A 71275-nucleotide genomic window follows, 5' to 3' on the forward strand; every position below is an offset into this window, starting at 1 on the left:
GTAATGAGTCAGGAATGATCGCTCTCTTGTGTCTGTTTGGTGGTATCAGCATTGCCTCATGGAATGCCCTAGACGTGCTCACCGTGGAGCTCTACCCCTCAGATAAAAGGTAACGAAGATGAATGTGTTTTTGTGTGCACTATAACACTTGAGTACCCTACTAAGTCATAAAAAGGAGATTGATGAGGATGTCATGTCCTTCAATAGGTACTTATTTTATTTAAATTTAGTATGGCAATATGACACAGACGCGTTGCGGCTCCATGCCTTCATCGGCGTAATGAGCACTACAAGACAGCTAAGGGGACCTGGGTGAAACACTTAAAACGGTCACCGTAGGTGAACAATTAAAGTGGTCCGAGAGGACACAATCTGGCATGTACTGTATATGCCTAGCCCTGAACAAGCACAGTGCAATTAAGAATACAAAAATAATAAAAACAGTACCCCTTTCCCTTTTACTCTGGTAAAGGGCTTTTCAGACGGGGAGCGACACAACGCATGCGTTCTCGCTTGGATCCGTGTGGTCGGACTGCGGTCCTTGCGTCAATAGGCGCTTTCCTCTTTATTTTTTACATGCTCAACCATGTGCTAAAGTGCTCAAACTGCACGAGTGATAGCAGGAAAAAACCTTTTGGTCATAAGACCATCGTCAGTGCTATATGAATATGGATCCATTGACCCATTTCACCTACAAAACAACCTATAGATTGTACTGTAAATCATGGGAGACACTGTATATTATTTAGCAGTGTATCCACATTTGAATAGTAGTGATTCCCACAAAACATACAAATGATTACAACTAAAAGAACACACCTGCATTTAAAATAATGAATCAGATAGTCTCACATTTCTCTATTTAAATATAACTCAATATTTATGTTGTACTCATCTTCACCAAGGTTGCCAACAACTACAGAGGGCACAACATCCTAAGAGATTCTGAAAATATATGGCGAAAATATATTTAAAATAGCCTACCTCTTCTCACAGAATACTACAAAATGATGGAGAGTGCACAAACAAATTACAGCTGTAATACTGTGATGTCACAAATAGAACTGATTCTGATTCTAGAAAGTCCAAAAATGACTGAGATATGGTGTTTTCAATGTGATAGCTTTGCAATGAAAACATGCTATAATTAATTAATTACTTAATAATTAATACTTTTGCAATTCTTTGCATGGGACCATAATTGTATCCGCTTCATGATGTCATGACCTAGTGTACTAGATAACTCAATGTTCCTCTGAAGATGAACTTAGTATATGGGTATTCCTCTTGATGTACTATATTTCCCCTATTGTCTTTTCATCCAGGTGCACAGCATTTGGCTTCCTTAACGCTCTGTGCAAGCTGGCTGCTGTGCTGGGCATAAGTATTTTCCAGTCCTTTGTTGGCATCACCAAGGCTGTGCCCATCTTGTTTGCTGCCGGTGCCCTTGCTGCAGGTAGTTTCCTTGCAACGAAGTTGCCTGAAACACAAGGTCAAGTGTTGCAGTAAAAGTGAATAACCTCCAGAGGGCAGTGTTGTACCTACGGCTGGACACAGCATATCACTAGAGAGAACATCCCCAAGTTCCAGCACTGCCCGGTAAACTCCAAAAGAACAGGCAGCCTCCTCCATTGTAAGCCCAGAATCCTATGAAATGGATTGTGTCATTCTTATACTGATACCACTCATGGTGTTTAATTGGAGAACATACAGAGATAGAAAGAAGTATTCACATTATGACAACAACAGATTTGACCGTTCTAGTGCAACTTTGTGGTATCCAGAATGTTGGCACTCATAACGTTTGATGTCTCACAAAAGTGTCATGTACATATCCTGGCCCCAAGAAAAACTGTGATGGCAAATTGTACTACTATGGTTTGCGGTTAAGACAGAATGTTAATTTCTGGCATTGTTGGAAATAATGGTGTGAAATACAGTGTTTTATTTATTTTTTGGTCATCTGTACATTGGCTCATATGATTTACATAAATACAATTAAAAGATTAGGTAAAAATAATATATAATGTAAGGTAACAATTTTGAATTGCCATTGGCCCTGCTTACAAAAGATCAAATTTCAAGTTACCATGAATTAGCAATAGTACAATCTAGATAGAAAGCAGATTACCTGCAGATTACCTGCACCTGTTTTTTGATCTATCTTTCTATCTCTCCAAGATGAAAAAAATACCAAAATAATAACAAAACTGTCTACAGGAGCCAGGCCTACCGTAGAAATACCTAAAGCAACTACTGTTTACACAATACAATTACCATAAGACATTCCAGCACACTCACCTCAGCCTAAGACTGGATACGTTCAGAAAGCGAAAATGTAATTTTTAAGATTCTGATTTTCTTGTCCTGCATGCATCCAGTCTACCTTAGCCTCAACACATGGATAGAACACGTATAGAGATGCATTTCAGAGGATTCCTTGTTGTAAATGGGTATATTTTGATGCAGGTTTTAGAGTGTTCAGTGTTCTAAATGTAGCCTAAATATAATGTCCTTTTTTATCCCCTCCTGATGTTAAACCACTAAAGCACTGAAAGCTACAGTGGTCCAACAAGGTTTATGCCGTTGTTAACAGTGGGTAACACTGGCATTTCTGCAGAATGGGATTTTTGGACAAGTGATGAATGTGACACCGCCATATATTATAACATGATGTTTGCTTGCATTATGGTAATGTAAGTGTATGTGGGTGTGCACTTGTACGTGTATTAGATGAGGCAAGAGAATGTGGCTGGCAGTTGATTCTTTTAGCTCATCTTTTCATAAAAGTTAATTGAGTTTTTGTTTATCCCTTTCACTTCATGGGAGTTGGGGGAGGGGCATTTATTGGTGGAGGTCAACCATTGAACAGACAGTGGACAACACGTTTTTTAAACATCCAATTTAAAGTATTTGGCTATATTTAATGTCTAAATTATAACAGAAAAGATTCCACATTGGCACTGGTGGACTGAAATCTTTATATGGTTGTATTACATTACATTTGGTATTACAAAGCTGTACCGCAGTGCCATCTTATGTTCAGGATCAATCTCTACGCTGGCACTGTAGTGTGAAATCCCAGTCCACTTGTGTGGCTTTGCATGCACGTTCAAGTCAAAAATAATTCACAAACATAGATTTTTCTTTTGAAGACTGTTAAGACTGACATATGCAGTATTCTATCTATATGCTATAACAGATTATATTAAGCCATTACATAATGGTAACTCCTCAGATTAAGCACAAATAAAAAAAGATTGAAACTAGCATTTGCCCTTAAGGCAATTAAGACACACCACCGCCACAGCACACCAAAGCTTACGCCTTAAGGTAAAAAAAAGCTGATCTACAAGCTCATAACACATCACATCATGACGTGTTGTGAGCTTGTAGATCGGCTATTTTTGGCACACGATACCGGCATGCAACAAAATATAAATTAAGCTTTAGGTGCAATAGATATATTGCAGCACAATGACAGGGCACAAACAGAGACAATTGAGCTTATAAGACGTGTAATACCATAACAAAATCTAGGGAAATAGCACATGTTAAATGGTATTATTAGAAATGATTAGATGACATGAATATCTGTTGGACAGACAGGTAAAATACGAAAAAAAAATTGAAGGTCGGCACACAAACAAGAAAACCAGAGTTGGTGTATTAGCTATACTTTATACATATCACTATATCAATATAATTTCTCCAAATGTGCACAGTAAAATCCTCAGTGTTAATTGTAATCTGAGGAGGTAAAAATGGACCCAGATGGACCCATGTCCATTTGGGTTCATTTTCACACTCGCAGTTAAATTATCACTGAGGACTTTACTGTGTGGATGTCACAGATGTGAAGTGACAATCAGTTAATGAGTAAATGGATGGTCGTTTAAATGTTATATCTGTGTGTGTGTGTGTGTGTGTGTGTGTGTGTGTGCGCGCGTGTGCGTGTGTGTGTGTGTGTGTGTGGTGCATATGCATGTGTGTCGAAGAAGTTATATGTCTGTCATTCATGTAGGTCTAGGTTATTCATGCTAGCAAGGGCTACAACTGCATTTTGGGTTGAACTTTCTCCCATTTTGTTCCTACAAGCCTTATGCTTGCTGGCATGACATACAACCATACTGTTGATTTGGGCTAATTCAGAAGCATGCATACTGTAACCAGAGGACTTATCTTTTCTGACCTCTTACATGTGTACGTCTACTGTAGGTGTAATCGTGTGCATGCGTGCGGGCGTACAGTATGCGTGCGTGGTGGTTAGGTGTGAGAGAACGAGACATTTCTGAGACGCATTGTTTAGATCTAAGCTCTCTATGTTGTTGTTTCTATAGGAATGTCTTGTTTGTGTGTGTGTGTGTGTGTGTGTGTGTGTGTGTGTGTGTGTGTGTGTGTGTGTGTGTGTGTGTGTTTTTTTTCCTCCACATTATAGGTCTAAATGAATTAATGTTTGAGGGATTGTTTGAACATTGTGTTCATGTGTGGCTGTGTGCTGTAAAGGCCGATGTTGTAGCCTACTAACATCGCGATGTTGTACCAAAAGTGCGTGTCACATATTTTTCTACTTTTTCCGTCGTTTGTAATGAATGCAGCTCATTTTGGTGACCACAGGAAATATTTATGACATGAAACAAAAACAAAAAAACTGCAATATTCAGTGTAAAGTCTCCGGTGAAATGGGCCGTCCTAACTATAGGCTATCTAAGATATTGTTTTAAAAATCATTTTAACACAAGTGGATGGCAGAGTCCACACTACAACTATAATGACGACAGTGGTGAACAATATAATTATAGCTATAGTTGCGAGTGCTTGTAATGGACCGTTGCGGGTCCATTTGAGTCCATATGGGTCCATTTGTACACTCAAGAGTTAAATTAAGGATTTTACTGTGTATTCATTCTGTAGAGGCAAAAACAACAACTATCAGGCCTTCTGCAGCTGCTAATAGGTCCCTGTGATTGTTAATGCAGTACTGCGTTGACATGCACCCTGTTCCACTGTTCGGTAACATGGACATTCTTTATCCTAGAGTGGCAACTCACACCCGTAATTCCCTTGTATGCAACCAGTCGTTAAGCATGTTTGTCTTGTATTGTCTGATCAGTTTGGGTGTCCTGTGTGCCAGGTGTGTTTTCTGTCTGCAGCAAGAACTACTAGTCTATCTAATTGTTGTAGTATGATGACGCGTAGATATGTTGCTTGCAGTGGTTGTTCTTGATCAAAGTGGGTAACTCTGGTGCAACTTTTTGAAGTGGTGACTGTTCTCCTTGTGTACATTGGAACCTCTGTATGGAACTAAATGGACTTGAAAGGGTCCATTTGGTTCCATTTGTAGTGGAGTTACAAATGGATGAATTGACAATGAAGATTTTACTGTGTACTTTTTTTAAAACTTTTTTTTATATAATGCCTGATTTTCTGAGGGAGATTGCCTGTAAAAGTGTACAATAGATCTCACAACGACAGGGCAAGGCAAAGCCAGAGAAAGCCATTCCACTGAGGGGGGGTAAACATGCATTTACAGATTTTGAAATGAATTTGTTTGTCCATATGAATCCGTTTAACAGGGGACGGGGTCAATGTCAGCAATAAAGTGAACCCTTGCCCATCTATGGTTCTCAAGCAGTTCTGAGTCAAATCATTTTGACTCTAAAAATTATAAAAGGAAAACAACCAAGGCATATCAAGTAACCAAAATAGCACCCTCTGTCAATTGAAACTCCACTTTTATATTTTAATGTTGCTATGTGCAGGATTTTTATTTTATATATATATATATATATATATATATATATATATATATATATATATGGTTTGTTATTCAAATACTACTGTATATCTTGAATCATGAAACTACTGATTTCACAGATTTTCTGGCACAGTTTGGGTCCAATCAAAATCTTACACAGCAAAGTCCTGATTGTTAGTTCTCTGAGAGTTAAATGAACAGTCAGGATTTACTGTGCACAGGGCAGGAGTTACTACACACGAGCTGCATCTGAGCAGTCATGTACGACTGCCACCTTGATAAGAAGCAACAGAAAACAAGTTTAGATTCTTAAAACGCTCCAAGGGGATCCTTGTTTGCTGTCGGGCAAAGATCGTGTATCTCCTTATTTCAATTTTCTTAGTTTTTTCGTAAATTAATGCCCTACTTACTACATACGGACATACTACAGTATCACACAAAAGTAGCTAAAATATCTACAAGCTTGCATCGCAACATGCTTGTAGATTTTTATATTTTTGAAAAAGAAATGTATGTGAAACTGAAAGTGCGTCTGTGGGTTTTATAAATATTGAACCAATGAAAGTATTATTATATATAACTACACTGGATCCATTTGGAAAAAAAAATCCCTTTCCTGAAAAGTAACAGTCTTGGACATACAAGGTTTCCACCCGACAGCGACGTAGTGTTAGGCATATAGCAAGAGTGTAAAAAGGAACCTTGCATTCCTGGCCCTGTCAGAGATGGTTGGATCAATCCAAGCCAGAAAATCTCTCTCTCTCTCTCTCTCTCTCTCTGTCTCTCTCTCTCTCTCTCGCTCTCTCTCTCGCTCTCGCTCTCTCTCTCTCTCTCTCTCTCTCTCTCTCTCTCTCTCTCTCTCTCTCTCTCTCTCTCTCTCTCTCTCTCTCTCAACTGGACCTTAGCACTTTATGTTGGTTGGTGTTACTTTTACTTTGACTCTATCCTGTATATTAAATGAGAAAATTCTACTCTTAATGTGACTTTCAATTTGAAATCAATGTACTGTGTGTGTGTAGAAGCTGTAGATGTTTGTATGTGGATGTATCAGATTTGTGGAACAAAGACATCAAGGAAAACAAGTAAAAAAAAAGAAAAATCAATATGACACAAAACTATTGTATGTTGTCTTTGTGTTTTGTAAATGAACAAAAAAATGTTGGGTAATTTGTTTATTATTACTTCTGGATATTCCGAATATTTTAGTGATGCTGACAAGGTGCTGTATTTATTTTATGTGAGAGTTGTTGAATATGCTGGGTTTTGCACCTGTGTGCCCTTTATCTCTATCCAGTTATATGAAGAAAATGTTACGGAAATAAAACCCTGAAGAAAGAGAGCTGGTGTCATGTGATTTGTGTATATTTGGGGTTCCAGTGGGTTCTAGCTATAACATTTTACCTAAAAATGCAGATCTTGACTTTTATTGTTATTTCCTCCACGCACCTCTGAATGTTTTTCTTTTTGCAGATAATCAGATTTTAGAGCAACACTTAAAGACACTTGTTTTCTTTCTGCAACCATATTCATTAATCACTTTAAAACTGGAAACCTTATTTTGGGCAAGTCATTACAGATGGGGGAAAAATAGCAATGCGTTGTGAGCTTGTAGATTGGCAATTTTGTTTTGCCAGTTGCCACCCTCTAGTTTTTATGAAATGATGCCTCTGTGTTGTTGTGACATAATGAATGAACTCAAGGACCCCAACGGAAACAAGTCCGCAAGGACTTTTTTGGCCGGACCTTTTAGACAAAAGCATTATAAATGTAACTGTGTTGTTTTACATTCTTTTGCCTAATAAAAATTTCAATCAATCAATCAATCAATGTAGATCAACTTAGGCCTACTTGGACTAATAAAGTCTAAATATTGATAAATGTGTGGCATGAAAAAGTGGCTATTAATTTAACCTTTTGATAGAGTGAATAACAGCACTTTTCATGAATCGAGCAGAAAATAAGTTGACCTCCTGAAATCCTGTAGATGTGTACTGTATGTGTAGGCTACTGTAGCTATCTATTGGTGCTATAATAAGATGTTTGATTATAGTTACATAGTTTATGAAATGTCTGTTAAGGAACCTGAAACCTGATGGTGGACTGTAAAGCCCAAAAGAGTTACATGAATTCCAATTGCTACAGTCTACTATGTTAACAAGATAAACAGAAACATGCTCTTTTGGGGCAACAGTTGATGTGAGCTTGTAGATCGGCTACAGCCAGGGTTGTGGTGACATTTATGCGTGAGGCAACGAGGTTAACCTCCTAGCCATCAAACAAAAACAAAGTTGCAGGCACTGCCTGAGGGACCTTGGAAGTTCAACCAAACTGTCACATAAAAGAGGCAGGCTGGCTATAGCAAATACGAACAAGCACATACAAATGAAATATCTTTATCAGATCTATAATTTAAATACATATTTCTAGATCTATCACCAGTAAGATAAAACATACCTCAACATTTTACTTCAGTACTGTACTTGAGTAAATGTACTTAGTTACTTTGCAACTAGGGTTTAGGCCTGATTAGGCCAGATCACATACAGGTGCGCAGCTAGTCCACCTCTATTAAAAGGATCTCTCCATTGTATATGCTCATCAAATAGTTGTGCAACTGTCTGTCAGCTTGTTTTAAGCAAACACCAGTGCGAGCCCCGAACAAGGTAATACAAACATAATAGTGTTTTGTTAATTTCGTTGGTTTGTCTGCTGAACATGTTTATGGTCTGTTATCTCGACAACAAATTATGATTTGGCGCTTTGACTTTGATACGTTTTCCCTAGACTAGTAACCTTGCAAGAGCATTTAGGCCTATTGCATGTCTGGGGCTATAGGCTGTCACGATTACACATTTAAGTTGAAGATTAATTGTCACTCAAATAATTGCGATTAATGATTTAATTGTGTGTTTGGCATTGAAGATTGGAACATGAATATATTTATTTCTGTTTGCCTTTTAGGCTTCATGATCAAAAATTGCACAGGGCAAATAACTTAAACATGCAAAGAAATTATTGACATTCATTTTATACATGTAGAAATGGCTGATCTATAAGCTTACAATGCATTATGAAGTGATTCGTTGTACTGTAAGCTTGTAGATCTGCCATTTCTGCTTTAAAAAAATAATTATATATATATATATATATATATATATATATATATATATATATATATGAAACTCTGTGGGGGAAAAAAATCCACATGGAAAATATTATGATAATTATGCAAAATTAATTGCACTATTGCTATCAGACAATTCTGTAATAATTGTGACAGGCCTATCTGGGGCTAAACCCAGCACTGAAATCAAGTGTCTTGATCTTATCACCTGGTACTAGCTGTCTGTGGCCTACCAGCTCGGGGTATAGGTGTACTAAAGCCATGTTGGCCAATGTTTTTGAGCTACTTGGTTAAAACCCCAAACTTACATTTTCAGAGTCAAACATGGTTGGGAGCCTGCTTCTCGCCCTCATGTGTGGATTTGCAGTGGCCTTGGACTACAAAGGACTTGATCAACACTGGGAACTTTGGAAGAAGACTCACAATAAAGTGTATTCTCATGAGGTAGGTTATTCCTAGACCAGTGGTTCTTTATGTCAAGGTACCCCAAATTGACACATATTAGCCCATGGACCCTCATTTGTAAAGGTTTTGTGCCAAGGACCCCCAGGAGAAGATCTATGTAAAAAAGAAGAAATGATAGTTTTCATATTTTCAAAAATGGCAGATGTACAAGCTTGTATATCTGCTATTTTTGAATATTGCGAACCACTGTCCTAGAAAATTCTACATCTGCAATGAATGTCTACTGTTGCATTATTAATGGCAATATGGTATTAATGTTTCGAAGATGCACAGTGGGAACAGAGAGTGATGCCAAGTTTATATATTTTTTTGATTAATCAATATGCACTCCTTCCAGCTTGAGGAACTTGGTCGCAGACATATCTGGGAGGATAATTTGGAAATGATAGACGTCCACAACCTAGAAGCCTCCTTGGGCATACACACTTTTGAGTTGGCAATGAACCACCTTGGAGACTTGGTGAGTATTGCTTAGCATATTAAACTATATAAACAGTGGCATCTTTGAATTAAGAAATGTGGTCTAAATGGCTACACATTTAGGTGGTGAAATCAGGTTAGAGGGGTTACACTAATGGTAGGCAAATGGCACAGGACATAATCAATGCTTAATGTTGTACATGGTTTCTTTTTACTGGCAGACCTCAGACGAGCTCAATATGCTCACTGGAACCCATGTGCCAGCTGACTTGGAGAGATGGCCGTCTCCTGTCAAGGTCAATAGCTCTGTTCCCCCTGTGTTTGACTGGAGAGAGGAAGGTTTTGTCACAGAGGTCAAAATGCAGGTAGGAGACCTGGGTGTACTTTTCACATCGCAGCACAGAATATCCCGTAAAGTAGTTAAAGTATGTAGTTAAATTAACGCTCACGTGTCGGCAGTGTAGTTACAAAATCATTTTTAGATGCAATATTTGGACTCGCAGTTATTTGTAAACTTGACTGTTGCAGGGATCTTGTGGCTCTTGTTGGGCCTTCAGTGCAGTTGGGGCCCTGGAAGGTCAACTGAGGAAAACCACTGGCACCCTGATGTCACTCAGCCCTCAGAACTTGGTAGACTGCTCTGCAAAATTCGGCAACCATGGGTGCCACGGTGGCTTTATGACCAACGCCTTTGAGTATGTCTTGAAAAATGAGGGCATTGAATCTGACGCAGCCTATCCATACACGGGCCAGGTGAGTTTGAGGTTGAGCATGGAAGCAATTGAAGCCAGTAGCAGGTCACTGACTGGCTGACCTGCAGAACATTTGATTTTAAGCATTTGATTTTTCCATGTATTAACTATGGGTGAAAGATATCTCATAAATGTTTGGTACAATTCTATCTCTTGATAGACCGGTCGCTGCAAGTATAGACCTAATGATCGAGCTGCTAACTGCTCCGGATATGCATTTTTACCTGAGGGTGATGAACTTGTACTGAAAGCTGGCCTGGCAGCCATTGGGCCCATCTCGGTTGCAATCGACGCTTCCCGGCCTAAATTTGTCTTCTACCGCCATGGTGAGCTTACATCAATTTAATATTTTCATTAAATGGAGTCCTGCCACAGAGTGCTAGGCTATAAGAAAGACATAATTTTCACCACTAGAATTGTCAGTATAACAATATTTGCTTCTATTTGATTTATAGATGGTATAATATCTTGATTACTTAATAATTAACTAATGACTTGCGTTCAACAGGTGTGTATAAAGATCACACATGTACCCATAACATTAATCATGGAGTGCTAGCAGTGGGGTATGGCACTGAAGGTGGACTGGACTACTGGCTCATCAAGAACAGGTCAGTGTTGGTTGTTTCACTTTAGTGTGTCCCTGGACACCCCAATGCTTAACCAAAATGTTAATGGGAATTCTTTATACTTAACAGTTCCCATTTCCAACATGAAGGCTGAATATTAATCTGACTGCTTCATTAGACTTTGTTTTAAAATGTGCTTTTACTTTCTTCTTCTGTAGTTGGGGCATATTCTTTGGAGATAGAGGCTACATCAAAATGGCAAGGAATGCTGGGAACCAGTGTGGCATCGCCCTCTACCCTTGTTACCCTATAATGTGATCAGATGGGGCAGCCTGGTTTCTGGATGTGCTTGATTCAAGCTTGAGGGGAGGGAAACGTGTATACATTCAAATAAATGTCTTTATCCCAGTGATTGGGGAAAGAATCTCATGCTTTAAGGTTTCATTTCTCATCTACAAATGACCATCTGTAAGGTTCAAGTGTTTAATGGCATCATCTTTAGGCAACCTGTTATGTACTGTGGTAACGGGGCCAGGTAAATTGTGAAATTGGCCCTTTGAGCAGATTGTTGGACTGTCTACCATGGCTCAGTGCAACCTCAAAGCCCTCCTAAACTGTGACCCTGTTGCCCCATTAGGCAGAGCATATATTTGTTTCATATTGGTTTTGACCAATGAGAAATTGAGAATAGCCAAAGGCGCTGACTATGAATGTCTTGACAGGAAAGGGGCAGGAGAGGAAACAAATTAGTGGACAGGGCTTCAAGGCCACTGGCTGCAGGTTTTTGGACGGGCATAATTGTTCTTGGACAGAACTGATCAAAGGAGCCAGATGGTTGGCCTGGCTCAGCATGGACTCCTCTAGTTGGCATGGAATACTGACGGAACATAATTATGGTTGATTTATGGTAGAAGGGGAAGTTCCAAGCAGATGCCTTTATGGACTTTAAAGGAGTAGTTAACCCACAAAATGACATCAATCTCACACACCTTGAATTCATGGAGTTCTGATTTTGTCACATTCCTAAGCCAATAATTTGATGACCGGAGTTGACTCTGCTGGTCATCAAATTCTTAACTTTGACACCTTATTTGTTTACCCTCAGTGTTCTATTTGATCAGATGTTGAATTGGTTTATTCTGAGGCATCAGCTCTATCTTTTTTTACAAAACATTCCATTTAGTTTTGCCTGTCATGCAAATAAATCTGAATTTGGAGTTCTCAGTCTGAGGGTCTGAAAATTACCTTTACTCAATCCACCAATTAAATGTATAGTTTGACATCTTGTCTTTGGCCACAAAATATAGAAATGCAAGCTTGTGTAGTTTGGTCCCGTTTTCATCATTTGGTACAGTAACTTCTCTGACCTAAAACATTTCTGCCTCAGTTAATGTTTACCTCAATGGTCCCACACTGAAGGTACTGTGGGCTTTATTTTTACTGAATGAATGTACAGTATTCTGAATGACCAAGCACACAGTTCAGCCACTGCTCCCATAAACATCACTTGCTGTTTTTAATGGAACATTTGCATTTATTCCCATGCGATTGTATTGGCCACACAGGCCGTGTATTTTTTTGGTTTTAAATTAATAAAAAAAACTCTTTGAAGCATGAAGTAAAACTCGACACCATGAGGGGGGGGGAAACGCAAACTAAGTTGAAGGTATATACCTTATTTTCAAAAAAAATATGCATATCTATGTATTTCTGATAGTCTAATCATCATCCTCCTAGCAACAAATGTGCTAAATTCAGTATGTTAATACCCTTGGTCTTTCCTCTTCTGTAGGGAAAAGAGGAAGCACAAGCCTTTGACGTTTGTCGAGCAAGTTAACAGCCGCAAACTATAACACTGTGCCAGCTATTTTCATGTGGAGCAAACAAGACACGTTGAGTGAGAAGAGCTGAGTGAGAGGCGCGGGGTGTGTGTGTCTACCAGCCTGTTGTGTTGCTGTGGAGCGAGAAAGATGCAGGTTGTTTTCTTGACTTTTCCAGTAGTCGGGACAAAAAGGGTCATAGAACGTGGCTGGAATTGATATTGCGGCAAATATTCAGAATCAATCCGTTTGTGCTGTATTTCAAGAAATGAATACGAACGAATGTTCAGAAAATAAATGTCTTTATTATGAATAGCCACAGTTTGTTTTTTGTAAAATTCACATTTGTTAACCCGTCACTGTACCCTAAACATACTGATTTATTAATTTAATAAGGTATTTTAAACTTATGAGAACTGAACTGGGTGGGTGTTCCACTGCCAAGTTCAGTTTGATAAACTTGCCTATAAATGCTGACCATTTAGGGTTATCATTAAACTAATATGCACAGTCACACATCGTACCGTTGACACTGATGTATACGATTTACAAAAAGAAGAAAGCAAATGAACACAGTACCTTGTGAACACACTATGAGCTCAAACAAAATGACAAACTGCAACCTTCCAGCACAAAAGTCACAATTGAAAATATTTTATACTTGCAAGCAGTCCCCTGATAATTGCTGGGTGACAGACTCCCAACTTTACACTAAGGGGTAGACCGCGCGGCTTGCGATGCCGCATTGGTTCTTCTTGTTCCTGGCCATTCGGATGTAGCCTTTGGCTCCCCATTTAGTCCCCCAGCTGGAAGCATAACACTCAGTGTGAATGTTTGATTATAAATACATGATTAGATTGAATATGAAAACATGCTACCTCCCAAAATTAGCTCAAGAAAAAGTTCCTATCACTCAAAGATCTGGTGTAGTAGTAACTCTGAGGACCCCCTAGGTAGGAATCCTATTTTTATGGACAGGCTTTGGAATGCTGGAATCAGAATGGGGGGGGGGGGGATCTATAACCCCCTATCAAAATGAAGAAAAGAAAATCTTAAAATTGTTAGCATTAAGATGACTTATTCACCTGTTTTTCACAAGCCAGTAGTCTTGTCCTTTGTATTTACCGTAGCCCACCACTAGTACAGCATGATTTCTGGAGTCGGAGCGGCAGGATCTTTTATTATATACACCTGAAAGATCAATATGGTTCAAAATGCTATTGGTTACTTTCTTAACCAACGATAACTCATAACACTGGTCTTTTTCACTATAGTGTATTGTCTTAACAAATTAAAATTAAGCCCTGGTCTGTGCATGTCTAGTTGTCCAAAACATTGTTCAAAACATGAGAGACAAAAAGGGGCCGCCAATGCCATAATGCAAATCCGGCATAGCCAGACTATCGCTTATGGGAGACTAACAGGCAGGGTTTTTTTTTTTTTTTTTTTAGCCTCCTTTCCTTCAGAAGCTCCAGTGGTATAACATTACAAAAAAATAAAGGGACTGGCAATTACTTTTGTGCAATTGTGCAAACCAAACATCTGAGCACAGAGCTACATTACTATTGAGTGCTTACTGGTTGGCCCTAACATGAGTACAGTCACATTATATGTGTAGTGTCTCAAACATACCTCTTTTGTAGAGCTGAAAAGACTTCAGTTGGGCGTTAATCATCACAGCCACTGGCCCCACCTTTGCAATGGCATTCTTCAGAGCGCGTTCACTGCCACGGGTAAGGGACCGGTATCCTTTGCAGGATGCAGCCTTCCCCTTCTTGGAATAGCGACATTTCCCTTCCTTAAGCAAGTGACATATCCAAACAAGACTAATTAGAATCATGCCATCTCCCTCGCTTTGACTCTATAACATCTGCCCTCAAATGCAGATGTGTTTTATTGTGTTAATCTGTTTCACATACTAAAATATATTTCAACTTTTACTCTCATGTCCAATGACCACCATACAAATGTAAGTAATACCCTCACATCAGAATCAGAATCAGAATCAGAATCAGTTTTATTGTCACATCACAGGTTTACAAGGTAAAAAAAAACTCACATTTGGTTCCTTTAACTTATTTTCTATTGCCAATTTACATCCCAAGGAATTTATTAACCAATGAATTACTGCTAAAAAAATAAGACATTCACTGTATACTGTAGTGTACATACGTATATGAAGAATTCTGATTCAATTCATTTGAGATTAAGACGTCTTCAATTAGTATATTCTTGGTAGCATGGTTATGCATTGCTTATGCTTAAGCTCAACAAAAGGGTTTGTTTACAATAAAAAGTAAGATAACCTTCTTTTTATAGGAGTAAGACCTCTCCGAGTTGATGCCTCTATTGCGTTTAATGTAGTTGAAGGCTTTGTACGGCCATCCACCTTTGCAGCCGAGGTTCTGCTTGCTGCAGTCAATCAGGTTTTGGGGACTTAGGGAGATGAGTTTCCCCGTTTTCTTCTTCATTTGGCCCTCCAGGGCCCCCACAGCGGCGAATGCCCAACAACACCCACACTTTCCCTTTGGATTTGTGTTTGTGTACACAAAAGAGGGAGAGAGAAATAGAGACCTTTCAGAACCAAATTGGATCACACTGGATCATAGACAGGGTCATAGACAAAATGAGTTGTTATTCAATGTATTTTATTTTCAAAATATACACGTGGTTTACACATGCCCACTTAACACAAATCCACTCTAAGGATTTTGCAGTGACGCTAAGTGGCTTATCCCCTTATACAGTATCTCACAATGTGGTGTACCTGGTTTTTGACTCGGCTGACTCTCCCTTTCTTCCTCCAGTCCACTCTCCTAGGCAGTCGCCCTGCTTGCTTGAAGGTCACGTTGTCAAAATGAATTTGCTGGTCGTCCTCGTCGTCCTCCATCATCAAACCATTCAGCTGTGCGTTGATCTCCTCCGTTGTCTTCATAGGTAAAACAAAATGGGTCCATAAATAATATGCAATATGTGTGATATTTCCGTTTTAGACATTTTTTAATGACCCATTAATGAGTTATTTGCTCTTCTTTCTGTGCACTTAACTTCCATAGTTAAAAGTATATTTTGTAACTAATCCACATGATGGCATTAAGACAACGTCCATACTATGAACGGAAATGGTTAAAGCATGAGTGTATGTACCATAAAATTGTGTGTTTGTGTGTGTGTGGGGGGGGGGTATAAACTGGGGGTCAGTAGTTAGTAGGCATGTACAGTTTTGTTAATGTATGTATCTGCAGCTGAAAATATCCATGAAACATGGGAGCATTAGAGCATGAATATATCCTTGCTATTGTAGGTGAGCTGAGACGTACCATGTCAGCCAGGTGGTTGAGTCCCATGGTGAAGGTGTGCAGTCCTGCTGAGGCCTCCTGGTTGTGTTTCAGTATCAGCTTCAGGTTCTCCTCCCAAACCATTCTCCTGTAGACCATCTCATCCTGAAACAAGAAGCACACTGACTGATTCAAGAGGTTTAATGTATCACTCATACAGGTATGTGCAGTGAAATGTTGGTGTGACATGTGTTAAAACAAAAAATATATATAATGGACATTAACAGATATAAGTAAAACAATGAGTAAGCAAGTACTTCAGCAGCAATAGAAGAATATACACACAAATGGAAGAATATTTTAACTGGGATATACAGAATATGCATACATGGAGCAGTAAAAGCATGTGCAAAGTACAATATACAGAATACAAGAGATTTGACCCCAAGAAATAAGAGAATAAATGAGAATAGAAACTTTGTTGTGAACCAAATAGTTATTTACAGGTTGAACTTGAAGACAGAGACAACACTTTGTGCCACATGTAGACCTTGGTCATTTTTGTAGATTATGAAAAGTACAGAATGTAAACTTTCAAATTAAATCTTACATTGAAATCTGAAAATATTTGAAAAAATGCTCATGACCCGGCAGGTCATTGTTCAGGGCTCCGTTAGCCTGAGGGAAAAAAACGTCCTGTCTCTCTCTCTTTAGTGACTTTGTGGCAATGCATCTTCCAGTGTATGATTTGCTAGTTGAGTTTAGTTTTAATTTTGTAAAAAAAGGCTTAGTTTTAGTTTAGTTTTTATTCGATTTATTAGTTTTTCATTGTAAAATGGGATAGTCAGGGCCGGGGTGAGATTCAACAAGCTCAAAAAAAATTCAAAAATAACAGATCTACAAGCTCACATGGCGATGTGTTGTGAGCTTGTAGATTGGCTATTTTCACAATTTTTGAAGACAAATATTGGGTATTGAGTTGACAAAGACTGAAACTAAGGACATTGTCTCTATGATTTTAGTTAGTTTAGTTGTATAAACTCACAATACAATTTCAGCTATTTATCTTTTTTTGTAAAGCCTCGTTTTTGTTTTTATTCCAGTTAACTACAATATTCTTTTCAATTGTGGTTTTCGTTATTTTGTTAGTATTATTTAACTATAATAACCTTGACCTTGGTGTGTGAATTGTGTGTGTGTGCTGAGCTCTCACTAGCACTGATGTGTTTATATTCACACAGCTTGCCATTTTGCTCTTATATGTCTGAGATGAAGTGAAAAGTTATAAATATGACTCGGAAACCAAATGAGTGAATAGTATTCAATATCTTACCTGATCCTGGTAAATCTTCTGATGCTCCGTTTTCCAATCTTCCCATTGTTCATTTAAGTCAGAGATCTGACCAAGAACAGGAACGGTCAAAAGCAGCACAGCAACCAAGATGTGCATGCTGAAACAAAAAAACGGCACTGGTGGTCACAATAATGATTTTGCTCAGGCAATTTTTTGATATATATCATAAACTGAAAGATACCGATGAACTACAAAGCTCTATAGACCATCCAAATTTCTTTGCAAATGATCAGTGATACCAATCAGAAAATGTAACACTGTCTCGTGAATGACTCGTGAATCCAAAGTCTGAATAAATGTGGAACCTATATCATGGATGACAGCAACTCCCAACAATACACTACAACTGCATTGAATGGATACCATTTAAATTTAGGTAACTTGTCATACCATTATGTTCCTGTTCAATAACAATATGTTGTGCTCCCTCTTTAAAAGGTTTGTCTCTTTAAGTCTTTTCTGTTCTTATAATCATCTACACTGTACATTTATGTGTACTGTATGTATGTAAACTTTGACTTGTACCGGAAACTTGAACTCTGTTGTCCCAGAGTACAACAGCATTATTCATGCCTCCCTGCTAAATATATTGCTGCAAATAAGAGAAATTAGTCTAAACATACCTTGCCGTAATCAAGTGAGTTGTGGTCCCTTGTCCGGGAAAGAGAGCTCAAAGCTCACTTTTATCATGCAACACCGCAATTTTTGTTTTGAACTTTTCACACTTACAAGGGGAAGTAATGTTTAACTGCTTTCTTTGCATTTCTCTGCCCATGGATGGTCATCACACCATGACTGTGATGTCCGTTAGTTCTGGTCACTCTGTCTGTAGTGGCCACAATAAAGACTGATGCCTAATGCCACATTTATGCTCATACAAAGGTGTCACGCTGCAAAAATTGCAGTACAATACTGTAGTAAAATAGTAAATGGTGCATTTATGGTACTAGATTTTCAGGACGGCCTTCAAATCCAGGTGACCATTGCACTGATCAGAGCAATGGTCACCCAGTTTTGGCTACTTGAAATGTTAGACACTGCTGTAACGCTGATGTAGTGCCCTATATGTGTGCAATTTAGTTTTTTTTTTTGTGACAATTGTCATGGCAGACCCCTGAACAACATTTGTGCCTACAGTAGGTGAGGATGGTGAGGATCGGAGCAATGGTGTGCATGAGGCCCCCGGGGGACCCTGACGTGGCCCCTGGTGGGACTATTGTCATGGCAGACCCCTGAACAGTGTTTGTGTCAGCCTGTCAGGTTTGGTGCAGATTGGAGCAACACCTGGGGGCCAAACAGTGTTTGTGCCTAGTTTATGCGTAAACCTTTTACAGTGTGCATTACATTCACCCATTCTTACAAACGGCAAATTAATATATGAATATTATATATTATGAAAGCAACATCCAACAATCGTCAGCAAAATGTAATCGCAGGTTGAGGGGCCTCCATACAGCACACCACTAAAACGACTTTCACCACAACTGTGAACAGTTGCACCGTCTGACTCTGTCGTACTATTTCCCCCCGCAGCTTCCTTGTGTCTGAGGAGCACACATCTGTCTAGTTTGACTTTCCCTCAGTGTTTTCTATGTAATAGTCACTAGATTTGTTATTGTTTTATACTGAGGCATCAGCTCTTCACTGATACCTTTTGCTTAAGAAAACATGTTCTATGTAGTTTTGCCTGTCATGCCAAATGAGAAATACTTGGAGACAATATCTGTCTACAGTATATTGTACTCTTACTTAAATATATATACAGAGTAATGAATATCTAAATATCATATTATAGTTTATATGTTGTATAGCATAATCAAATGTCCATTGAATCATGACTGGATTGGATCAGTGGCATTCCAGAATTCTATTGAATATGAATTTGATGGTCATTTCTCTCAGAAATCTCTGATGAATTGAGAGAATTGAGAGTGCTGTCGTGGAATTCTGGATCAATTAGCAATCGATGAGGCACATAGGAGTCGAGTTAATATTCTAGGTGGTGGTGATTATGCTTTATTTATGTACATGATATCATGGTCAGAAGTACATTAACACTCATATCAGTGGTAGTTCTGCCTCGGGCAGAGGGCAGAGATCGTAGTTATACTGTAGCTGCCTGAAGGACAAACTGAACCATAACAAGATAGGTTGTACCAAAACAATAGCTACTAGGCCTAGTGGAGACATTTAGGCACTTACAAGCTATCAAATATCATAATGTACTGTAGAAGTATTATAAGTGATGGTAAAATATAAAGGTTAGATATAAGCAGCCATATAACTTCTTCGTAAGTGCCTTTACTCAGTGGTGTAGTGTCTGGAGAAGTAGGTTTACAAACAAATTCCAAGGTGGCCCATGTTGTAAAACAGAACAATGCCCTATATTCTCAGAAACAGTGATGTGTCAAAAATGTTCATATTGGCAGGCCAATTTAAAGTGATAGTTAATTTAAAAAGGCACGTTATCAACTAGTTTAATATACTGTGGGCCTAAGTATTGTATAGGCCAGTAGTTTTTTCAAAGCACTTAACTTCTGTTGCAACTAATGTTTGCTTATATATAATAGAAATAGAATATATAATAATGGTCCCACACTGAAGGGACAGTGGGATTTATTTTTACTGAAGGAATGTACAGTTTCATTCAGAATGACCAACCAAGAATTTTCAATGGAACATTTGCCTTCATTCACATGTGATTGGTTTAGCCACACATCCCGTGTGCTCTGCTGTATGTTTTCAAACACCAAATAAGTTGAGGTTTAAAAAGTATATCGTCATCATTGTCGTGAATGTTAGCGCCCTTGGTCTTAACTGTTCTGTAGGGCTTGGTGTTATAGCCTCAAATGTGATGTGTTATTGAGAGATGGAAAGAGGAAGTGCAATCATTCTACTTTTGTCAAGCAAGTTAACACCCGCAAACGATAACACTGTGTGTGTGTGTGTGTGTGCGTGCGTGCGTGCGTGTCAGCCTGTGTGTCGCTGTGGACGATATAGATGCATGTTGTTTTCTTGAATTTTCCACTAGGCACAGATGAGAAGGATACAGGAAGAGTGGGCACCTAGGAAAAGTGGGCACCTCTTTGTTAAATTGGCTATTGTTTCCAAAATGTAAAATGGTCTTAAGTAATGTAAAGTACATGATTTGAACGTACGGTACATTATTATCAGACTTAAATTTACCTTTCAACTTCTTGTTTATGCCAGTGGCAGTTTTGTAGCAATTTGTAGCAGAAATATTAGGCCTTAATTACTGAATGTTCAAGCATGTTCTAATCATGTATACTTTACAGTTAAGACCATTTTCCAAATATATATATATATTTAACATTTTGGGAAAAAAATGCCAATTTAACGTCAAGGTGCCCACTGTTCCTTCCTGCCCACTCTTACGGTAACAGATGATGAAGAGTCATAGAAGGATGTGCAGCTGGTATTAATAATGAAGCAAATGAGTGGTGAGACAGTTTCAAATATTCTGAATCTAGTATATTGAACAATTTATATCTGTGAACTGAATGTTGCACACACTAGAAGTGAGTATATACACAGTGCCCACTGAAAAAGAAGTGGGTATACAGCTTATACCTTCATATACCACCACTTCACCATTGGATAAGATAAACCTTTATTGATCCTCGAGGGAAATTCAGAGATCCAATCAGTCCCTGCATTAAAAGAGCACAGGTTCAGCACCTGCTCTTCTCTGGAGACTTCCTTCAGGGCAATTGTGTCTATGATGGAATAGTGGCAACAGAGCAGATGGGACAACTGGTGGAGGCCTGAGGCACCTTCCTCCATATGTCCACCTGGTAGTTTAGTCATAAGATTAACATACATTCTAGAATGGCATCCCTTTCCAGAGTTACTACCTTGGTTTTATCCTACGCTTTATGAATGAGCGTTTAATTTCTGCAGCATGAAGAAAATTGTGATTCTATTAAAGTTATTTCAGACACAATATCAATCCAAAAAGCGCTTGCAGCCGTGCACCAAAAATCGCTTACACCAGTGTGCACCAATGCTTTTAAAGGTTTTAATAGAAGTCCTTAGAATTTGTAATAAGTGCATAACTTAATGGGCCCGTCCAACCAGGTCGCGGACACTGATGGCTTGATTTATACTTTGTTGTATGATGGTGTCACGTGCCAAAAATAGCAGGTCTACAAGTTCATCCCCAAGTTCTGTCTTGCCCAAGTTCTGATACAAAGCATATGATGCTATGAATCAATGATAGCTCACCTTTAAACATTTAAACATTACAAATAACAAATGGAGTCACAGAGGAGCACTTTTATTTTAAACGGTGACCATAACATTCCAGTAAGTCAGTTTTGATGTAAATATATTCGAATAATGTACAAATAAGTCTGGCCTTCTTTTCAATAACAGTTTACTAGTCATGTTTTTTATTTAATTTGGTGTAACATTTTACATATGAGCAGGTTCACACAAAGTTTTTCAATGTTTTATCATTAGCCAAAACAGTAAAATAAATTCTTCAATTTTCCACTTTCTCTCGTGTCCCCCCTGTTGTACCTCCGTGTACCCCCATTTGAAGAACCTTGGGGTAGATAGCAAAGTTTGCAATTCCACAGAGATTGTTCTTGTTCCTGGCCATTCGAGCGTACCCTTCTTCACCCCATCCAGTCCCCCAGCTGGAAGCATAACATTAGCATTTTTATAAATACCTGACTAGACTGACATTGAAAACATGCTACATTCATGTTCGGTTTCTCTCCACTGACTAATGGTTAGGACTAGTTTCAGAACTGATACTAAAATTACACTGGTTCTTTTAAGGCTCTGAGGCTTCTAAGATATTTTAATATCTAATGATCCATGAATAACATAGCCAAGGATCTGAGGAGGACTCCATTGTTTAATCTAACTCTAAATGTTTTAAAATTAAGATGACTTATTCACCTGTTTTTCACGAGCCAGTAGTCTTGTCCGTTGGCTGCACCATAGCCCACCACTAGTACAGCATGACTTGGTTTCTCAGAGTTGCATTTGACATCATAATATACACCTGAAAGATCAATATGGTTCAATATGCACCTGTGGTTAACAAAGTATGGTGTATTAGGAAGAATGAGGTGTAAACACAGTGCCACTATAATCTTCTAAACATCACATGTCACGCTTTGTCCCTGACAGTATCATATTCTCACAACAACAAAATCTGATTGTGATTCTATTTACTGAGTGCACACACAGTACTTGTGTACAGTCCTGTTAGATGCGGTATGTCTCAAACTTACCTTCTTTGTAGTTGTGAAAAGATGGCAGGTCGGCATCAATGCTTACAGCTACTGGCCCCACTGCTGCAACACTATGCATCAAAATGTTCTCGCCATAGGGAAGGATCTGGTATCCATAGCAGTATGCAGCCCTTGCATACTTGGAATAGCGGCATTCCCCATCCTTAGGCAAGTGATCAAAAAGAGATTGACACTCACATTCTCCTCAGATCACATTGTAATTACTTCATTGGCATCGGAAGTGGCATATCATACTGTACATATTCTTTAAAGTAAAGAAGCAAATACATAATTTTTGATTTATCTTGAAGCCACGGTTAAAGGAGAATTCCGCCCGACATTTTTCTTACCTGATATGATATCCGAGGACGAGTAGTACAGTAGAAAAAAAATCATAACTCCATCCCGAGTCAACCGCAGCTAAAAACCTGAGCCTATGGGACTGGTCTATTTTAATAGATTTTGTCCCAAATGGGCCACGTAGTGTTGAAAAAGTGACGTGGATGACATCACAGGTGAAATCTCGTCTTGCGAGAGGCGCATCCAACATAAACACTGTGGATTGTTTTCTGTCCATAAGAACGTTAGATCTCACAAAAAAAACTAAAAACATACGCAATCTAGCACAAGTTCCATAGGCTCGGGTTTTTAGCTGCGGTCGACTCGGGATGGAATTATGATTTTTTTCTACTGTACCACTTGTCCAAGGATACCATAATATCTTGAGTTAATTTAAGAGTGCAGATGTCTCCATTTTTCTTTTTCTATTTTTTGTAACATGGCTACACTTTGCTTATGTTAAGCTCAACAAAATTATTTCTAATAATAAAAAATAAAAAGAAGATAACCTTGTATTCATAGGGGTAAAATATTTCGGAGTCAATGCCTTTGTTGCGTTTGATGTAGTTGAAGGCTTTGTCGATATTTCCACCCTCGCAGCCATGGTTTCCATCTTCGATGCTGCAGTCAATCAGGTTTTGGGGACTTAGGGGGATGAGGATACCTGTGCGTCTCTTCATTTGGCCCTCAAGGGCCCCTAGAGCGGCGAATGCCCAACATGACCCACACTTTCTCTTTGGATTTGTGTTTGTGTACTAAAAACAGAGAAAGAGAGACATTTTAGAACCATCATGCTAAAAATTGGATCGCAGTGGATCTTGACATGGTCATTGACAAAATTAGTTATGTTGTCTTATTAAATATGTTTGGTCCTGACTTCAAGTGAAATGCAGCATTTGGGTGCTGGTGCAAAACCAGTTGAGAATCGCTGCCTGAGAGAGTCACTAATGATACAGTGCAAAATATACACATTGTTTACACTCAAGTCAAAAAAGAACTGGAAGGAGTTTACAGTGCTGCTCAATGCTTATCCCCTTATCTCACACTGTGGAGTACCTGGTTTCGGACTGGGCTGACCCTGCCTCTCCTCGTCCAATTCACAGCCCGAGGTGTTGGCCCTGTTTGCTTAAAGGTCACATTGTCAAAAGGAATGTCGTTGTCCATCTTCACACCATTCAGTTGTATGTTGATCTCCTCTGTTGTCTTGATAGACAAAAGATATGTATATAAATATATGCAGTGTGTAAGAAAGCTCAGTTTTAGACCTGATCTTTTTTTACTGACCCAATTATGAGTTATTTACTCTTTTTCTGTGCACTCTGGCACTTTCACATTTAAAGTAAAGCTATATGATAGCGATTAAAACAATGTCCATACTAAACTAATCTGGATGAATCAAGTGTGTAATGTAGCAGAATATAATTACAATTATAATTATCAAATTAATGGAATGTGCCATCTTAAATATCACCAAATGTGGTGACAAATTTCATCATTGCAATTTGATGAAATTGCAACAACATTCAGTTTAACACCCGGGGTGGGGTAAAGTGGGGACAGACGTACCATGTCAGCCAGCTGGTTGAGTCCCATGGTGAAGGTGTGCAGTCCTGCTGAGGCCTCCTGGTTGTGTTTCAGTATCAGCTTCAAGTTCTTCTCCCAAACCATTCTCCTGTAGACCATCTCATCCTGAAACAAGCACACTGACTTATTTGTGTGTGTGTGCGTGTGGCATGTGCAAATTCTACTGAGAAATAGCCTAACTGCCCAGGTTAATTTCAAAACACTAAGAAACTTCAATGTGTGAATTTCACATGAGTATACTGGTGGGGATTTCTTTTTTGTGTCCTTTATTTACCCAGAGTAGTAGCCAGCATACAGTATACTGGTGGGGATATTAATAGATTTTAAGAAGGAAGCCAAGGGCCATATAAAGTATGATCTGAAATCTGCCCTTGTGCCAAGATTGGCCCCCATGCTGGACTTTAGACATGTCTGGTGTATGGTGTATTAAAATACATTTTCAGTGTTCCCTTTTTTAAATTCTGAGCACCTGCACTTCCAGTGGTCTCCGCACCGTCCTGTGATTGTGTGTGTGTGTGTGTGTGTGTGTGTGTGTGTGTGTGTGTGTGTGTGTGTGTGTGTGTGTGTGTGTGTGTGTGTGTGTGTGTGTGTGTGTGTGTGTGTGTGTGTGTGTGTGTGTGTGTGTGTGTGTGTGTGTGTGTGTGTGTGTGTGTGTGTGTGTGTGTGTGTGTGTTTGCTCTCACTGGTACTGAAGTGAACATGTTCACACTGCAGCCTTTTTGCTCTTACAGAATGTCAACCTCAGGGTGGAGGTAAAATGGAATGAAATTTTGTATAATTGGCCCTCAATGATGGCATGGTACATATATTTTATTTGATTTTATATACCATAGCATGCTTTGTTTTAATTCACACTTCCCACCTGTGTGTGAGAGTGCAAAAAATGAGAGAAAAATTAGTAAAGTATTCAATATCTTACCTGATCCTGGTAAATCTTCTGATGCTCCGTTTTCCAATCTTCCCATTGTTCATTTAAGTCAGAGAACAACTGACCGAGAACAGGAACAGTCAAAAGCAGGACAGCAACCAAGATGTGCATGCTGAAACAATACAAATGACACTGGTAGTCACAATAATGATTTAATATAATTCTGCTTTGGCAATTTTGAGAAATTCATCAAAAACAAAGACCAGCAGCAGAATAATCCCTTCTATCATCTACCCCTTATTTCAGCATTTAGTTTAATGATGTGTTCAATAAATCAAACATTCTACTTAATATTATAATCTGCTTATAAAACTGTATAATTAAGCAGTTCGCTAAATATTCATAATGTCAAGTATCATAATGCTTTATAATCGCTGGACACATTGTTGCATGGATCATAGTGTATTATAATTCTCATAGTTGTAATACATTGTAATAATTTGATAATAGGTGGAGAAAAAAACATACCTGGCTGTAATCAAATTGGTTGTGGTCCCTTGTCCTGGAAAGGGAGCTCAAAGCTAACCTTTATCATGCTACACTGCAAAATTGAACTCTCAGAATTTTACTACCGTATGTAGAAAATGTTTGGGGAAGTATTGTTTCCTGATACCACCCTTTTTCGTTGTGGTTTTCTTTTTGTGTGAATCTAATTTCAAACATACTGTGCACAGTAACCAAATGTCGTTATACTCTGGTCTCTCCAGACTTCCCTTGTAATTCAAAGAATGCAACGTTTTATTAAAATTTTCTTTAGATTGTTGTACCCAGACTGCTGTGATCCACTTGAACACAAGCAACTGATAAATAAATAGGCTATGTTGCAGAGCAGGCCTGTAATTTCATCATTTTAGGTGCAAGGTCACTTGACCTTTGGAGTTGTCAATTATTAAAGTCCCTGAATTATTGGACAGGTCTACCAGGCCCAGGGGCCCAAGAGCTCAGGGGGCCTCTAAGCCAGAGCCTATGCATGAAGTGGCTGTTATTGTGTTTGCCTGTTTGTGTTTGTAATCTTTGTAATCTTGCAAACTTGGACCAATCAGTGCCAAATGTCGGAAGCCAAGAACCGCTACACATTTCTCTTTCACATATTGTGTATTTACTGTACATTGTGGATTGGAGTGAAACCTCACCCAAAATGGAATCATACATCATAGATACCTAACATCATAGACTGACCACATGAAGTTCAAGATCTACATGGGAGCCCTGTCGTTAATACAGTAGATCCTGCACATAACCTTTGCATGTGATGTCAGCACACACCTTGATGTGTGTGTGTGGAGACACAGTATCAAAACACATGCTCACTGACAAGATAGTCCCTCCCTGACAAAAACATACCTGACCATCATGAGACGTGTCTCTCAGAAGGTGTATCATGCAGTTCTGCAGTACATTAATGAGAGATGTGTCTCCCAGAAGGCAGGACGAGGCCAAATAAGATGTGTTGTACGACGTTTATGCTTCACTATACTACTATACAGGATAAGGACCAAAAAATTGGTTATAGCTGTATACAAAGTATTAACATATTATTACATATTTAAATCACCAAGGGAGGAGAAAAGGATGGTCATCAGTTGGTTACTGTGTATGTGTTCTAGTCTATGTTTTTCTCAGCTTTTCCAATTAATGCGAGCAGCTTCTGGAACCTAAGCTGACCACAATGTCAGGGTACAGTCATTTTGGTCCCTTCGCTTAGTATCGTCTAATACAAAGGTGTGAAAACCACAGTGCTCAAGTAAAGCACATGCCTTTGACACATCCATCATGTCAACATGTTTAGAGAAGATAGAAAACTTTCCAAATACAAATGCAAGCGTGTTGACCTCACTGGTATGTATTTACAGTAGAGAGAGCTGAGTCACAATTGTATGATAAGGTGTTTAATGTAGCACATATATGAAACAAACATAATGCATTATGTTAATCATTAGAACATTTTAATTGGTTTCATCATATATTTTTTACTTTGCAATTTTTGTCGCATAGTCAAAGGGCTTTGTCTTTCATGTCAATAACAGAGACCCAATAGTCCTACTGAGAAGCCGAAGGAAGAGCCTAAACTAGGGCTGGGCAATATATCGATATTATATTGATATTGTGATATGAGACTAGATATCGTCCGAGATTTTGGATATTGTATTATTGTGATATTGCATTTGTCGTCTTTTCCTGGTTAATAACTTAAGCCTTATTAAAAAGAAAAAGAAAAAAACATATTGTGACCTTGTTAATCTGCTCTTTTAGATGATATATATATTTTTTATAAGCAGTAACCATAAAGAAAACATCATAATGATACATTTTAAAATTTTCAAGTGTTTAACTTATCCATTTACTTTATCTATAGGACTTTATGAGGGGCTGAGTACTCCATGCAATATGGGCCCTTTAACTCTGTGGGGACAAAAAGCAATTTCAAACCAATGGCGTTAGAAGCTGTCTGAACTGGAGACAGGTCAGACATAAGGTTATCTCCTGATAATTGTCGTACATGAAAATAAATCCAGAATTGTATAGACAATCAGGGTTAACAGTCTTCCAACTTCACACATTGGGGTAGGATGCATAGTTGGCAATGCCACAGAGATTCTTGTTCCTGGCCATTCGAATGTAGCCGCTTTCACCCCATCCAGGCCCATAGCTGGAAGCAGAACACTCAGTTTGATGATTGTTATTATAAATACCTGATCAGATTGACATGGAAAACATTCTGCGTTCATTTACTTTCAGCTGACTAATGGTTAGGACTTGTCTATAATCTAGACTAATCATAAAAGGTGACCTGGCTTGATCTCTATAGCCTTTGGAATGCTAGAATCAGAATGTGTGTGTGTGTGTGTGTGTGTGTGTGTGTGTGTGTATATATATATATATATATGTGTATATATATATATATATATCCCATTCTGATTCTAGCATTCCAAAGGCTATATATATATATATAACCCTGTATACGCACACACACACTGTATATACTGTATATCCAGAGAGAGAGAGAGAGAGAGAGAGAGAGAGAAAGAGACAGACTTTTGTGTGCATCCAGAATATTGATTCAATATTTTTATATTTGAAACACACATTTTCCGGACTTTATTACTACTACTTTTCATGATTACTTTTTTATTCAACTTTTTTTAAATTTTATTTTCAATAAATAAATGCAAAACAAAAAATAATAATTGCCCTGTGTTTTCAATGAGTTTCAGTCTAACATGGTTAAGATGGAGTTTGAACTTGAATGGGCATATAAGAGGGGATGTGTCTGATCAAATGAATATCAAATATCTAAATATTGAAAGTAACTTTTGTAAGTAGTAAATTGTCTGAGGTGTACACAAAAGCCAGTGTAGATGTTGAAATGACCCCAGAAGTGCAATTATTTACCTGTTTTTCACGAGCCAGTAGTCTTTTTCTTTATCTTTTGTGGTCGTACGTCCATAGCCCACCACAAGTACAGCATGAGTTGGAGTGGAGTCGCAGTCTTCTACATCATATACACCTAAAATTGTTCAAAGTACAGCTGATTTAAACAAAGGTGGTGAATATTAGGGAAAATGAGATGAAAACACAGTGCCACTAAAATCTTCTAAAGATCACATGTATACATAATTTTACTCTAAGAATGAACATCTTCTCACAACAACTTTAATCTGCAGCTACTTTAACAGTAGCATTAACTCTTGGCAATGGTATTACTGTAGTAGAGCTCAAGTGCCCATTCTGTTCTGGAGTTGTCTATCAATTACACACACAATAAAGCCTTGTTTTTGTCGCATTCCTTAGCCAATAATTTGATGACCGGCGGAAAGATGCTAATGTCTCCGGTAGGAGACTCAAGGTTGACTCTTTGAGTCTCCTACCGGACCCGCCACCGGTCATCAAATTATTGCTTTAGGAATGCGACAAAAACAAAAAAATCTCCATGAATTCAAGTCTCCATGGGATGTGTAAATAGATAGGAAAAAAAGTCATTTTGGGGGTGAACTACAATATGTAGAGGTTACATCAATTACCTCCATTTGTCTGGGAATTTGTACTCTAGGGGTTAACGTTAGATTTTGCTGTTTCAGATTAAGCTTCTCTGACTGTTCTTAACCAATTTGAACTCAACACTGGTCTGTTTCACTCCAGTGTAGTCTTAAAATGTTGCTCAAAATGCATGTTAAACATATCTTACACTAGTTGTCCAAAACATAGTTATTCCATAAAAGAATCTGTTCAATCTATTGCTATTCAATAAAAAAGCCTGAAAGAGACAGAGTTCCAACAGGAGGCGCCATACTGCAAATGCAGGATGAAATACGGTCATGTTCTCTTGTTTGTTTCCTTTATTTTTTCTTTTCTTATTTGTCCCCTTTCCTTCAGAAGATGTATTTATTATTATTATTACTTTAATTGTGTTATTATTTTGTTGCATTACAACTCGACAACTAGCACAATGCTACACAGTTGACCCTACTTGTGTACATTCATGTTAGATGCATAGTGTCTTGAACTTACCTCCTTCATACTTCATAAAACTTTCCAGTTTTGCAAAAATGCTCACAGCTACTGGCCCCACTGTTGCAACAGCATCCTTCAAAGAAATCTCGTTGTTGGGAACAATTGTGTAACCAGAGCAGGATGCAGCCTTCCTCTTCTCGGAATAAAGACATTTTTTTCCTTTCTTAGGGTTAATAAAAGTGATATATCCAAATGTTATAATTACACTCAAGCTGTGTTCAGAGTATGTTGATTATGTTGTCAGATTACTTTATCGCTATCAAAAGTGGCACATCATACTTATATCCTTTAAAGCAAAGTAACAAATATATATTTTCTCATCAAGGCTCATTTATCTTGAAGCCACAGTAGTTAAAGGTTTATTTCACTTTAAAACACTTCTGGGGTAAGTCTGACTAATATTGACCTTCTTATGCGTGACAGGGTTTTTTCTTTTTCAATTACTTTTTCACGTACTCCTCAACACACTAAAAGGACAATATCAGTCACCAGGGACAGGTTTTTATAAAGAGTCTAACATGGTTAATATGAAGTTCACTGGGTTTATATAGGAGCGGGGCAGGTTTTATATAAAGAATATCAAATATCTGGCCTGGACGGCTGGCGTGCGGGTTCGATACTGAGTCTGACGGCCTTTGCTGCATGTCACTCCCTATCTTTCTCCTTTACTGTCAGCCTACTGTCCTGTCAAATATAGGCATAAAAGCCCAAAAATAAATCTTTAAAAGAATATCAAATATCAAAATATTTAACGTAAAAAATCTCTTAGGTGCGCACAAAAGCCAGAGTAGATGTTAATTACAATGACCCCTGAAGTGTTTTAAAGTGAAATACCACTTTAGGTATTTAAGTTTTGAAGATTAAAAGGTTTGTACAGCTTTCTTGTGCCATAAATGTTTATATAATACACTCATTATAATATTTAAATTATTTCTCATTTTGTAATTTAACATTCAAAGGAATACAATTGTAATTGAAAATAAGACAGTACACTCTAATGTTGGTTCTTATATGAAGAATTCTGTAAATTTATTTAGCCACTTGAACCAAAGCATCCCTGTTCTGGGGCAAACAGTTGACTAAAATAGCGGATCTACAAGCTCAGATTGCATTGTGAGCTTGTAGTGTAACACGCTATTTTTGACAAAGAGATTTATTGCCCCATGTCTCTCAATGAATAATTGTTTGAAAATTAAGATGTCTCCAATTAGTTACTTTTTAAATCTCAACAAAACGTTTTGTTTACAAAAATGAAAATAGAGAAGATAACCTTGGCTTCATAGGGGTAAGAGCACTCAGATTCGATGCCATTGTCACTGATGTAGTCGAAGGCCTTTCTTTTAGATCCACCTAGTATGCAGCCGAAGTTCTCAATGCAATCTACCAGGTTTTGGGGACTTAGAGGTATGAGTATACCTGTTTGTATACTCATTTGGCCCTCAAGGGCCCCGACAGCTGCGAATGCCCAACATGACCGACAGGCTCCCTTTGGATTTCATTGTGTACACAAAAGAGGAAGAGAAAGGAAGAATATTAAGAACCATTCATGTCAAATTCCAGTATACCCTTTAGAGCAGTGTTTCTCTAGCAGTATCCTGGGACCTGCGTGGATATGAGTCTAGTGCTTCTATGAGGACGTTTTTTTCCCCCAAGGGGGCGGGATCAAAACAATGGCTCTGGGCGCAATTGGTTAGACTTACAACCAACTACCAATCACAGTCTCCCATATTTGAATAGGGCCCTGATTGGTCACTCCAGACTTCTGGAGCAGGAAATGGATTCACAGCGGAGCGGTGCCAGACCCAAATCGCAGAGTGCAATTTTTTTTTGCACTGGCAGATTCATCTGGTCCCAGGCTAGGATCGTATTGGATCTTGACAGGCCATAGACAAAGTGAGTAATGTTGTGTTATTACAGTTATTTGGTCCTGATTTCATGTGAAATGCAGCATTTGGGTCCAGGTGCAAAACTAGTTGAGAATCACTGCTTCAGGAAGTAGTCACTAATACACTGCAAAATGGACACATTGTTTACTATCTGAGTCAAATGAGACTCAGGATTTTACAGTTTAGCTCAATAACTGATCCCCTTATCTCACAGGTGTACCTGGTCTCGGACTGGGCTGACGCTGCCTCTCTCCCTCCAGTCAATGTGCTCAGGCAATGTTAAGCCACTGACTTGCTTGAAGGTCACGTTTTTAGTAGCGTCCTCCTCCTCCGGCATTAATCCATTCATCTTTTTGTTGAACTCCTCTGTTGTCTTGGTAAACAGAAAAGTGGTCCATAAATAATGTAATGTGTGCGATATCTGTCTTTTTATTTATTCTTCTTTCTGTGCACTCTTAAAAGTATGTTTTATGCTTAAGTGAACTTAATCAAAACAATGTCCATACGATGAAGCAATATGGATAAATCAAGTGTGTAATGTAGCAGAAAATAGTATTCTATATATTGTCAGAGGAATGAATAAGTGTGTGTGGCATACCAAATATAACCACAGTGTGGTGACAAATGTAGTTACTACAATTTGATGCAATTACAATATCAGTACAGGTACACTCGGATGAACCGATGAAGCACAGGCATGAGAGCATGAATGTGTCTGTTGTGAGTGAGCAGAGACATACCATGTCAGCCAGGTGGTTGAGTCCCATGGTGAAGGTGTGCAGTCCTGCTGAGGCCTCCTGGTTGTGTTTCAGTATCAGCTTCAGGTTCTCCTCCCAAACCATTCTCCTGTAGACCATCTCATCCTGAAACAAGCACACTGACTGATTTGTGTGTGTGTATGTGCGTGCGAGTGCGTGTGAGTGCGTGCGTGCGTGCGTGCGATGTGCAAATTCTACTGAGAAATAGCCTAACTGCCCAGGTTAATTTCAAAACACTAAGAAACTTCAATGTGTGAGTATACTGGTGGGGACATTTTTCTTTTTTTATTAGTTCTTTATTTACGCAGAGTAGTAGCTTAGCATACATACTGGTGGGGATATTAGTTGATTTTAAGAAGGAAGCCGAGGGCCACATAAAATCTGCCCTCGTGCCAAGATTGGCCCCCATGCTGGACTTTGGACATGTCTGGTGTATGGTGCATTAAAACGTTCAGTGTGCTTTTTTTTTAAAATTCTGAGCACCTGCACTTCCAGTGGTCTCTGCACCGTCCTGTGTGTGTGTGTGTGTGTGTGTGTGTGTGTGTGTGTGTGTGTGTGTGTGTGTGTGTGTGTGTGTGTGTGTGTGTGTGTGTGTGTGTGTGTGTGTGTGTGTGTGTGTGTGTGTGTGTGCGTGCGTGCGTGCGTTTTTGCTCTCACTGGTGCTGAAGTGAACATGTTCACACTGCTGTCTTTTTGCTCTTATAGTACGTCAACCTCGGGGTGGAGGTAAATTGTAGTGACATTTTGTATAACGGGCCCTCAATGATGGCATGGTACATATATTTGATTTGATTTTATATACCATAGCATGCTTTGTTTTAATTCACACTGCCCAGGTTTCACCTGTGTGAGTGTGCATGTGACGTGAGAGAGAGAAATGTGTAAAGTATTCAATATCTTACCTGATCCTGGTAAATCTTCTGATGCTCCGTTTTCCAATCTTCCCATTGTTCATTTAAGTCAGAGAACAACTGACCGAGAACAGGAACCGTCAAAAGCAGAACAGCAACCAAGATGTGCATGCTGAAACAATACAAATGACACTGGTAATTTTGAGAAATTCATCATAAACTGTCTACAAAGACCATAGACCAGCAGCAGAATAACCCCTTCTAACTCCCCATCTACCCCGTATTTCAGCATTTAGTTTAATGATATGTTAAATAAATCATAAATATTCTATTTAATACTTAATATTATAATCTGCTTACAAAACTGTATAATTATAGTTATAAGCACTCGCTAAATATTCATAATGTCAAGTATCATAATGCTTAATAATTGCTGGACACAGACATTGTTGCATGGATCATAGTGTATTATAATTCTCATAGTTGTAATACATTCTAATAATTTTATAATTCATATATTATACAGTACAGTATGTCACTGTTATAATGCATTATTGTAAGATTATAAGTCATTAGATGCTTCAAGTAATGATGATGTTCGTGGAGGTGGAGAAAAAAAACATACCTTGCTGTAAACAATTGGTTGTGGTCCCTTCTCCTGGAAAGGGAGCTCAAAGCTAACTTTTATCATGCTGAGTTACTATCATCAGAGTTAAATGAACACTCAGAATTTTACTATGTAGAAAATGTTCACACTTACAAGCCAGGTGAAGTATTGTTTCCTGATACCACCATTTTTCTTTGTGGTTTTCTTTTTGTGTGAATCTAATTTCAAACATACTGTGCACAGTAACCAAATGTCATTATACTATGGTCTGTCCAGACTTCCCTTGTAATTCAAAGTTTCCTTAATGTTTTCTTTAGATTATTGTAACCAGACTGCTGTGATAATCCACTTGTACATAAGCAACTGATAAATAGGCTATGTTGCGGAGCAGGCCTGTAATTGCATCATTTTAGGTGCAAGGTCACTTGGCCTTTGGAGTTGTCAATTATTAAAGTCCCTGAATTATTGGACAGACCTACCAGGAAGTTGAATGAGTTATATACTGTAGGAGGGGACTTGTCGGATCAAATATCAAATATCTAAATATTGAATCAAGTAAACTAAAACTGTTTGTGGTGCACACAAAAGGCAGAGTAGATGTTAAAATGACCCCATAAGTGTTTTAAAGTGAAATACCCCTTTAAGATTAATGATTTACCTGTTTTTCGCGAGCCAGTACTCTTTATCTCTGGCTGTACCATAGCCCACCACTAGTACAGCATGATTTGTTTGGTTGGAGGGGGGTCTTTTACATCATATACAGTACACCTGAAATGCAACTGATGTTAACAAAGGTGGTGTATAAACAAAGAGGTGAAAACACAATGCCACTAAAATCTTCTATCCATAATTGGACATTGAAAATTAACAACTGTTCCTGGTTATGTAAAATTAGACAGTAGCATTTACCCTTGATGGCAATGCTACTATAGAGCTCAAGTGCCCATTCTGTTCTGGAGTTGTACTTTAAGTGAGTAACTTTATGATGGTGTCACACTGTACCTTCATTTGTCTGGGGAATTGTACTGTAGGGGTTAAAGTTATCTTTTGAAGAGTTTCAGATGGAAACTAGAAAAAGTGCTCCTCGGAGCACAGGTCTCCGCCAGGTCAGGTAGGTTATTGTGGCCTCCTGGTGGTGCTATAATAGGTCAATGTGAAAAGGGTGCCATTTCTTCTTAGGCCTTTCACGGCAATCGGACACTGCATTCATGATTTGAGGCATGTTGTTCCAAAAATCTGTTTTGCTAAATTAGACCTGCTGGTGGCGCTATAACATGCTTCAGCCTAGTGGGAATGTGCGTGCAAAATTCCACGGAAATCGCACGCTGCGTCCATGATTTGAGGTACTTTGTTCCAAACTTTTTTCAAACTATTTATTTTTATTTTACTATTATTTGTATTTTTAGTTGTACATTTGTATTGTATTTGCTTTGTTCAGGACCCCAGGAAGACTAGAGGCTCATTCATGTGACTCTGATGGGGATCCTTTAATAAACATAAACATAAACATAAACTGACCTATCCTGCAAACTTTGGAAGCCAATATCGAACTCATCTGTCTTGATAACAACTATAGAGATACTATGTACCGATTTGCGTAATTTTTGGACAGAATCTGAAGGAGTAATATAAAAAAAAAAGTTTTACAAAAGTCAGCTTCCTGGTGGCGCTCTAAAAGGCAGATGTAAAAAATGCAGGCCAAAGGTTTTTCCTTGGCCTCTAGGGATTGTGCGTGCAAAGTTTCACGCAGATTGGTGCAATTATAGGTAAAAAGTAAAAACATGAATCGGCCTGTTATAGCGCCACCATGAGGCTGATGTGAAAAAGTTTGAGTGGCATTTCTTCCTCGGCCTAGTGGGAATGTGCATGCAAAATTTCACGGAAATCGCGTGATTTGAGGCATTTTGTTGAAAACTTTGAAATTCTGAAAAATTTGGGCCAGTGGTTCGGCTTTGGCATCCAGGGAGTGTGCGCAGCGACCGGGCCAACAGTGCTGGAAATTAGCTGGCATCCATGGAGTGTGTGTACAGTTTCGCTGCGATCAAGCCAACGGTGCCGGAGATTAGCCGTCCACAGACGAACAGGGCGACGGACACACACACGGACGGACGGACGGACGGACGGACGGACGGACGGACGGACGGACGGACAGACAGGGTGCAAAACATAGTCTCGGCCATGCCTTTCGGTCGGGCGGAGACAATAAAGTAAAAAAGAAATCTGTTAAATAAGCTATTGCTTAGATGCATATTATAGACATGATGCAAACCAATTATGTATTTATACACATTTACAGCTGGATGTAATAGTAGGTCCTTCAGCGTGTTCGCCGTTTCTGCAAGTGTGTCACTGGCTGCTACCTTTTCATTTTTTTAACACATTTATTAGATTTAAGAAGATTATAAGAGATCAATATTTGTCTTTTGTCCAGAATGCCTCATAATTGTCACAAAAAAAGCAAAAAGAAAAATGCAGCTCTGTGTGCTTGTGTGTGTGTGTGTGTGTGTGTGTGCGTGTGTGCGTGTGTGCTTCCTTGGGTCGCTGCAGACGGAGAAACTTTGCCGTTTAGTTATTGACTTGAGATAAGAAGTGTCCTAGGTGAATGCATCGCTGGTATAATTTCACTTTTGGCATGTTTTCACACGTGGTTTTTCTCTGTAGCTTCACACAGTGTTCTTACTGGCAGGGAGGAGCAAGGTGTGAAACTAACAAGTAGCTGCATTTATATTTAACCCTTAAAGAAGTCATAGACGTCTATTAGACTATGATGAAACAAAACAATATCAAAATAATAAATGTGAATGTGTAACAGTGAATTTAACTCAGGTTGCATAAAACACATAAGGATTATCTTCATGCCCACACTACAACATTTTAAAACAATTGCACATCAAATGCTACAGGACATCAGATTATTGTGCTCACACATTTCCTGCATCTCAGCTATGCTACGCTATGCACGGACAGCTGTTTTTTCCCCTCACATTTCTAGTCTGTCAGGGTGCTTGCTGTGACCTGGCTCTAGACTAGTGGTGCTCAAAGTGGGGTCTGGGGACCCCAGGCATAGACGCTGATTAATGCTCGTGCTCACGTGTGCTAAAACCACACAAAAAAAACACAAACGCACACAAAGTAATGAAATTAATGCCATTGCACCGACATTATGAAAGAAGGCATTTATTGATGATCTCACAAAAGATAAGTGCTAATACTGTATATGTTTTTTATCTTTAAATTGTGGAGGAAACATCTCTCTCTAACTCGCTGTCCCTCTTCACGGCTTCGAATGCTATCAATGCATGGGACATTATCAAGTTTAATCAGACGATTGAATGGTCTAAGTAGGTGAGATAGGCTACTGACCTACCCACGTTTAAACAGACCATTGATTGGGTGTAATCAAGAGATACTGACCTACCCGGGAGAAGAGCTCTCCCCACAACATGATTTACGATTCCGTGCCTATCGGTAGGCCTACATAACTCGGACGGCGCTGAGTCGGCTCAAGGGAACATTGCCACGTTCGGCACGGCAACTCGCTCGCTTTAGCTCACGCGGTCCAAAACTATAATTTATACAAAACACCTCCGTCGGTAGGTCAGTATCTCTTGATTAGACGCAATCAATAGTCTGATTAAACGTGGGTAGGTCAGTATCTCACCTACTTAGACCATTCAATTGTCTGATTAAACGTGATAATGTCCCATTCAGTGCATTGACAGCATCTGAAACGGGTGCGAGTTGGTGCTGCTATCTTATCATGGATTGACAATCCATGACATGCATGGATGGGCACTGTGCGTAACACACACACACACACACACACACACACACACACACACACACACACACACACACACACACACACACACACACACACACACACACACACACACACACCTACTAAAGCTTTACAAAAGCTGCCGTGTGTCAACAGCATATGCATATCAATGGTCCATAATATTGTGTGACTTGCTGCTAAGTAGTATAGGTGTAGACACTGTGCGTGGATTGGTTTAACTTCAGTGGGTGAGTCAAATTGTTTCGCAACACATGATATGCCGCGCAGTGTGTGATGGGTGGAGTTCGCTATCAAATTAATGTAAATCTGGCCCCGCACCACGGATACAATCAAGGGCACCTTCTTCTACTGGATGCTCTGCATTTCTCCGAGGTGCTCGGGCAACGAAGCAATCGCAGGATCGCCGGCTCTGCCCCCAGGGTTCCTCGGGAGGGGGTTCCAGGGGGTCCCCAGCTAAATCAGTTAATATAGCATCAAAATCAGTTTAACCATTTTAACCCTATATACCTTTAGCTCTTTGAAAATAGCTGAGCTACGACCTTTAAATGTTTGAGAGCTTCTAAAAAGAAAATAATTTTAACAATCATTTTCAGATGGGGGTCAGCAGCCAAATACTAATCAATTTGGGGGTCCTTGACATGAAAACGTTTGAGAATCACTTAACTAGACAATGCTTGTGATTCCACCAGCATTGTTTCAAACTAGAACGTTGGGTAGGCTACCGGCCTACTTGGGAATGCATGCCCCACCCCATTATGCCATACCCCTTATACCCATTTTCAGAATACCAATGGTAACCTTTTGTCTGTGTTCCCTTTTGTGCCCCGATTTGTGCAGTGGTAAACGCCTGTGGAAAATGTCACATGGACGGACCACATCAGAAACGTGGTCCTCTACGGGGACCTACCACGGGTCACAGACAAAGTCAGAGAGAGAAGGAAGAGGCTAGGGGCGGCCATAGCTGAGTGGTTAGTGAGCCCGTCTAGGGAACCAGAGGCCCTGGTTGCCCCAGGTTCGATTCCAGGCTATCCCAACATATGTGCCGATGATATGAAATTTGTCCCTGAGCAAGACTCTTAACCCCAATTGCTCACAGGTTCTCATTGGAAACAAGACCGCAAGGACTTTCATGAACGACCTGTTAAAAGGAATTATCCTTATCCTTATCCTAGGCTGGCAGGGCACTGCGTCAGGCACCCGGAACTAGAGGCAAGCAAACTGACACTATAGAAGCCAATCCAGGGCAAAGCCAGGAAAGGCAAGAAGCACCACCTGACCTACGTAGAAGCACTGCGGCGCGACAGTTTAGCTAACAGCACTGTAGAGCTCAAGACGTAGGTGTGGAGGGCAGCGATTCTGGAGTTCTGAGTTGGTGTTGGCTAGACCGCACTCTCGCATCACATCGCATCGTATAAGGACATATAAAACCACTATGAATGCTCAATTCATCCCTCAATTCGTGTGTGTGTGTGTGTGCGCGTGCACGTGCGTGTGTTGCTGCAGACGGAGAAACTTTGCCGTTTAGTTCTTGACTTGAGATAAGAAGTGTCCTAGGTGAATGCATCGCTGGTATAATTTCACTTTTGGCATGTTTTCACACGTGGTTTTTCTCTGAAGCTTCACACAGTGTTCTTACTGGCAGGGAGGAGCAAGGTGTGAAACTAACAAGTAGCTGCATTTATATTTAACCCTTAAAGAAGTCATAGACGTCTATTAGACTATGATGAAACAAAACAATATCAAAATAATAAATGTGAATGTGTAACAGTGAATTTAACTCAGGTTGCATCAAACACATAAGGATAATCTTCATGCCCACCCTACAATATTTTAAAACAATTGCACATCAAACGCTACAGGACATAAGATAATTGTGCCCACACATTTCCTGCATCTCAGGCAGCTATTCTACGCTATGCACGAACAGCTGTTTTTTTTCCCTCACATGTCTAGTCTGTCAGGGTGCTTGCTGTGACCTGGCTCTAGACTAGTGGTGCTCAAAGTGGGGTCTGGGGACCCCAGGCATAGACGCTGATTAATGCTCATGCTCACGTGTGCTAAAACCACACAAAAAAAACACAAACGCACATAAAGTAATGAATTAATGCCATTGCACTGACATTATGAAAGAAGGCATTTATTGATGATCTCACAAAAGATAAGTGCTAATATATGTTTATATTTACTATAATTTGTGGAGGAAACATCTCTCTCTGACTTGCTGTCCCTCTTCACGACTTCGAATGCTATCAATGCACTGAATGGGACATTATCAAGTTTAATCAGACGATTGAATGGTCTAAGTAGGTGAGATACTGACCTACCCACGTTTAAACAGACCATTGATTGGCTTTAATCAAGAGATACTGACCTACCCGGGGGCAGAGCTCTCCCCACAACATGATTTACGATTCCGTGCCTATCGGTACATAACTCGGACGGCGCTGAGTCGGCTCAAGCGAACATCGCAACGTTCGGCACGGCAACTCGCTCGCTTTAGCTCACGTGGTCCAAAACTATACTTTATACAAAACACCTCCGTCGGTAGGTCAGTATCTTTTGATTAGATGCAATCAATAGTCTGATTAAACGTGGGTAGGTCAGTAGTATCTCACCTACTTAGACCATTCAATTGTCTGATTAAACGTGATAATGTCCCATTCAGTGCATTGACAGCATCCGAAACGGGTGCGAGTTGGTGCTGCTATCTTATCATGGATTGACAATCCATGGCATGCATGGATGGGCACTGCGCGTAACACACACACACACACACACACACACACACACACACACACACACACACACACACACACACACACACACACACACACACACACACACACACACACACACACACACACACACATCTACCAAAGCTTTACAAAAGCTGCCGTGTGTCAACAGCATATGCATATCAATGGTCCATTGTGTGACTTGCTGCTAAGTAGTATAGCGGTAGACACTGTGCGTGGATTGCTTTAACTTTCATGCAGTGGGTGAGTCAAATTGTTTCGCAACACAGGGTGCCGCGCAGTGTGTGATGGGTGGAGTTCGCTTTCAAATTAATGTAAATCTGGCCCCGCACCACGGATACAATCAAGGGCACCTTCTTCTACTGGATGCTCTGCATTTCTCCGAGGTGCTCGGGCAACGAAGCAATCGCAGGATCGGCGCCTCTGCCCCCAGGGTTCCACAGGAGGGGGTTCCAGGGGGTCCCCAGCTAAATCAGTTAATATAGCATCAAAATCAGTTTAACCATCTTAACCCTATATACCTTTAGCTCTTTGAAAATAGCTGAGCTACGAGCTTTAAATGTTTGAGAGCTTGTAAAAAGAAAAATCTTCCCTGGAACAATTATTTTCAGATGGGGGTCAGCAGCCAAATACTAATCAATTTGGGGGTCCTTGACATGAAAACGTTTGAGAACCACCTAACTAGACAATGCTTGTGATTCCACCAGCATTGTTTCAAACTAGACCGTTGGGTACCGGCCTACTTGGGAATGCATGCCCCACCCCATTATGCCATACCCCTTATACCCGTTTTCAGGATACCAATTGTAACCTTTTGTCTGTGTTTCCTTTTGTGCGCCGATTTGTGCAGTGGTAAACGCCTGTGGAAAATGTCACATGGACGGACCACATCAGAAACGTGGTCCTCTAGTCTACGGGGACCTACCACGGGTCACAGACAAAGTCAGAGAGAGAAGGATGAGGCTGGCAGGGCACTGCGTCAGGCACCCGGAACTAGAGGCAAGCAAACTGACACTATAGGAGCCAACCCAGGGAAAAGCCAGGAAAGGGAAGAAGCACCACCTACGTAGAAGCACTGCGACGTGACAGTTTAGCTAACAACACTGTAGAGCTCAAGACCCTGATGTTAGATAGGAGAGTGTGGAGGGCAGCGATTCTGGAGTTCTGAGTTGGTGTTGGCTAGACCGCACTCTCGCATCACATCGCATCGTATAAGGACATATATTTGGTTCCATATGTACACTCTCAAAGTTACAGGAAGGTTACAGACTTGCAAGGGTCCACTTGGTTCCTAACTATCAATCATTTTGTGTGTGTGTGTGTGTGTGTGTGTGTGTGTGTGTGTGTGTGTGTGTGTGTGTGTGTGTGTGTGTGTGTGTGTGTGTGTGTGCGCGTGCGTGCGTGCGTGCGTGCGTGCGTGCGTGCGTGCGTGCGTGCGTGCGTGCGTGTGCGGCTGCAGAGCGAGAAAGATGCAGTTTAGTTCTTGAGGTGAATTCGCTGGTATATTTGTACTTTTGGCATGTTTTCACACATGGTTTTTCTCTGTAGCTTCACAGTGTTCTTACTGGCAGGAAGGAGCAAGGTGTGAAACTAACAAGAAGCTCAATGCTCTGAATATCTGACCACTTATAGTGAGAAGCAGGAAACATCGTTGCAGCTGCATCCTGCAGTAAATTTCACTCCTCCAAACATGTAATCAGTGGTGCAATTGGTTACATTTGTACACTCAGAGTTAGAGATCTTTACGATACATTTGATTCCTATTCCTAGCTATCAATCATTTAGCTGGGGACCCCCTGGAACCCCTTCAAGGACCCCTGAGGGTCCCTGACCCCACTTTGACAATCACTGGTGTAGAGAACCCAGTAGTTTTAAGATTTTCAGAAAGTGTAATGTGAGCACAACAGATTTTCACATCAGGATGCATCACATATGAAAATCTCTTCTCTATAATCTTAAACATGCACACACTACAACAGTATTAAACAATTGCACATAAAATGCTACATGATATAAGACTATTGTGCCCACACATTTCCTGCATCTCAGCTCTGTCTCAACGCACTCGTTAAACAGTTTTTTTCCCTTTCTTTGTGGTCACATGTCTAAAGTCTGTCACAAAGCTTGGTTATGCACACATTTTATTCTTATGCACAAATACACACGTTTCCACCAACAGTCTGATTCATTTAAAAAGGGAAAAATTTTTACGTGGGTTTCGACGTAGGTACGTTCAAACTCACATTTACTTTGGGGCTGTCTGTTTAAGGAACAGCAAACCATGCGTAGCTGTTATTATTCTTCATGTTAAATCATTTGCAATGGTGCCAACATTAGTCATAACATATAAAAGAAAAAATATATATGTATAATTACATATAATTATCTATTGCTTGGATGTATATTATAGAGATGATGCAAACTGATTTATATTTATTTTTAAGTTGACACATTTAGAGCTGGATATAATTATAGGTCCCTCTGCGTGTTTGTCGTTTCTGCCAGTGTGTGAGGCCACACTAGGCTATATTATTATGATATAATAGTATTATTAGGCTAAACTTAGTAAACTTCTTATTCTCATTACGCATGAGAGCATTACTTTATTAACATTCAGCTGATCCATTGCACAATTGAGGGATTTGCTTCCAGACAGAGCAGATGGACAAGTTGTCAAGGCAGTGCAACGCGACATGTTGTAAGCTTGCAGATCTCTTTTTTTTTTTTACACATATGCTTCCGGTTTCCTTTTATGGTGTTAAATGGGGTGTGGAACAATGCATATGATCGACAAGGGAACTGCTCTTGATTATACGATAAGACTGGGATTTATCATGAGATACACAGTGATCCACACAAATCAAGGCACGTCAGACTGTTTATAGATGTTATATTGATTATAGATGGACATTTAGGAAAATTTTTGTGAATGAGACACACAGAAGCAGCTCTACACTTCACTCTTGTAGACGTGTAGACGCTGTTGTGGTCACACTTTCCCAGATAAATATCAACAATCTTTGATAATCATCAAAATGGCACTAATGTGTCCGTGAACATACCAAGGACCCCCATGTATCCTCTCACGGAAAGAGGCCATTTTGTGAATACTTGATTTTGAAAACAATTTTGTAGCTTTTTAGCTAATAATGGCATGCCCAATTTGTCTTTCCTTTCTTTTTTAATTGTACTCTGCATTTCAATTACCCCACAACACACACGCGCGCGTACACGCACACGCACACGCACACACGCACACAACCGTTTTCAGGTGGCCATATTGGATTGGCTGCTATGGTGACCCCGAAGTTTGCCAGCTTGGGCGCCCTGGCTAAATCATTCAAGTGTAACCAGGGCTACATCCGGGCCAAAGTTTGAGATTTAGATTTAGCCTCATATCTCCCTAAGAGCCTGCCATGGACTAGTAGGGCATACATGGGCAACTGGCGGCCCGGGAGCCACATGCGGCCCCCACCTTCACTTAATGCGGCCCGCAGGTTAATATCAGAATACTGATATATTATTGATTTCAGCTGTTACAATTCCAAACATGCAAACATGACCCGCTTTAATTACTTCAGTCTATATTAGTAGCTCAATGACTAGTATAAAAACGTTTTTGTCCAATGTATTTGTATTTAAGTTCATAAAGTTAACATAAGTATAACTAAATGCATTTGAAATGAAATAAAAATGATACTTTCAGGATTCCAATGAAAAATTGCAAAAAGAGCAGATCTACAAGCTCAAAACGCGTCGCGACACGTTCTGAGCTTGTCGATCGGCTATTTTTGCTACTTTTGTGTGACATAGAATGGCCCGACAGTATGCAATGTGGCCTTCTGGAGTGAGTGTGGAAATATAGTGGCCCTCTCCATCATCAAAGTTGCCCACCCCTGGACTAGGGTAAAACAAAACAATATTGGATGATAATTGTTTTGTGTGTGTTTTGGTTTAAGTTAAATCATCACCTGCTAACACAAAAAATAATCACCTGCTAACACATTAGGAAGGTTTACCATTTTTCAAACAAGCATTTTCACTCCTATACACATCCATACAAGATGTAACAAAGAGCCGAACGGAGGGGGAAGCCAGAAACATGGCTAGTGTGAGAGCAGTGTGGCCTTCCCTAAAATGAAAAAAGAAACAGCCAACCTAAAAGTACTCAGTACTTTACAGCCTTCCTAGAAATGTACTCGAGTAAAAGTAAAATATTTGTCTTGGAAATGTACTCAAGTAAGAGTAATAAGTATTTAAAAAATCTAATACTCAAGTAAAGTACAGATCCTCAGAATATGTACTTAAGTATAGTACTCAAGTACATTTACTCCGTTTCTGTCCACCACTGAGTATAATCCACGGTATCAAATGCTTTAGAAAGATCTAGGAATAGTGGTGCAACATTCTGTTGTAAACTAGTTTTTCCAAAATTTTAGAAAAACATGGCAACACTGATATTGGCCGATAATTATTAAAAAGTCTTGTATCTCCAGATTTATGCAGAGGAATAACTTTGGCCATTTTTAAATCAGTTGGAACTTCCCCAGATTGCAGAGATAGGTTGAATATGTGTGTAAGTGGTTTATAATAGAAGAAGATACTGATTTGATCAATTTAGCACCAATATCATCATGACCAGCTGCTGATATCTTCAAGTTAGAAATTAATTCCAACACCTCTGTTTCATTTGTATCTTTAAACTGTAAAAGAGTAGGGAAGTTACCCTTAATATAATATAAATGATTACTATTGGGTTTTCCCATATCTTTTGACAGAAATGAACCCACATTTGCACAAAAAAAAAGTTGAATTCATTTGCTATAATTTTAGGGTCACTATAAGTCTTTTCACCATCCTTAAACTGAGACGGGAGGTGAGCAGTACACTTTTTTTTGTTGAGAAGTGCATTGACAACCTTCCAAGTAGACCTGATGTCTGATGATTCTCTGAATTTATTTGAAAAATAGCTTTTCTTTGATATCCTCAATAGATGAATGAATTTATTTTAATATTTTTTATAGATTGCAGAATTAAGTGGAGTGGGATTTGTGAGGATTTTTTTTATACAATTTGTTTTTTAGAATAGAGGATTTTTGGAGACCTGTTGTAAACCATGGTTTCCAAAGACCTTCACCAGCTTTCTTCCTGGGTTTAACCAAAGGAAAGCAATTATGAAAGTACTATATTGTAATACAGTGTATTCTGCATTGTCACTTCTTTCACACAAAATGTCCGTAACTTGAACACAAAAGGGCAACAGGTCAACTGACAAGATGCAACTGGCAAGAATTGCAGTATGAAATCTCCTTACAAGTCAAATTGTTTTATGAACATTAACTCCTCTACAGTATATGGCTTCATAATCACATGTCTTTTCAGACCTTTAAAGAGCTGGTGCCATATTTTTTCACTTTTTCTGTTTTTCATGTGTCTATGAGGTTGATAGAACTTCATTAAGCCCCCCGGTGGTGGTTTTATGGTGTTTTATGTCTTCTCTGACTATTTGGAGTTTCTTCCTGGATGCTGAAACCTTGAGGGTCAAACGTGCCAATAGAGAAACAGCGCTTTAGTGACATAGTAAAAACATACCCTCCCCCTCATTATCATAACACAACAGGTGTGGGCATGAGGAGGAGGAGGGACTAGGACAGGTGGGTGGTGCTAAGGTGGTGGAGGAGGTGCTAAGGTGAGAACCAGGTATACTTAATGAACTGGAGGCGTGTCCACATAAAAACATAATTTTAACAATTTCTGTACACTTTTTTGAAAAAAATCTTCCTCCTAGTATAACCATAATACCTGATGATTATGTTTTAGGGGGGGGGGGGAATCACGGCACCCCATCTTTAAAGTAAACACCATAAAGTAAACACAAGCTTTCTTATTTGTATAAGTGCAAAGTGCAAACTTTAACATGAACTAATAATAATCCAAAAAGAATCCTGTCCTAATACTTAAACTCAAAAGCGCAAAAAGAGACAGAAACATTGTATTCAAGTTTATCTTCAATATCTTGTCACAAAGCTAAGGACTCCAGCCTAAGAGACAGACATGTTCTTTTTCAGGAATATTAACATATCCACTTTTTCAGGTAACAATTGGGATCTTTGGGCGGTAACTATATCCCCAGCTGTGGAGAAAACACGTTCACTGGGAACTGAGGTAGCAGGGATGGACAGGTATAGATTTGGCTAGTGGAGACAGCAAAGGATACATTACAGGATGATTGTCTCTCCACCACTTCAGAGGGCAGCTAGTGAGTGGGATAGAGGGCTCTCTTCTGTATCTCCATCTCACTATCTACTCCTCTGTTGGACTGTTCTGCTGGATCAGCAGCACCAAAAGAGTCCCCAAGCAGATCTTCTAGTGCCGTCTTCTTCCTGGGTGGTGACTCAGCTCCCTGACTGCTCTGTCCTCCATCTGTGGGATCTCCACCGGTTCCTTCTCCCTGCTCCTCAGGTTCCTCAGATGTGGTCTACGAACAGCAGACGTTTACAACATTAGTTTAATCTAGTCTTAAAAGGGGGAAAGTCTGCCCTTTTCAAAAACCCTGGCATGAACCTACATACATCTAGCCTACAAGCAACAACGAAGGGCTTATCTCTCTCACACACTAATGATGTATGTAACAAACATCCCCCCTCTCTCTCTCTCTCTCTCTCTCTCTCTCTGTCTCTCTCTCACACACAGAGTCACACACACACACACACACACACACACACACACTCACTCACTCACTCACTCACTCACTCACTCACTCACACACACACACACACACACACACACACACACACACACACACACACACACACACACACACACACACACACACACACACACACACACACACACACACACACACACACACACACACACACACACACACACACACACACACACAAATTAGATGAATCAGTCATACACTCATACTACATTTTAATAAAATACTGAAAACACACTCACAATGAGTAAAGTATATATTAACAAAACAATGTACCTGATTTTCATGCAGCACTGTCGCCTTGTCCTGCAGCCTCTGGAAGACGGCCACACGCTGGTTGTGGTCTAGCTGGGGTAGAGTGCAGAATCTGGGGTCCATGGCTGTGCTCTCCAACAGATAGTCAAACGCAGCCTCACCATATCTGCCCGAGATATTGTTTAGGATTGCCTTCTTCATGTTGGCCTCTGTGGGGGTATCATGATCGTCTGGTGCCATACTCTGTTCGATCATGTGCTTCAGTGGCACCGTGGGGATCTTCTCGTCACATAACACTGTGGTAGCTGTTTTCGATGGTTTAAGCAGCTGCACTAGATCGTGGGCATCTGTAAGGTCGCTGTGACTCAGAGTATCAATTTGCGACATATTCTTGCGTAGATCTTCGCTGGCGAGAGCTGCTATTATGGCCGGGTGTTGCTCCAGATAGCGCTTGAGCATGTCCAAGGCTCTGTTCCATCGAGTGGCAACATCAATGATAAGCTTATGATCTACAATCGCAAGCTTCTTCTGCTTGGTTGTCAACAACGCGTAGCTGTGGAATTCCTGTGGAAAAACGCTGCCCCGCGTCTCACCCGCCCAAGCAAACGATTGACGTGCGGGACACCGAGGCCAGCTTGGGTTGCCAGATTGACTGTATGCGCAAAACAACTGATGTGCGGCTCCATTCCAGGTGTCTCACGCACAGCCTTATCCATATCGCGTGCGTTGTCAGTCACAGCAGCAATGGTATGGTTTGGCCCTTCAAGTTGCCACTCAGTAACAGCTGCTTGCAAAACGTCAGATATGTTTGAGCCTGGAGTCTGGAGTACAAAACTTTATCCATTTGGTGTTTATTATGTGGGCTGTAATCGTGATGTAGCTGTGGGTGGTCCTTGAAGTCCCTCCATCCGTGGTTATCGCAATGCTTTCTGCCTCTTTCAGGTTTTGTTTGACTTTGGCAACCGACTCTTTGGGCTGGTACAGTAGTCATCGTGAAATATATTTGCGCGATGGCACAGCGTATTTGGGCTCCAACGTATGGAGCAGACGCCGAAACCCTTTATTTTCCACCACAGAAAATGGTCTCATATCCGATGAAAACCCCAATTCCTCTTGTACTCGACTGTGGAAGTTGAGGCGCAAATGTTTCTTTAAGAGTTGTCTGTCCTTTAGCTAGTTTCTTCACAGGCAGTTGATTTGAGTTCACTGTGAAAATGCTGTAAATGAATTTGCATGTTCGTTGTGTTTAATGTGGTGTAAGACACAATTTTCTTACAATGCTTGCAGATTGTTCGTATCTTGTCAGTCGACCTGTCGCCATTTAGTGTTTCAACAGGAAATCAAAAATTCTGCAAAACAGCTGATCTATAAGACACGGGGGCGTCTTCAATATCTATAACATTATTTTCCATGTTTTGGTTTTCATCTGGTTCTTCCATTGTTGCCGTTGCTGAAAGTGCACAGCTGTACCGGTAAACAACAGTAGCAAGATCACACATCGCTGCAAGCAACACGGCTGTAGCCATTCAAATACTAGTCAGAACTCAGAGTGCCCTCTGCTGCTCAAACAAAGCACCACCAGGCTGAATGTATGTTTTACTGATACAGCATGCAGTCTTTTGGGATTACTGTGATTATGGTAATCTCAAATTTCATAAAACACACCATATAGTAAGGACTCCTCTAACTTTCACTAGAAGGTCCTGGGTTCAATTCCCGTCAGGGACGCTGTGGGTGCTGGGGACGTGTCCTCTCCTCCATGTCATCAGTGCCCATACCCTAGGTGGGGTTGGTGAAAGGGCCTTTCTGTGTGGAGTTTGCATGTTCTCCCTGTGTCCCCTAGGGTAGGTACCCTCACAAAAAAACATGCAGTAATCCTGGTCTCTATACTGCTGTGGAGTATAGAGACCAGAAAAATACGCAATCTAGCGCATGGACCGTCCGCTCGGGGTTCTTAGCTGCGGTGGACTCGGGATGGAGTTATGATTGTTTTCTACTGTACCACTCGTCCTAGGATATAATAATATCATATGAAAGGTAAGAAAAACGTAGTCCGGAATTCTCCTTTAAATATAGTCTTGCTCTTGTCAAACTTGGCCTCCTAATATGCATCATATATTGGAATTTTGTATCAGGAATGCGACAATAACTAAACAAATCTTGAATTCAAGGCTTCGTGGGGTTAGTAATTGATAGAAGAGAAAAGTCATTTTGGAAGTGAACTATCCCTTTAAGTACATCAGTACAGTTTTACATCAACCCAAGATGTTCAGAGAGGAATGAGTCAATATCAGTGAGAATCAATATCATAGTTGAACTTGCAGCAGTTCCTTTTCTCCTCACTGTATCGATGACAAAACGTGCTTTTTCAGTTTTCACTTGCTCCCCATTGGCCATCTCCAACTCAAAGTCGGTTAACACCTTCATCTCTAAAAGTTTGTCCAGGACACTGTTGAGAACGGGCCCTGAAATGCTTTTGATGAAGCTGCTCCGCACAGAAAGCAGTCTGTCTTCCACGGCAAGACACAGTGTGTGCTGAACTTTAAGACTACTTAAAGCAGCAACTGAAAGGCATACATGGCCTTTCCATGCACACTCGGAGATGTTCCTGGCTATTAGACTTAACTTAACATGCTTAAACGTACCCTCTAAAATCACTTCAAATGTGGTGATGTAATTGTGATATGACAATTCATCTACAACAAATCTTGCCTTATTTGGTTCAATCATGATGGAATCATTCTGAGGGGAAATGGAGAGGGTATATTCTTGCCTTGGGAATAGTTCACAGGGAGGCTTTTCAATGTAAATCTCTTCTTTATTTAGGTTCCTTCTTTTGTTCAGCACGTCAGTGAGCACAACATTCCCAGGCAGCAGCAGTACTCTCAGGGTTGCTGTATCATCAATCGGTGGTGTATAAAACAGTAACACCAATGCCTGGAGAGGATTGGGACTGTTGTCATCCTGGACATTACCGAAACCAGAAAGTCTGGTTATATTTATGATAACATGAGTTTCTGTGATCACATGTGGATCGATAAGCTCAATGGCTTCATCCATCACGTGGATAACAGTCAAGGATTTGGCTCCACCCATGGCGAGGATCTCACAATGTGGAAGGTGTAATTGACACAAGGACCCCAGGGTGCATTTTATGTCAAACAGTGGTCCTGCGGGCCTCTTGCCAAGCTGAGCTAGAAGCCCTCCATTCCAAGGGACTGTCCTGTAAGTCAAATCTCCCTCTGCATCCATCTTAAACAACAGGCCGGTCACAGTGCATTGGAACAGTCCTGCTTGACTGGAGTAGAACCTGTAGCTTTCCTTGTTTTCCACAACAACGATATCAGGTGAAAAGCTTTGTGTTGTGTCCAGTAGTATCAAATCATTTAAGCTATGGGACCGCTTTGCCCTGAAACTTGCCTTGTTATCCTCCTTACATCGAAACATGGAGGGTAAGCTGCGAGACCGAGGCAGGGAGCTGGATTCTCCCGTCCTACAGTCACCGGACTTTGTACTTAGATCAGTTTCATCTTGGAGCTCCAGTGAGAGATGCAGAGAGGACAGTGACACTGCAACAGGATGGTCTGTGGTTGAGACATCGCAGGCTGTGTCACATGACATAATTTCTCCTGGGGAATGTTGTTGATGTTCGGATGGCAAAGACAACTTGGGGGACACTATAGCAACAGAGGGACACATATTAGGTGGAATTACTTGCTGTGGAGCGTCTTGGGACGAGATAGCTGACAAATAATGTTGATCTAGTCCGCTCGAAGTCAACTGCCATGGTGACCTCGGGTAAACCTGGAGGTCAAGACGGCTGTTTTCTGGACATAGAGGTTCAGAGACAGTGGGTATGATTTCCTGAGAGCCAGAGGACACCTCCAGAGCTGATTTGGAGTTGGACTTCTGAGGAGAAAGGAAGGCGCCTGAGTCATTTCTGTCCAAGGGATTTGTGCCCTGTGCAGAATCCATGTGGGGACTGCTGGTTGTAGAGTCAGAAGTTGTGCTAGAATTGCTTAAGCCATACATGTTTGTTTGTGGCAGTAGTTTGACCATCACTTCCTCTCTGTGTGCTATAAAGCCCTGTCTTAAGAGTTTATTGCTCAGGGTGGTAAAGGGAGGCAGGGAAGGCGTTTCAGTGCTCGCATGATGCTTGACAGGTCCCATTGGGTAACACTGTGTTTGAACATGGGACTGAATGCGAGGGCTATTGCTACGTGTGAAGAGAGGTCCAAAAAGATTCATGGCTGAAGCTTTGTCTCTTACTGTCTCTGTGTTACCCTTACCCAGCGTTGATGTATGTTCACTTATGCCCTGGACTGGTTCAATTGAAATACAATTGGCCATGTAGCCACCTTTTCGATTTGAAGAGGTTTTTGGCAGTAACCCTTTAGCAGGTGTTGGTTGTAGGGTTGTCACGCATGAGTATAGGGAGGGTGGGTATAGGCGGGTTGTGGTGGTATACGTGTTAAGTGAGGACCAGCATACTTTGTCACCACCCTGCATCACCTGCACATCTTTCTCATCCTTCTCCACCACTGATGGTATTGGTTCCATGTTTGTATGTTTTCCCTGTATAGTTTGAATAAGACCTATCGTTGCATGTCTTATGTCTTGGTGATAACTGGTTAATTTCAATGCTTGGAAAAGTAGGTTACGCAGCAACCAACCACATTTTAACTCTTTTTTCTCCCCTGTAGTGTTCTCCATGGCCCCACTCTTCTTCTTCTGTCTCTTTCTTCATCTTTCTTTTCCTTCTTATCTGGAGTGTCTTCCATCTCACTAAGCTTCACCCCTTCAGCTGTGGATGGCGATTGGGTGAGACTTCCTTGTTTGCTTCACAGTGTTCGCTCTTTTTTTTAAATTAGTCCCTGGAGACAACATGGAATAGTTCCCTAAAAAAGAGAACAGAAAATAACATCATGGATATTAATTAAACACAAATAAACCATAACCAATCACACATCTTATACAGAACCACACAGAAAAGCATTCGTTATGATTGTGTGGCTTGACCCCCTCATATACTGATACTAGCTGTTACAGGAATTACATACTGTAAAAGCTCAAATATGTTATTCTGAAAATCCACTAGTGTGTTTATCAATTATTTTACACTAGAGTTTTGCGCTGTGCGGCCCTCACACCTACGTGTAAGTTAGTTCCTTGCATTGTGCGTTATAGTTACATTTAATTCATTATTTTGTGTTTACTGTGAGGGCAGAACTGGACAAGTAAAGTTGATTTATATCAGTTGAGGGAAAGCGTTTCAAAGTGTCCAATAATACCAATAATCATAGTAACACTCCACAATCATAATGGAAACCCTTGATCCACAGCCTCACCATCAGACCTCCTCCTCACCTCTGATCAAAGTTAGGCACCTTTGCATTAAACTATTGTGACAATGCATTCCTTTCAATCCTGTCAAGCCCTTCATTAATCACTCATTGTGGGCTGTACATAATTATCTGTTTTGACTGTTTCACCTTAGACTTTCTCATCAACATAGCTAGTACCTGTTCACCTTAATGGAAAACACCACTATTAAAGTTGACTTCCCAATTTTGGGCATGTAATTATAGGCTGAAAAGATAAGCAAATAAGATAAAAGTTTTTTGTGCAAAAATGGGCCTCCTGGGGCCGCTATACTAGGGCAATGTTAAAAGGGTGGCATTTGTTCCTCAACATAGTGTGAATGTGCGTGCAAAGTTTCACCGCAATCGGATGCTGCGTTCATGATTTGCGGCATTTTGTTCAAAACAAGCCACCACTGCAAACTTTAGATGTGAATCTTTGCCAATTAGGATAGAATATGAAAAATCAAACAGATCCGTCGTGATGACATGACTATAGAGATCATGTGTACCAATTTGCATGAAATTTGGATAAAATCTGAAGGAGTAATATCCAAAAATGTGTTTTACATAAGTCGTCCTCCTGGTGGCGCTATAAAAGGCAGAAGTGAGAAATGCAGGGCAAAGGTTTTTCCTTGACCTCTAGGGAGTGCGCATACAGAGTTTTACACAGATCGGTGCAGTTATAGGTGAAAACACAAATGGGCCTGTTATAGCGCCACCATGAGGCTGATTTGAAAAGTTTCAAGTGGCATTTCTTCCTCGGGCTAGTGGGAATGTGCGTGCAAAACATCACGGAAATTGCACGCTGTGTTCATGATTTGAGGCATTTTGTTCAAAACAAAGGCACTACTGCAAACTTTAGATGTGAATGGTAGCCAATCAGGATGGAATGTGAAAACAGATCCGTCTTGATCACATGACTATAGAGATCATGTGTACTGATTTGCGTGAAATTTGGATAAAATCAAAAGGAGTAATTTGAAAACAATTGTTTTACATAAGTCAACCTCTTGGTGGCGCTATGAAAGGCAAATGTGAAAAATGCAGGGCAAAGGTTTTTCTTTGTGCGCTTACAAAGTTTTACTCAGATCGGTGCAGTTATAGGTAAAAACATGAATCGGCCTGTTATAGCGCCACCATGAGGCTGATTAGAAAATATTCGAGTGGCATTTCTTCCTCAGCATAGTAGAATTATGTGTGCAAAATTTTAAGGAAATTGCATGCTGTGTTCATGATTTGAGGCGTTTTGTTCAAAACGGAGCAGTCCTGCAAACTTTGGAAGCCATTTTTAGCCAATCAGGATGGAATATGAAAAATCTGAAAGACCAGTTTTGTTTAATGACTATAGAGATACTGTGTACCGATTTACGGGATTGTTGGACAAAATCTGTAGGAGTACTGTCAATTTTTTTTTTTTACAAATCAGCCTCCTGGTGGCGTTATGAAAGGCCCATGTGAAAAATTTGGGGCAGAGGTTCTGCTTTGGCATCCAGGGAGTGTTTGTGCACAGTTTCACTGCGAGCAAGCCAACGGTGCCAGAGATTAGCTGTACACAAACAGAATAAATGACACACGGACGGACACACACACGGACGGACACACACACGGACGGACACACACACGGACGGACGGACAGGGGGCAAAACATACTCTCTCGCCATGCCTTTCGGCCTGGCGGAGACAATAATCTTTGTAGCAATACCTTTGCAATACCGTTGATATAAGTTGCGGGCATACATTTTTTAAATCAAAGATAAACATATGGTATGTCTGCTATCATGACTGAAAACGTATTGTATATGATAGTTGTAAATGTTACTTGAGGTATTTGATTATACTATTAATTGCGAAGTGGAAGTTCACATTGTCACCGGGACATAGAAATATCCAAATAGATATATTTAACCATAGGGGGGCTGCCCTGTGTTTAAAAAAAAAAAGTATATTATCATCATCATACTCCTTGTGCAATGTAGTGCAGCAAATGTGCCAGCTTTGTTATGTTAACAACCCTTGTTGAGAATGCTTTCGGTTTGCTGAAATCCTTTGTCTTTACTGATTAATTTACCTAAACTGCACATTCCAAACAGGAAATGTGCTGTTCAGGGAAAAAGTCAAGCCAAAACATGTAGAGATGGAAAGAAAAAGTAAAATTATTTGACTTATGTACAAGAGTGTCTCGTACAGTATTTGGCACTTAAAAAACATTTGTGGAGTGTCACAGGCAACCTGTGCCCTATCCACAAGTTTCCTAGGGCATTGTGGGCATCACTTCCTGACGATTTGATCCCTGATAGGGTGCATCCACACCTAAGATACAAGTCATCGGAAGTCCCATCCACTCCCATGTTATGGGAAAGACCGTCCCGATGGGCGTCTGAAGCACATATCCGGGCGACAACAAGCGTCAACTTGTACTGTGTGGATGCACCCACACCTGTTCAAATCGACAGGAAGTGATGCCCACAACGCCCTAGGAAACTTGTGGATAGACACTAAGGACTCCACAGTGTTAAACTGGACATTATAAGCACACACTGCACAGCTGCTTCTAATAATTGACTGTCATCAAGCTGGCTTGGAAGTGTGTCTGTTCAGCAGACAGTGTTGCAGGCTATTATATATTTTCTGTATTGTCTAATTGTATGGTCATTGTTTTGTGAATTATTAGATGTATATAAATGCATTTCAAGTTTGCTCAGAAAATCTGTAATTGTGTAGTCTAACTCATGGGCCATGGTTTGCTTTGTTTGAGTTGATGATGATGCCAAGTATTTCTTAGAATATGACAGACTACGATGTGTTGAGTTAAATGATCAGTTTATTGAAGAGAATCAGCCATGCAAAGCATACGGTCCGTTACACAATCAACTGGATCTTAAGTTATAATGTCATGACCTCAGTACATCTTATTTGGGAAAGTACATCAACACTATATTGTAACACAAGACAGAAAGATATCATTCAGTTAGCAAGAAACCTTCTTTCCATCAGCCAGCTTAAGTCATAGTGACCCTTCCTAGTTTTCATTTGGCACAAGGGGGATCTCAGCATTTCAGCGGAAGGTCCGACTGCAGCAGCCTTGTGCTGTCAGTGACCTACAGTATATTTAGACTCTGGCTGAAGAGACAAACACTTCTAGCTAGTTCTGCCTTTGACACAATATTGATACACAAATTGATACCTAAAGATCATGTATATGACTACTTTCCTCGACACTATTAAGACAACACCAGGGGAGAGCTACCAGGGCCTTGGGTTTAAAGGCATTGGCCGCGTTTCCCAAAGAGATTCGTAGAGATGCTGCGTTGAGATCCTGCGCAGGTTGTACGACGGGTCTTACGTGCGTCCACACAATCTGCGCAGTACCATAGCAGGCACGTAGATTTCAGGTCATGCGTAGCCTACGCAGCTTGCTTAAGAGCCTGGGACCCGGCGAAACCTACGCTCTACCCTCATTAGTAGCAGCTGGTTGTGCCCAACGTGCTATCGGTTCCCACGTCCACAGCGTTACGTGTCTGCTAAAACTACATTCGGGAGACAGAATGGCGTATCCTACTCTCCTCCCACTCCTGGGAGAGGCGTAGCCCTGCAGTGCTGTCCTACGAAGCAGTTTGCTACGAGCGCCCTGGGGCGCTAGTAACACCCATCGTAGCGAAATAGATCTATGAAAAGACCGACCGACCACACACACACACACACACACACACATACACACACACACACACACACACACACACACACACACACACACACACACACACACACACACACACACACACACACACACACACACACACATTTAATTGATATATGTATATGTATATGTATATGTATGTATATATATACATATATATATATATATATATATATATATATATATATATATATATATATATATATATATATATATATATATATATATATATATATATAAATAAATTGCGGCCGGGCCGGTGCGTAACGACAGCTTGCAGATCTTTTTTTTTGGGTAGGGTGAGCGGCTGCGCTGCTTCGTCCTCTATGCATGAACCCGAAGTTTACAAATTGTACTGTACTCTCACGAATGATCTCTGATCTGATCATCTGATAAAAATATTAAGCAAGCCAAGTTAACTAAAGGACGTAAGACCCCAGTTCCCCTCACAAAGTGACAGCTGACGTCTGCAAGATATAAATGTATATGAAAAAAAATAAAACTACCAAAAGTAACAGCTTTTAGTATGGGTCGTCCACTAGCCTAGCGGTCTAGGCGTACATCACACAATTTGGGAATCCAGCATGATAGCTGTCGCGGGTTCGACTCCTAGTACCGACGACCTTTACTGTGTCTCTCTCCCCATTTACTGTCAGTCTATTGTCCTGTCTAAATAAAGGCAAAAAAGCCCCTAAATATATATTTTTAAAAAAGGACGCAGAATGTCCAATTTCCCAAGTTTAATATGTATAAATATATTTTTAAAATAGCAGATTGCAAGCTTTTAGATCTGCTATTTTCAAAATATTTGTATACATAGTAGACTAGAGAAATGGGACATTCTGCACAATGAGTACTTTTACTTTTGGTAGTTTAAGTATATTTATGTACTTGCATAAGGGATACACTTTCATATTTACCTTGCAGACATCACCTCACCACCTCAATCTAATTCATGAATCTAAACGTTGTATTTGGAGTGGACAGCTTCAGGACATCTGACAGTTGGCTCTGTCACCTTTTATGAGATTATCGGAATTTGCTAGAATTTATAAACACCGGATTCATGCATATATAGTGAAGCAGTGAGCTGGGATTGAACCCGAAGTTCCCACTCGCCAGCACGACACGTTACCAGTCATGCTAATAAGCCTGAGCTCGATAGCCAGGTCTTTTGCACGCCCTTTCTCGCTAATTTGAGTGTGGGCCGGCTACACAGAGAACCAGCGCAGCAGTTCCTCCTATAACAGGCTGCGCTGCTTCGTCCTCTATGCATGAACCCGAAGTTTACAAATTGTACTCTCACGGATGATCCGATCATCTGATAAAAATATTAAGCATAAGCCAAGTTAACTAAAGGTATATAAATGATGCTGAGCATGTTTCCTTAATTTCTACGTTTTATAGTTAAACGTTATGATGAAAGTCCCCAGTTCCTCTCACAAATTGACAGCTGTTGCGCTCGCCCTGTTTATAAATGGTTAAAAAATATTTTGAAAGCAGATCTACAAGCTCACAACGCCTCACAAGCTTGTAGATCTGCTATTTTAAATTTTTTTTAATACATATTAAATTTGGGAAATGGGACATTCTGCATACCTTTACTTTTGGTATTTTAAGTATATTTAATTTACTTGCATAATGGGGACACTTTAGTGTTTTATTTACCTTGCAGAACTCACCACTGTAATTTCATTCATAAATATATTATTCAAAAGTTGTATTTGGAGTGGACTGCTTCAGGACATCTGACAGTTGGCTCTGGTATTTTTATGATCCATTTCACTTTCGCAAAGGGTATTTAAACTGCAGTGTAGCGTAGGACAGCACTACGTAGTTTACGTAGGCTTTACGTAGACTTCGTCCAGGAGGTCTTTACGTCTATGCTGTCTCGCGAATGTAGTTTTAGCACACACGTAATGCCGTGCGCTTGAGCACCTACGACGATGGTGCCTCCTGAAGCCAGTTTAGATGGCACGTAGAGCACACACAGCTGCTACTAACGAAGATAGTGCGTGGCGGGGTTGCTACTGCGCAGGTGCGTGGAGGCTCTTACGCAGCTTCTAGGCTGCGCACGAGCTCAAATTCGTTTGGGAAACCCGGCCATTGCCTGTCACAGTTTCTTTAGTTCTTGGTTTGTTTGTTTTTTCTTAGTTTAGTTATCAAGTGTTTAGTTATTACTTTCTGTTTTTGAAAGTGTATTTTTGGTCAGTATTTATTTGTGAAGTATTATTTTTGCCTCATACCTTGGCCGGGTTTCCCAAACGAATTTGAGCTCGTGCGCAGCCTAGAAGCTGCGTAAGAGCCTCCACGCACCTGCGCAGTAGCAACCCCGCCACGCACTGTCTTCGTTAGTAGCAGCTGTGTGTGCCCAACGTGCCATCTAAACTGGCTTCAGGAGGCACCATCGTCGTAGGTTCTCAATACGTGTGTGCTAAAACTACATTCGCGAGACAGCATGCACGTGAACACCTCCTGGACGAAGTCTACGTAAAGCCTACGTAAACTACGTAGTGCTGTCCTACGCTACACAGCAGTTTAAACACCCTTTGCGAAAGTGAAATGGATCATAAAAATACCAGAGCCAACTGTCAGATGTCCTGAAGCAGTCCACTCCAAATACAACTTTTGAATAATATATTTATGAATTAAATTACAGCGGTGAGGTGACATCTGCAAGGTAAATAAAACACTAAAGTGTCCCCATTATGCAAGTAAATTAAATATACTTAAAATACCAAAAGTAAAGGAATGCAGAATGTCCCATTTCCCAAATGTAATGTATTAAAATATTTTGAAAATAGCAGATCTACAAGCTTGTGAAGCGTTGTGAGCTTGTAGATCTGCTATTTTCAAAAGATTTTTTAACCATTCATAAACATGGCAAGCGCAACAGCTGTCACTTTGTAAGAGGAACTGGGGACTTTCATCATAACGTTTAACTATAAAACTTCGAAATTAAGGAAACATGTTTAGCTCAGCATCATTTATATACCTTTAGTTAACTTGGCATATGCTTAATATTTTTATCAGACGATCGGATCATCCGTGAGAGTACAATTTGTAAACTTCGGGTTCATGCATAGAGGACCAAGCAGCGTAGCCCTGGTTAGAGCGTTTGGATGAGTCAGGAATCCTCAGCTGCACTGCGAGTGCTCAAGTGTAGTAAAAATATCAAACACCTGTGGAGGTGTGGAAGACTGCTTGTGTGAGTGTTAAGTTTAAAAGTCTATTCTGGAGGCAGCAACTCAGACAATACTGTGACTTTTTGAGAATATGTCAGCGAGACGGAAATTTTTTTTATTTACTCCACAGTGCCCTCTACAGATCTGGAGGATTGAACTTACCATTAACCAAATCTGTAGAGGGCACTGTGGAGTAAATAAAAATAATTTCCGTTCTGAACCAGGGCTAGAAGCAGCGCAGATGCCCGCCCTACCCAAAAGAACAGATATGCAAGCTATAGACACGGCATGTCGCAGTGCGTTGACAGCGTGTGTGTGTGTGTGTGTGTGTGTGTGTGTGTGTGTGTGTGTGTGTGTGTATATATATATATATATATATATATATATATATATATATATATATATATATATATATATATATAAATTATATGTGTGTTTTTGTTGTGTGTGTGTGTGTGTGTGTGTGTGTGTGTGTGTGTGTGTGTGTGTGTGTGTGTGTGTGTGTGTGTGTCGGTCGGTCGGTCTTTTCATAGATCTATTTCGCTACGATGGGTGTTACTAGCGCCCCAGGGCGCTCGTAACAAACTGCTTCGTAGGACAGCACTGCAGGGCTACGCCTCTCCCAGGAGTAGGCGGAGAGTAGGATACGCCATTCTGTCTCCCGAATGTAGTTTTAGCAGACACGTAACGCCGTGGACGTGGGAACCGATAGCACGTTGGGCACAACCAGCTGCTACTAATGAGGGTAGAGCGTAGGTTTCGCCGGGTCCCAGGCTCTTACGCAAGCTGCGTAGGCTGCGCATGACCTGAAATCTACGTGGCTGCTATGGTACTGCGCAGACTGTGTGAACACACGTAAGACCCGTCGTAGAACCTGCGCAGATGCTCAACGCAGCATCTCTACGAATCTCTTTGGGAAACGCGGCCCTTGACTGTTTTATTAGTTTTGGAGGTAAATAAAATACCAAAAATCCTTGGAGCCTGGGTCGTTCGGGCAATTGTTACATGGAGACTACCCAGTTTGTATGCTAGTAGGAGGGTTGAATACTTTTGCAAGGAAATGTATTTCATGGAATGCAAATCACAACAAATAAATGTCATTCATTGAATGTTGCACATAGCGTCTTTATTATAAATAACCACTTTTAAAAACCTTTAATGTACCCTAAACTCACTGATTTATAAACCTAGTACTACACTACTACTACTAGTACAATAACTATATGCGCTGATTTTGCTCTGGCGATTTTGAGAAATCCATCATCAACTTGAACTACAAAGATTATATAAATCTCTTTGCAATTAATCAGTGATACCATTCTGACACGTCTAAATGAAAGTTAGAATCCTCCTATATCATGGATGACAGCAACTCCCAACAATATACTGCAGCTGTTAAAATGTTTGTGTTCTTTTGTCCCAACATGATTATTTGCTGTCATCCTATGATGATGTCACACTGACACACTAATTTGATCTGAGTGTTGTTTGAACATTTTTTGATTTGACCTGACATTAAACACCCAGTTTTTCTAGCACCAGTGTCTGTATTAAAAGCACATTTATTTGGTAATGAAATTACGCCTTAAATATCTCCTTGTACATTACTTATCTACATTTAGGTTAAAGATTAGACATTTCAGGGATTATGTATCCTAAAAACAAAGCAATAAACCATGTAATTTACTATTCTGTAAAGCAAGGAATCAGATTGAATCCGGACAGGTTCTATCCTCTCTTCTGGGCCTATAACACATATTTTGATAGATGAGTTTGTATACATTATTATACTAGTTTAACTGTTGGAACATTTTGTTTCTCACAATCTAATTTACACCTTTTCAATTAAGATATTCTGCTCCGCCCGTAAAAAGATGAAGTTCACGATCTTGTTTTTCTGTCTAACTTAGTAAATATTTTCTATGTTCTTACTCTCATCTCTGTACATCTAAACTTTGTCTTGTACTGGAACTTCCTTCCCAGAGTACAACAGCATTATTGATGCCTCTTTGTTAAATATATTGCTGCAAATAAGATAAATTAGTCTAAACATACCTTGCTGTAATCAGTGGATTGTGGTCCTTTGTCCTAGAAAGGGAGTTTCAGGTTCACTTTTATCATGCTACACTGCAAAACCCAGAGTGTTAATTTAACTCCTAGAGTGTGAAGATTTACCCATTCGTACACTTTCATAGTTAAATGAACACTCAAAAATTTACTATGTTATGGAAATGTTCACACTTGGAATGGGAAGTAATGATTACTGATAGGCTACAAAATGCTTTCTTTGCATTTCTCTGGTGCTCTGTGAATTCATTGGTCAGTTTATTTTGTAAGCATTTTTTTGTTTGTTCTGTTTTTTTTTGGTTTTCATTTTCAGGAAATGAGACACATAAGCAGTGTGTCATTTGCAAGCAGTCTTTATAAGGAGAGTCATCAGTATTAACAGAGGGATGGATGGAAACAACTAAATTATCTTTGTAAGATGCGGGGACCTCATAAGCCGCAAGAACAGCTTCAGTGCACCTTCGCAATGATTGCCTTGGGGAATGCAACACCATTCTAACAAAACATAGTCCCTCATTTGGTGTTTTGCTGATAGTGATGGAGAGCTCTGTGTAACATGTTGTTAGTCCCATATCTCCCATATAGATGTTCAATTGGTTCTAGATATGGTGAGGGTCATAACAACATACAGTATTATTAAACCATTCAGTGGACCCGGCGTGCCCTGTGCATTGTCATGCTGGAAGATACTGTACTGCTCTCAATAGGATAGAAAGGGGTTTCATGATAGGATAAAGGTGATCGCTCAGAATAACTTTGTATTAATTTGCAGTGACTAGAAAGGGGTTTCATGATAGGATAAAGGTGATCGCTCAGAATAACTTTGTATTAATTTGCAGTGACCATTCGCTAGTCTAAGAAATATGCCCCCCACAGCATAATAGGGTCGCTGAACACTCTCACCGTTGTAGTCAATGCATTCAGGCATGTACCGTTCTCTTGTGGAGAATATGGTGAAGGATGTCTCATATCACACTTTACCAGTACCCAGCTGAATTCTCAAACGTGCACTTGTCTTTGTAATGAGGGGTTTATACACTGCAACCCTAACATCCTTCTTCATGTAGTTGCCAATGGACTTTTATGGATGACAAAGTCTGAGCACTTCCTGCATTGACATTTTCAGACACCTGAGGAAGTAGTACTGTACTTCTGTTTTTCCGTATATCGAATGTGCACTTTTGACCATAATTTCCTACTTCTAGTGTCTTTTCTACACCTGGAAATGCAGATGTCACTTTAATAACTGTTGAACACTATTAATCACCTATTGAAACACTAGCCAGTTGATCAGTCTTTTCTTTGTGATTGAAGCCCCTGTCATTTGTGCTCCATTAACGAACAATTTGTCATAGTTTTTTTCTTGCCTGCTTAGCATTTTTATACATGCCACAGAGCATGATTGGATGTGAATTGCTTCATTGTCTCCTCCAGGCCGGACAGCCAGATGGCCGATGGCCGGAGACTATGTTTTCGCCCCATCCGTACGTCCATCTGTATGTCCGTCTGTGAACAGCTAATCTCTGGCACCATATACCTATGGGCATGAAACTTTGCACACACAGTCCCAGTAGGCCAAAGAAGAACCTCTGCCCCAACGTTTTCAAATCAGCCTCATTGTGGCACTATAACAGGGCGCTTCACATTTTGGCCTATGACTCTTGAACTGTAGATCGTACAGACAAACTTTTTTCCCCTGGATTCCTTGGATCATGATACAACTCCACTGCCATTTCTGCCTGACAAACCTTTCGGCCATTTTGCGTTTTCTTCAAAACACACTTTTTGTCACTACTCCTACAGATGCTGTCGATTACTCACGCAAATTGATACATATTATCTCTGTGGTGACTGCCTTCCAAATTTCGGTTCACACTTTTCTAGATTTTTCCTGGATTCCTTGGATCATGACGCAACTCCCCATTCTGCCTGTCAGGATTTCCCACCATTTTGCATTGTCTTCAAAATTATTCTTTTGCTACTGATCCCACAAATGTTGTCCAAACCTCACGCACTGTTCTAGTTGTGTCATGCAATACAAACAAACCGGTACCAAAGAAAAGTCTAGACAAGACTAACCACAATCATCTGTGGTTTGTCCGAAAGTGTCTATCCAAGTTCCCTTTCTTTGCCATTGCTGCGCAGTTGCTGCTTATGAGGCACAAAAAAACTGATGACAGCACTTGATCCAGTTTCTTATTCCTTTTTCTCCTCTGGAGAAGTCTTATCAAATAATGTGTAGTTTACTTTGTCCTGAAGTGTCTTTGCAAGTTCCCTTTGTTCACCATACATTGTTTTTGAGACAAATACAGTACATTTCCTATTCGACATGATGTAAAAAATAATAACTTATATCGTCACTATCGGGAAAAACCTTGAATCTCCATATTTCAACTTTTCATGTTTTTCTTTCTTTCTGTAAATGAATGTCCTACTTCGTCACACAAGGTGAAAATAGCAGATCTACAAGCTCACAACATCTCACGTCACGAGGCATTGTGAGCTTGTTGATCGGCTATTCTCACGTTTTTTAAATAATGATAAACATTGGACATACTGTACAAGGTTTCCACTCAACAGTAACGATCTTTTTTCTCATCGCGTCTGTTCCCAAACCCATTGCTGTCTCATCTCATTAGTTGTGATCGAAAAATAGTAGTAGTAGCAGCCTAGTAATAAACAGGTAACACACCTGGACCATTGATATGCTGCCAGGGTCATTCCTTTGTTAGTTCATGCTGCTACAGTATATGATTTGTTGTTGTTCATATTCAGCCCAGAAAATCTGACCTGGACAACCTGGGCTGATGATATGAATGGATGTTTTTGTCTGGGTTTTCAAATTGCTCCCACCCACAATCAACCAAAAAGCCCCTCGGGATATACAAGTCGATCTGTTGCCCGCCACCCCTGCTCTGTAGATCGACTGGTTGTTGATGGGCACATGGCAGGCCACTACAACATGTCCTGATGTACAGTATGTGTCAGGCTTTAAACCCTAACTCATGACATTATCTGCATGGTTGTTGAAGACCCCCTGTCTCTTTTGCACTGTACAAGATCAGAAGGCCATATGTCTGTGCGTGTGTGAGACTAGGAGTACTGTCAGATATTTTTTTTGGCAAAAATCTGCCTCCTGGTGGCGCTATGACAGGCCCATGTGAAACATTTGGAGCAGAGGTTCTGCTCTGGCATCCAGGGAGTGTGTGTGCACAGTTTTGCTGCGATCAAGCCAACGGTGCCGGAGATTAGCTGTTCACAGACGCACACACACACACACACGGACGGACGGACAGGGTGCAAAACATAGTGTCCCCATGTATGCCTACGGCCAGGCGAAGACAAAACATATTTTTTTCACAGAGCTGCTGTATATAAATATATTGGCCAACATCATTTCTGAATTCTTTGTGTGAATTCTCAGTGTGAACAAAATACTCTCATAGTGGCAGTACACCCCCTCCTGGGGAAACGTAGACATGGCACAATTTAGTTTACATCACACCGTAAACTATTATAAGAGTGTATTTGTATTGTCAGTCACATATAGCTTTTAGTTACATATTTAATTTCATGATCCCGTGTTAAAGGTATACGGTAAGTGATATTTTTTGGGATAAAACAAAACATATTTTGTTAAAAGATTAAAGCACTATATTGTGACAGTATCATTGCTATATAGAGTGTTTGTTCAGTGACAGAGGTCTCCCTGTCTCTCCAGCTCTTTAATAAACAGAAAAATCTTTTCAGGTTGACAAAGTTCAGCCAATCAGGAGAGAGTACCCATTATCAGGTTCAATTTGTTCCAGTTACAATTTTGTCTGCTCATTTATTTGTGTCACCACTTCCAAATTCACTTGTTTATCCTGTATCTTGTGAGTTTTCTCTTCTGATTGGATACAATTTGTATCCCGACCTGAAAATGCATTTTCTGTTTACTAGAGCTGGAAACACATTGTTTTGCCTGTTACTGAACAAACACTGAAAATGGCTATGCCAACTCCAAACAAAGCCCCAAAGACACGTGCCATCATTATTGTCATGAATGTACCACTCACCTGGTCTGCAAAGGGGGTGGACATTTCCTGGCAAGCAAATATGTATTGCCGAATACAGTCCGCCTCCTTTAATTTCTGTTTTCGGAATCAGTGGGCTCAAATAGTGCTGGCATCGTGTCTTTGGGGCTGTTTGGAGTTGGCATAGCCATTTACATGAATGTACCAATCATCTGGTTTGAGAAAAGTGGGTGGACACTTCCTGGCAAGAAAATATAGCCAAAAACAGTCCGCTTCCTTTGAATTCTGTTTTCGGAATCAGTGGGGTCAAATAGTGCTGGCATCGGGTCTTTGGGGCTGTTTGGAGTTGGCATAGCCATTTTTATTAATTTACCGCACTCACCTCGTCCGAGAAAAGGGGGGCGGACAATTCCTGGCAAGCAAATTTGTATTGCCGAAAACAGTCCGCCTCCTTTAATTCCTGTTTTTGGAATCAGTGGGGTCAAATAGTGCTGGCATCTGTCTTTAGGGCTGTTTGGAGTTGGCATAGCCATTTTCATTAATTTACCGCACTCACCTGGTCTGAGAAAAGGGGGGCGAACACTTCCTGGCAAGCAAATCAACAATTAATCGTCATGGCAACGGGCATGTTAAAAGGTTGACACATATGGGCATGGCTAGTGACATCACACTACATCACAAACAATCTTTTTAAGGGCTCACGAAGGACTTCAAAAATGATCGTCCTCATTGAGCTGTTCTTTTTCAATTGCTTAGTTTGTTCATTTTACAGTGTAGGATGACTTTCACATACGCACCACAGTGCAAGTATTATTGGGGTGTGCCTCTTAGCTGAGATTTGCCCTCCACTGAACGCCCCTGTCTATTATTGTGTGTAACCAGACAACAGTAACAGATGCACCGGAGAGGTGTTGGTGCAGGGGCTATTGCCAAAAAGCAACTAGCAGAGGCCAAGTATAAAGAAAGAGGAACTGTTCTTGCTGAGGATCAAATTGTTCAGATGTCGAAACAGCTGGAAACCTTCAAGTCTCACCTGGAGGAATTTGCCAGCAAGCATAAACACGAGATCCGCAAGAGCTCACAGTTTCGGGTCCAATTTCAGGAAATGTGTGCCACCATTGGGGTCGATCCACTTGCCTCCGGCAAAGGCTTTTGGTCAGAAATGCTTGGTGTTGGAGACTTCTACTATGAGCTGGGTGTGCAGATCATTGAAGTGTGCCTCGCCCTGAAACACAGAACTGGAGGCCTCATTACACTGAATGAACTCCATCACAGAGTTCTGAAGGGCAGGGGGAAATATGTTCAGGACGTCAGCCAAGACGACTTGGTGAGAGCCATAAAGAAGCTGAAAGTCTTGGGCAACAGCTTTGAGATGATCCCTGTCGGAGGCTCATATCTGGTGCAGTCCGTCCCAGCAGAGCTCAATATGGATCACACTGTAGCTCTACAGCTGGCTGAGAAGAAGGGGTACGTCACAGTGAGTGAGATCACATACAATCTAAAATGGGAGAGAGAACGGGCTTCCCATGTCCTGGGACACCTGCTGAAAGAGGGGTTGGCTTGGCTGGACTCTCAAGCTGCCGGAGAACCACAGTACTGGCTGCCTGCTCTCTTCTCTGAACTGACTTCCCATGACGTCACACCAGAAGAGACTAATCAGATGACACCTTAAGAGACAGTCTGTATGGGACTGTATGGGAAGATTAGTTGGAGGCAGAATGATCATTTTTTTGTGTGTCGGGCTAATCTCTGGATCAATCAACACTACGTCTTGTGCACGTTGCCTGGCGTAAGAGCTCCGGTCACAGAATTTAATGCGTCGTCTCCTTATTTTTAACTCTATGGTCGTCTCTGACTGAGCGCAACACGTTTATCCGAACGTCCTCTCAGGCTATGGGATCTAAACATGTTTTAAATTCACAATTTACAATTTACAATTTAGGCATTTAGCAGATGCCCTTAATCCAGAGCAATTTACTGTAAGCAGGTAAATACGAGGTAATGCATCAAGTGCATAGAAATAGTCATCTAGGATCATAGGTAAACCAAGAACCTATCATCAGTCTAAACAGTATAATATAAAAAAATAAAGAATCTGTACATTGAAACTATACACACTATAGGATGCCAGGTCTACAAATGAACCTGGCTAGTCTACATAACATGCTATCTAAATGACATTTTAGCCTTTGCATAAGCCTGCAGTTCAAATATGATTATTTTGGGGGTCACTGCCTGAAAAGGTTGAGAACCATTGGTAATATGAGCCAATAAAACTCAATTTCCCAGCATGCCCCGCGTCAGCGGATATCCTCTGAAGCTCCATGGAAACGGTGGATTGGCGTGCTAGCCTTGCAGAGTCTGGAAACGTTAGAGATCGTTAGAGATTAAACTACATCTCTGTTGATTTTCTGTAAATCTATTCGGTTTGTAAAGTGTTACCAGACAATCTGTCACTGTCGCGATGTTTCGCACCCCCGACGCAAGAGCCAGGTAAGAAATACTCCATGCTGCACAACTACAATTGTCCTTAGCTAACGAGCTAACGAAGTAACGTTACATTTAAAAGATTTATTTTTTAGGGCTTTTTTCTTGAAACGCTATTCCTGAGCACATCTAAATACCTCAGTTTTTCCCCACACATGAGTCAGACTATAGAAGTAAGTAAGTAAGAATGGATGTAATAGAGATTTCCAACTGGGCTCAATGCCGAGATAAATGGTTTGCTTTGAGTTAATAATAATAATAATAATAATAATTGGCACAGATTTATATAGCGCTTTTCTAAGTACCCAAAATTGCTTTACATAAGGAAGTTATGCTACTTATAACTCCCATCGATAGGTAGATAAGACAGAGATGTCATAGATAGTTAGCCTGGTAAACACCCCCTCCCTCCGGAAATCTCATGCATTGCATTGCATTTGGTTTCAGGAAGGAGGGTCTGGGATTGCTCACAGAGTAAAGCTGCCCGAACCGCTGCGCATACGAACCAATCAGCGGCTGCTAGGGGCGGGATCATCCAATCACCTGCCTAGTAGCTTGAAAAAATGAAACTCCGTCTGTCATCGATTCTGCGCCCGAAGTCTCAGATGCAAGTACGCTGTGAAACAAAATGTGTGTCGCAAGCTTCTTCCATTTGACGGAGTGAGGTTAATAGATAGTGATAGCCTGGTAAACCCTCCCTCCGGACCAGGCTAAGATAGTGATTATTACATTGTGATCTGCATGGTAACCCGGAGGAGTGGGCACTTCAATGTTAAATGGTCTGAAGCAGTGGTGGCTCCTGGCAAATCTATCAGGGAGGACGAATTTCCCTGTATCCCATGCAATATATCAATGTAATCACAATCTAACCTATCTACATATAGTGATTAAATAGATTGCATGTGATCATATCTAGATCAGTGGTTCTGGAAATAAAAATAAAATGGCTTTAATGTTCCTCATTTTGCTGGGGACTTCCCTGGAAGCCCCTCAAGGTTCAATAAGGAGCCCTGGGGGTCCTCGGCCGGACCCCACTTAGATTTGCAAGAATGTAAAGTGCGTTATAAATTAAATGTAATATTATTATTGTTATTATTATGATTATGATTACTGGGCCTCTATTACCAATCAGATGGACTAGATATTTAGTTTTAAAGGTAGGGTAAGTGATTTACTTTGGTTAAAATAAGTGTTAAATAGCTCTATATTCTGATGTAGAGTGTTTGTTCAGTAAAAGGAGTCTCCCATGTCTCTCCAGCTCTTTATTAAACAGAAAATGCATTTTCAGTTCTCTCTCCTGATTGGCTTAAATTTTGTCACCTACCTGAAAATGTGTTATATTCTGTTTACTAAAGAGCTGGAGAGACCCCTGTGACCGAATAAACGCTCTGTAGCAATGATTACTACCATAATATAGTACTTTAACATTTTTTTTACAAAAACAAATATATATATATATCACTTACCCTACCTTTTAATATCTGCCCCTCCACACATGGACCCAGTTAATGCCAGCTTTTAAGTAATCTAAACTAATGTAGGCCTATAAAATAATCCAGTAATAGCAAGTTGAAAACACTACAGACACACAGCCTGTACTGACTGTGTTGCCTTGCCTCCCTAGTAGTGTTGGGCGATATGACTTCAAATCAATATCATGATTATTTTAAACTTTAGACTCAATTATGATTAATGAACGATTATTATTTCGTACGCCACCATTATACAAAAACGTATAATACAGGGTTAAGTGGTTAATCAGACTAAATTGATTTAGTCGATCACAATAAGATAAGATCTATTTAGAATTCTTTCTTGTCGTTTCGTTGAGAAGATTTTTCGACTAACATGAGTGAGATTAAGTTGGTTACTTGTTCTAAACGTTGGTTTCGATATATTTTCGGTAAATTGCCCTGCCCTACTCCCTAGCATCCTCTGCACATCTGCATACAGCAGCAGTGTACCCTGGTTCCTCAATGTTCTCACACTACCATGATTTATCTTTTTATAGGCCCAGTATTTTCTTTTCAGATGGCATTGGTTAATGATCAAAAAGTATTACTTTTTGACACAATTTCTGACTAATTGTTACTAACTAAGTGTTTTGCACAGTTATGAAGCGGAAAGATGTTTGTGTTGACTTTACTTTTAAAGTAAAGTCAACACAAACATCTTCCCGCTTCATAACTGTGCAAAACACTTAGTTAGTAACAATTAGTCAGAAATTGGGACAAATCTGCTTTATAACTGCCGATACCGGACCGGTGTCATAAACAAAACTGAAATAATGGCCGATATATCAACCAGACCGATACATCGGCCGAGCTTTAGAATTTGTTCTCCGCACTGAGCCATCCTTAAAGGGATACTTCACTTTCACATAAAATAAACATTAAAAATATATATAAAAAAAAAATGAAAGAAGTTATGGCAAAATAAAGGCCCCCTCACACATTAGTAGGACACTCTAATGCGTGAGGGGGCCATGAATTTTCCATAACTTTTTTCATTTATTTTTAATATATTTTTTAAATGTTTCCCCGGCCCTAAAGTGAAGTATCCCTTTAAGTGTATTTTTCTCCACCGACGCCAGGGACAGTCAGACCAGACAGATCCAGGAGAACGTCACCAACGTGGAGAAGCACTTTGGC

General features: G+C 40.2%; 8 protein-coding genes across 9 annotated transcripts in view; 4 read left to right on the forward strand and 4 right to left on the reverse strand.

The window, feature by feature from the left end:
• LOC308094957 (synaptic vesicle glycoprotein 2A-like) overlaps positions 1-2038 on the forward strand; it is a gene marked incomplete at its 5' end in the record, with an annotated part of 11799 nt that extends 9761 nt beyond the window's left edge. The window contains 2 exons of the mRNA XM_080441786.1: positions 1-109; positions 1326-2038. The exon at positions 1-109 is cut by the window's left edge and continues 51 nt beyond it. Coding sequence (XP_080297912.1) covers positions 1-109; positions 1326-1509 — 293 coding nt within the window. The 3' untranslated portion in view covers positions 1510-2038. The remainder of the gene's footprint in view (positions 110-1325) is intronic.
• A 7168-nt stretch (positions 2039-9206) lies between these two features.
• Positions 9207-11406, forward strand: LOC308095536 (cathepsin S-like; the record flags this gene model as incomplete). The annotated part of the gene is made up of 7 exons (XM_080442591.1): positions 9207-9326; positions 9685-9807; positions 9989-10132; positions 10296-10520; positions 10680-10845; positions 11028-11130; positions 11307-11406. 7 exons carry the CDS (start codon positions 9207-9209, stop codon positions 11404-11406), a joined length of 981 nt encoding a protein of 326 aa, XP_080298717.1.
• A 1785-nt stretch (positions 11407-13191) lies between these two features.
• LOC308094617 (cathepsin K-like) lies at positions 13192-18360 on the reverse strand. The gene is made up of 8 exons (XM_080441381.1): positions 18270-18360; positions 17520-17637; positions 16229-16351; positions 15676-15837; positions 15215-15433; positions 14541-14706; positions 13994-14099; positions 13192-13714 (listed from the first exon to the last, which is right to left on the reverse strand). Exons 1-8 carry the CDS (start codon positions 18323-18325, stop codon positions 13615-13617), a joined length of 1050 nt encoding a protein of 349 aa, XP_080297507.1. The 5' UTR covers positions 18326-18360; the 3' UTR covers positions 13192-13614.
• A 3317-nt stretch (positions 18361-21677) lies between these two features.
• LOC308094616 (cathepsin K-like) lies at positions 21678-26207 on the reverse strand. Of its 2 annotated transcripts, none has more exons than XM_080441380.1 (8): positions 26127-26207; positions 25650-25770; positions 24713-24835; positions 24203-24349; positions 23656-23880; positions 22808-22970; positions 22470-22575; positions 21678-22201 (listed from the first exon to the last, which is right to left on the reverse strand). In XM_080441380.1, the coding sequence occupies exons 2-8, from the start codon at positions 25767-25769 to the stop codon at positions 22045-22047; spliced, it is 1041 nt and encodes a 346-aa protein (XP_080297506.1). In that variant the 5' UTR covers position 25770; positions 26127-26207; the 3' UTR covers positions 21678-22044. The 2 variants fall into 2 exon arrangements, with proteins under 2 accessions (XP_080297506.1, XP_080297505.1); XM_080441379.1 differs by having other exon boundaries at positions 21679-22201; positions 23656-23901.
• Positions 26208-27600: 1393 nt separating this feature from the next.
• LOC308094618 (cathepsin S-like) lies at positions 27601-34337 on the reverse strand. Its single transcript, XM_080441382.1, has 8 exons — positions 34291-34337; positions 33717-33837; positions 32797-32919; positions 32277-32429; positions 31441-31656; positions 30168-30303; positions 29052-29166; positions 27601-28308 (listed from the first exon to the last, which is right to left on the reverse strand). The coding sequence occupies exons 2-8, from the start codon at positions 33834-33836 to the stop codon at positions 28212-28214; spliced, it is 960 nt and encodes a 319-aa protein (XP_080297508.1). The 5' UTR covers position 33837; positions 34291-34337; the 3' UTR covers positions 27601-28211.
• Positions 34338-46877: 12540 nt separating this feature from the next.
• On the reverse strand, positions 46878-48381 carry LOC308094661 (uncharacterized protein). Its single transcript, XM_080441431.1, has 2 exons — positions 47831-48381; positions 46878-47308 (listed from the first exon to the last, which is right to left on the reverse strand). Exons 1-2 carry the CDS (start codon positions 48266-48268, stop codon positions 47087-47089), a joined length of 660 nt encoding a protein of 219 aa, XP_080297557.1. The 5' UTR covers positions 48269-48381; the 3' UTR covers positions 46878-47086.
• Positions 48382-67032: 18651 nt separating this feature from the next.
• LOC308095746 (vacuolar-sorting protein SNF8-like) lies at positions 67033-67809 on the forward strand (the record flags this gene model as incomplete). The annotated part of the gene is made up of 1 exon (XM_080442785.1): positions 67033-67809. One exon carries the CDS (start codon positions 67033-67035, stop codon positions 67807-67809), a length of 777 nt encoding a protein of 258 aa, XP_080298911.1.
• A 666-nt stretch (positions 67810-68475) lies between these two features.
• The window catches only part of cibar1 (CBY1 interacting BAR domain containing 1), a 16542-nt gene continuing 13742 nt past the window's right edge, over positions 68476-71275 (forward strand). The window contains exons 1-2 of the mRNA XM_080441384.1: positions 68476-68630; positions 71218-71275. The exon at positions 71218-71275 is cut by the window's right edge and continues 177 nt beyond it. Of these exons, the coding sequence (XP_080297510.1) occupies positions 68602-68630; positions 71218-71275 (87 nt within the window). The 5' untranslated portion in view covers positions 68476-68601. The remainder of the gene's footprint in view (positions 68631-71217) is intronic.

Source organism: Gymnoscopelus braueri (assembly GCF_963280865.1).
Source record: "Gymnoscopelus braueri genome assembly, chromosome: 11".
NCBI lineage: Eukaryota > Metazoa > Chordata > Actinopteri > Myctophiformes > Myctophidae > Gymnoscopelus > Gymnoscopelus braueri.

Bases quoted from the DNA above. Each gene is read 5' to 3' on its own strand.
- LOC308094618 (XM_080441382.1), bottom strand. From the start codon at position 33,836: ATGCACATCTTGGTTGCTGTTCTGCTTTTGACGGTTCCTGTTCTCGGT. The intron at 32,920-33,716 runs GTAAGATATTGA...TGCTTGTTTCAG, and splicing joins AGAAGATTTACCAGGATCAG to GATGAGATGGTCTACAGGAG. The intron at 31,657-32,276 runs GTACACCTGTGA...TGAAATCCAAAG, and splicing joins TCAGCCCAGTCCGAGACCAG to GGAGCCTGTCGGTCATGTTG.
- LOC308094617 (XM_080441381.1), bottom strand. From the start codon at position 18,325: ATGACCATCCATGGGCAGAGAAATGCAAAGAAAGCAGTTAAACATTAC. The intron at 15,434-15,675 runs GTACACCACATT...ACAAATCCAAAG, and splicing joins TCAGCCGAGTCAAAAACCAG to GGAAAGTGTGGGTGTTGTTG. The intron at 14,707-15,214 runs GTTATCTTACTT...CACTTGCTTAAG, and splicing joins CTTACTCCTATAAAAAGAAG to GAAGGGAAATGTCGCTATTC.
- LOC308094616 (XM_080441379.1), bottom strand. From the start codon at position 25,769: ATGCACATCTTGGTTGCTGTCCTGCTTTTGACTGTTCCTGTTCTCGGT. The intron at 24,350-24,712 runs GTACGTCTGTCC...TTGTCTATCAAG, and splicing joins TCAACCAGCTGGCTGACATG to ACAACAGAGGAGATCAACAT. The intron at 23,902-24,202 runs GTACTCCACAGT...CTCTGTTTTTAG, and splicing joins TCAGCCCAGTCCGAAACCAG to TACACAAACACAAATCCAAA.
- LOC308094661 (XM_080441431.1), bottom strand. From the start codon at position 48,268: ATGCTCAAGCGCTATCTGGAGCAACACCCGGCCATAATAGCAGCTCTC. The intron at 47,309-47,830 runs GTACATTGTTTT...TGCTGTTCGTAG, and splicing joins CAGTGCTGCATGAAAATCAG to ACCACATCTGAGGAACCTGA.